Source organism: Hemiscyllium ocellatum, chromosome 30 (genome assembly GCF_020745735.1).
Source record: "Hemiscyllium ocellatum isolate sHemOce1 chromosome 30, sHemOce1.pat.X.cur, whole genome shotgun sequence".
Classification (NCBI taxonomy): Eukaryota; Metazoa; Chordata; class Chondrichthyes; order Orectolobiformes; family Hemiscylliidae; genus Hemiscyllium; species Hemiscyllium ocellatum.
The window spans coordinates 28,695,147-28,767,235 of NC_083430.1; the positions used below are offsets into that span (position 1 = coordinate 28,695,147).

Here is a 72,089-nt window from a genome sequence, read left to right on the forward strand (position 1 = left end):
GATTCTCTTTGAGCCCACGTAGGAACTTTGCATGTGATAGAGACAATATTTACATCCCAATGACTCTGCAATTCCCAGAGGGAAGAGGATAGTGAGACATCCATCCTGCTTTGATCGTGTTTTTTAATTTGTTGTGTGACACAAATTATTGAATAACATTTGAGAGCCAACACAACTACACCATTATGTTATTCTTGGTTCTAACAAATGTACTTTAGCTAACTCTGTGCAATAGTACAATTTGAGAAAGAAATGTGTCCAAGCTCCTGTCACCAAAGCTGTCACCAATGTAATGCTGAGTTAGTACTGAAACACTGAACTGTGCAAACACCTTGTAGTTGAGCTATGTGGTAGTTATCTGTTTCAATCACAGCATGAACAGATGGAGCACAAAATGGGATTGAATCCATATTGATATTGATAGCTTTTTGTGCTTTTATGTTCATCCTCCAATAATTCACTTATCCATGTTACTAATATCTTTTTAAAAAGCCAAGTTTAGTACAATTTCTATGATAGGGCAAAATCAAAACACAAATTATTTGACAATATTAATCTGCCAGATACATTGCAAATTCTCATCTTCCATGGTGTGAGAAAGATTAATGAAGCATCTGTATCAAACTGGGACAGAGCTTGTGGGGTGGAGAATATTTCCTTGGGAGAGAGGTAACAGAAATTCAATAATGGTTTAATATATTAGATATATAAAGTTCCAAGTGGACCTATTACTCTCCTTTGTCTGTAGCCAGACAACTAGAGATTTTAATAGCACAGATTCTGGATTAGTGGTGCTGGAAGAACACAGCAGTTCAGGCAGCATCCGAGGAGCAGTAAAATCGACGTTTCGGGCAAAAGCCCTTCATCAGGAATAAAGGCAGAGAGCCTGAAGGGCGGAGAGATAAGCTAGTTGGTTTCCAGCATTCTGCAGTCATTGCTTTTACCCATTTTAATAGCACAGGTCAGTCCAGTAATGACACGGAAACAAATGCAAGTGATTTTGTTTTTGCAGTAAAGCTTGTGTATAAACTTCTCAAGAGGACGTTTATAATTTAAGAAACAAAATTCTACTGAGGCACAGCTTGGCTAAAGTTGATTAGGAAAATAGATCAAAAGTTTCAGTAATGGATAAATAATGTCAAATATTTAAAGAACGAATTTAGAGTTTCAATAGAAATACATTTTATTTAAATAATATCAGCAACGAGGTGCACAGGAAATAGGATCAGGATCAGGCCATTCAGCCCCTCTGGAATGCTCTGGCATTCAGTGAGTCAAAATGTCTTTTTAGCACATATTCTGTCACGCTCTCTTAGAATCTTGTCTGGTTCAATGTAATAATCTCCTATTTCTCTAAACTCCAATTTGTAAGTTAGTGATTGTAACAAGGTCAGTTGGGGGACCTTATAAAAAATGAGTTCCCTGACTGGGGTGTTAATCTAGTCCAATCAGAGAGCCCTGGCTGAAAGACATGAACAGGAGTGTCAGAGGTTCAGTTCACTCTGAGAGCTGGCTCTGACGGAGCTGGATCAGTCAAGGACTGTCCATGGGTCAATAAAGGGTGACTTGGTGGGACACTGGCCTCTGTGGAGTTACTTCAGTGGCAATGACGGAAAAGCTCGCTCCTGAAGAAATTTACTAGCAACAGTCATCATTTAATTGGGGTCAGCATTTATGACAATGTGCCATTATTTTGGAAGCTTGACTCATTTGATCCAACTATCCAAGACTGACCCCAGTGTGTGGAAAGAATACATTATTTTTCTCGGCAAATGACATTGGGGCAGATGAAAAGCAACCTTCCAAGAGTTGGATTTAGTTTAAGGAATATTATCACCGTAAACCGCCTCCAATTCTGAGACGCTATCAGTTTTACTCTGCTATTTGAGAACCAGAGGAATTCATTTTGGGATTTTTGTCAAGGTGACTGACAGAGGCATGTGACTTTGGTTTAACCCTTAATGAGATACTGAGATTCCAAATCCCATTTGGCACGTGGGATTAATGATGTAACCATGCAAAATACGTACTAGCTGAAACCCAACTGGACTTCAAACAGGAATTATAACTGGGCTTATCTGCAGCAAGTTGAGCGTATGAGTTGCAGGGTATTCTGATGGAAGTGGGCACCCTTGCCAGTCTGACGGAGCTTGGAGAACACCACTTGAATGAAAGCAATTGCATAGCTTCAGTCAGGACATCTCCCATACAGAGGGAGTCTCGGCCAGTCCACAGTAAAACTCCAAAACAAAGCCAAGCCTCGGCCAAATGGTTAAAATGTTCTTCAGGATCTGGGCTGGCGAGCCGTTATAGTTGCTGCTGCTATGTGGTGGGGAAACAGAAAGAGTCATATTTGACTTAAATGGAATAAGACAATTTATAGGCCAATATCCAGAAGAGTGTACCCCCTGGAAAGTCCACCTATATTTGGTTTAGAAGAGTTAAATTGTTTAGCAACATCCAAATCAGAACCAAACAAAATAAGTGTCTGATTAAATGGTCACACAGGTCTGATGGAGGCTGATACTGGTGTGGCCGTTTCACTGATTGCACAAACCAGTCTTTAACAAAAACTATCGCTCACAGCTCCCCACATTCATGGGAAGAGCCGGATAAACCTGGGACTCGGTTACATGACAACTGTGTAGGTCCTTTCATGGGCTCAATGTTCTTAGACTTTGTGAATGTCCACCCAAAGTGGCTGGATGTGCCTAGAGTTCACTCATCAAACATGGGACAACGATAGAAAAAACTGCATGAATCTTTTGCAATACATGGACTCCATGTATTGGTCACAGATAACAGGCCATTGCTTACCAGCAGGTAATTTAAGTATTTCCGAAAGTAAAATGGTATTTGTCATATCAGGGCAACTCCATACCATATATTATCCAATGATCTGGCAGGCAGAGCAGTCCAAACTTTGTAGGCAGGCTTAAAGAAACAGCCTCCAGATTCACTAGACACCAAACTGTCCCTGTTCCTATTTGATTAGAGGACCACCGCTGATGTAACTGCAGAGATAGCTCCAACAGAGTTGCTAATGGGGAGAAGACTCTGCACCACGTTAAACCTGATCTTCCCGGACTTGGGGAGGAGGGTGAAACAGCATCAGGAATTTCAATGCCGGACACAAGACTCCACTGAGTGAATGGGACAATTTACTTCAGGGACAAAGTTTGGTGTAGGGTCCACCGGAATGGCCCTGCATGGGTAAGAGGCATGGTCAACGCAAAGTCAGGTCCAGTGATGTATAAAGATTGGGTAGGTGCAGTGGTCCTGCATGAGCACTTGAACCATATGAAAGCTGCAAACTTACAAAAGGCGTGGTAGAAAAATGTGCCCACTGACTGTTCTGGAAGCTGTGGGTCCTCCCTCTCCATCAGCATTAAGGGTAGCTCAGAATCTGAGGTGGACATGCTGAATAGCACCACTTCAACAGTTTTGTCACCTGGAGGAGAATTAATTTCTTCTGAGATATTCTGGGTGCAAGAGGTGAGCTACTGTGTATTACACGCTGCCTGTATCAGAGGCAGAGTTGGAGGAACCTGACTCAGTGTAGGTGTGAGCAAAACTCCCCATCATCAAAAGTACTGGATAAGACCCTGGACTTTTCTAGCATTTAAAATACAGGGGAAAACCCTGGACTACAGCTGAACTGGGGCTGCAGCAAGTATGGGGTACACAACAGAGCCAACACAATGGCGAGTGCTGTCTGAGACTATTGTTCAGCATAGAACTATAATTTACACCTTCTCTCTAAAAGGTCAATCAACCAAAACCCCTGGGACAGCTTTTACACTCCAGGCAGAGAAAGTGTGGGGCCTACAGAGATACTGAAGATTCAACTTCAATTGAAATCCTTTCACAGGTATCTTTAATGACAGGGAAACCACTCAACGTTAGAAGGAAACACCAGAAACACTACAGACAACACAGATTTGAGGGGAGGTATTGGGCCACACTGTCAGAATAACTGCCAGCCCCGATCTCACCTGAGAGGCAGCCTTTTTTTTCAACAACAATCTTCTGCACAAAAAGATTCCCCACAATTCCAGCCCCAACAAGCAGTTTTGGAACCAAGAACCACAGATGCTGAACAGAGAAGCTGAGTCAGGAAGCCAAACCTACAGCATATTGGAATAAAGGACAGGAGGGAATCCAACCAAACGCTATCTGAACAAGAGTTTCCAGAAATGGACCTGTTCCAAGCCAAGAGAACTGATGGTAAGAGCCTCAGCAACCGGGCACACTTTAAAACCATGTTTTCCTCACTGGTGAACTGAAACTCTCGAGACCCTGAAGTTTCTGATGCAGCTAGCAGGGAGGGGAAGGTGGCTCGAGACAGTGCATTGGGACTCCAAGGGTAGGAAGCCTGATTAAAGATTTTATAATTAAAACTGTTGTCTTTACATTCTAATAGTGTTTAATCTAGTCTTTTTGTGCAGAAGATTGTTGTTGAAAAAAAAGACTGTCTCTCAGGTGATATCGGGGCTGGTAGTTATACTGACAGTGTGGCCCAATACCTCCCCTCAAATCTGTGTTGTCTGTAGTGTTTCTGTACTTCCTTCTAAAATTGATTGGTTTCCCTGTCATTAAAGATATCTGTGAAAGGATTTCAATTGAAGTTGAATCTCCAGTATCTCTGTTAATCTAGTCCTCTGTAGATTTGATTGTGTCAATTTCCCTGTTTATTGCATTTATTATACTTATCTTTTTGTATTGTAAATAAACACCCAGATTCTTTTGCCCTGAGAAACCTGGCTACTGCCCTCTTCATTTCACGTTCCCTAAATAAGTCCATTGTCTAGAACTAGGGATCTGGGAATGATTTGAAACACTTAAAATTCAGAAAGTTACTGATTGCAAACCAGAATCCTATATTGGTGCTAAAAAGCTCAAGGAGAAGCTACAAAACATAGAACCGGTCTATGTCCTCAGACTCAGAGATTAGATTAGATTAGATTAGATTAGATTTACAGTGTGGAAACAGGCCCTTCGGCCCAACACGTCCACACCGACCCGCCGAAGCGCAACCCACCCATACCCCTACATTTACCCCTTACCTAACACTATGGGCAATTTAGCATGGCCAATTCACCTGACCCGCACATCTTTGTGACTGTGGGAGGAAACTGGAGCACCCGGAGGAAACCCACGCTGTAGTGACTGTAACAAGGGCAGCCTTGTGGACCTCATAGAATATGAGTTCCCTGTTTTGGGGGTGTTAATCTGGTCCAATCAGGGAGCCCTGACTGACAGATATAAACAGAGTGCCAGGGGTTCTGTTCACGCTTGAGTTCTGAAGAAGGATTGCACCCAAAACGTCGACTTCTCCACCTCCTGATGCTGCCTAGCTTGTGGTGTTCTTCCAGCCTCTTGCCTGTCTACTTCTGTGGATGCTGGACCAGTGTCAAGGACTCTCCATGAGTAAATAAAGGGTTACTTGATGACAGAATACCAGTCTCTGCATTGTTATTACAGTATAGCCTCAATCTGCTCAACCTTTCATCAGAAGAGAAAAACTTCATCTTAGGAATCAACCTAACAAGTTATTTCTGAACTAACACGATACAAGTATGTCCGTCCTTAAATAAGCAGATCAACATAATTTGCATATTCTAAGTGTAATCTTAACAATATCCTATACAGTGACAGTAAGGGTTCCCTGTATTTATAAATACCCTTGCTATAAAAGTCAGCATTCCATTTGTCTTTCTACTACATGCCAACATTTTGTGATTCAGATGACTTTATCTAATTCTTTATACATACCCTTATAATTACCTCTATTTAGCTTCAACAAATTACTTTCCGACTCAGTTTTTCACCCTCAAATTGAGTATGAAAATCCAACATGTTATGATCACTGTTTCCCAGAGGATTTTTACATTGAAAGCATTAATTAATCCAATTTCATTACACCTTATCAGGTTTAAAATAACCTGTTTCCTGTTTGATTCCTCAAGATATTGTTCGAAGAAATTGCCCCAAAGCACCAAATGAACTTAACCTCAAGACTATATTTGTCGATCTGATTTGTCTCAATGACATAAAGATTAAAGTCACCTACAATTATTGCAGCATTTTTCTTTCAAGTCTCCATTACTTATTAATTTCTATTCCGTCCTATAGTGCAGTTATGCCTGGGAGGTCTATGAACCACTCCCATCAATGACTTATTTTCTGTTCTATTTCTTATCTCCACTGAACCTAATTCCACATCTCCACCTTCCAAACCAAGGGCACTGCTCATTACGTCCTGACCTCATCTTAAACTAGAAGTGTTTATCCCACATACGTTTTCTTTCTGTCTATCCTAAAAATATCCTTTGAATGCGTAATGGCTGTCAAGACAGACCTATTTTGTTTCAATTGTTCTATCAATTCAGATATCTTTTTTTATGATGTTGTGGATGTTCAGATAAAGATCTTTCAATTAGGTCTTACTCCACTACTTGAGACTGTGTTTTCAGTTGCCTAGGCTCCATGTTTTAGCATTTCTTCCTTAAATCACTCCTCATTTCTATCTCACTTCCGATCATCAATAGATTTCTTGAAACCAATATCTTTGACCAAATCTCCAGTCATTTGACCCATTGTCTCTTTTTGAACTGAGCATCATATATTGATTTACAATGGCTCCTGTGAGGTAACTGGGATGATTCATTATTTTAAAGAACACTTTATAAGCTATTCTTGCTTTTACTCCCTGAAATTCTCTTTTTGCTGGCACACTCTAGTTTGTACACTGTAATAACAACTTTTATTTATATAACAGGTTTAAAATGATAAAGTGCCTCTGGACTTTGCCAAGGAGAGGGATGAAGTCATTAGTTTGGAGCAGGGACTGAAAACAATGACTTCAATTTCCCATTGTTTAATTGGATGAAATTTCTGCTCATAAGCATAAATTTCTGCTCATATTCAATAAGCAGTCGGATAAAACATTGGGTGTTGTCAATGTGCATATGAAAACTAATGATATGTCTTCAGATGATGTCACCAAAGGGAAGGCATGATACAAGAAACAGTGGGAGGCAAGAGTAATTCCTTGGAATACACCAGATGCAATATTGTGGGGGCAGGAGAGAAGCCTTGCAAGTGATTCCCTGCTCACAATTAGGTAGATAAGAATTAAATCTGGTGAGAGCAATTCCCATGGTCATAGATTTTTGAACTAACAAAGATTATTGGAAATAGCCAGAAGATAGAAATGCAGCCACACCAGCACAGTCAGTCTAATTGAATGGTGAAGTGGGCCCTACTTTTGGTACTAATTCATATGTTCATATGTATCCAGCTGGGTGATATGGAAGGGTGTTGGTGGAGGAGTTGTGTTTAATTATGTCAAAGATTGTAGACAGGTTTTGAAAGATGAGAAAGGCCAGTTTATCTAATCACAATTACACGTGATGCTTTTGTAATGTTGAAAAGAGCTACTTCAGCATAATGGCCGAGGTGGAAAACCAATTGGAGAGATTCGAATATGGAGTTCTATAGATTGGAATTTGAAGATTTTGAAGTTGCAGTATGTTCAAAGACATTGGAGAAGAAAGGGAGGCTGAAAATGGAATGTTAGTTTGCTAGGATGGTGGGGTCATGTGATTTTTTGAGAAGAGGAGTATTGCTAGCAAATGCTGGGCAAATAGTAGTGAATGATGTGACAAGGGCAGCTGTAGGGATTTTCTGGATCTTCGTGACAAAGATGTCTATGAGCTCTTTGCACCTATTGTTAGAAGTGGAAAGCCTTCAGAAGATTTTTTACAGTGGTGAAAAGAGGACTGAGGTTATCTTTGCGTTCAAGGATGATTGTTGAATGAATAGTTTTATGAGATAAGAGCAAACCCCAAAAGTGCTTTATAAGGTCCAGCTAGATCTGGCTGAGTGGCGAAAGCAGTTGGCCACTGTGTCTTATCAAATCTCTGACTCTTGACCTAATGGAGCAGAGATGGTTGTTATCCCTGGGACAGCCAGGGTATGAAGAGTTATAGTTTTATTAGGGATTAGGACATCAAAGTGGAGGTGAAGTTGTGAGTGAGTAAATTAGTGGTTACAAAGATGTAATGAATGTAGGACCAAAGATTAAGTCACTGGGATTTTGAAAGTATAGTAGCAAGGGAATGGGAGATAGATTTTTCCACAGATGGATATCAAAGACATTTTAACTGAATACAAGATTGAGAACACCGAAGGAATTGCCTAGACTATAGGAATTTAAGATCAATGTCCAGGATATCGTTGTAAGCAATCCTGGAGAAACATCAATGCGACATTAACGTCAGATTTTTATTGTTATTTTCAATTTCTTTGAACATGATTCTTTTTCATGTTCAATGTTTCTCTATTTGATAAAAAGGCTGTCTGACTGACAGAAATGCATCATCCAATGAGTTTTTTTGATTTCCAATTGAGATAGGAAGGTGGTGTGTTACAAAGATGAATGTGGTAACCAACTAATGATCAATGTGGAAATGAGTCATGTGATGCAACCTCCAGGATTACACTAAATCATAGTTGGCAACCCTTTGGGGGCATTGAAGAGGTTTTGAGGATAAAAGCTTATAATAGGAGTGACCAAAGATGGGCATGAAGTGGTAAATGAACACAGATCAATTATATCTAGTTTTACCTAAGGCTGTAGTGTAACAATCTGTAACTCCCAAATACAGTACCATTTGAGTTTAATAAAAACTGAAAATGCAGGAGAAATTCAGCATGTCTAGCAACTTCTATATAGAGAGAAATAAAATTAACATTTTAACTCTAATATTGTTTTTCCTGGAATCAGCCTTTTTGGATTTGAGTTTGTTGGATGCTCTTTAAAAGTGTTGAGTCTTTACTTTTCTGCTGCTCTCCTTACAATGTGCAGGTCTGGTGCAGGTAATTACTTGGCCTCCAAGTTCTCTCTCTCATCAGCATTTAGCAGCCAAAAGGGTTTACTGACATCATGTGACAAGTTCCCATAAAAAGCTGCTTCTGCGAGGATCTAACAAGTTTTTGAGCTGTTGGTGTTCTGTGAATGCAGTGCTAGTTGTTCCTTGAAAGTTTCATTAGCAGTAAAGTGCATCAAATCAGTAAATTAATCTGATATCTTTGGATGGGTATATGAATAGGAAGGGTTTGGAGGGATATGGGCCAGGTACTGGCAGGTGGGACTAGATTGGGTTGAGATATCTGGTTGGCACGGACAGGTTGGACCGAAAGGTCTGTTTCCATGCTGTACATCTCTATGACTTATAAGAAGCAGCCATGTGTCTCAGTTGTAACATAACTATTAAATAATAGGTAATAAGCATATTCTGTTTATCATGACTGAGCCTTTCTGTGGCCTACGACCTTGTGTGGGTATCCTTTTCCACTTGGCATCAGCAATGTTGACTAACACCGATTAGAAGTAAAAGCAGAAAGAGCTGGAGAAGCCCAACACAACTGGCAACACCTGTGAAGAGAGAAACAGAGTTAATGTTTCAAGTCCTGTATGACTCTTCTTCAGAACCGAAAGGAGCTGATAAAATTATGTTTTTATGCCATTTAAAGTCATAGAGATGTACAGCATGGGTATATAAGTAGCTGAAAATGTGTTGCTGGAAAAGTGCAGCAGGTCAGGCAGCATCCAAGGAGCAGGAGATTCGATGTTTCGGGCATAAGCCCTTCTTCAGCCCTTCTCCTGCTCCTTGGATGCTGCCTGACCTGCTGCGCTTTTCCAGCAACACATTTTCAGCTCTGATCTCCAGCATCTGCAGACCTCCTGGGTATATAAGTAGGAAGGGTTTGAAAGGATATAGGCTGGGTGCTGGCAGGGTGAGACTAGATTGGTCTCGGGTGTCTGATCGGCATGGACAAGCTGGACCGAAGGGTCTGTTTCCGTGCTGTACATCTCTATGACTCTGAGCTGTCAGAGGAATTCGAGGAGGCTGGTGCAATTGCAACATTTAAGAGGCATTTGGATGGGTATATTAAAAGGAAGGGTTTGGAGGGATATGGGCCGGGTGCAGGCAGGTGGGACTAGATTGGGTGGGGATATCTGGTCAGCGTGGATGGATAGGACCGAAGGGTCTGTTTCAATGCTGTAAATCTCTATGACTCTATACCCTAGCTCAAGAGAAGTCATTGAATTTGTAATATGAGATTGCCTTTTCTCACCACAGATACTGCCAGACATGGTGAGTCTCTTTGTTTATATGCACGAGCTCCCCAGCACCATTGCTGCTCTGATGTTCCACTGCACCTGCTCAAATGAATCATCAAATTTCCTGATGTATTGGACACTCAAGATTATAGGAGGACACCGGCTCTGGAAGTGCTGCAGTGGAGGATCCACTCACCATTTGACGAAGAATGAACTGACTTGGATTCAGGATGTTGCCTCGACTGGACTAATTTAGCGCTTAAGAGAGACGATATCGAACAAGATTTGTTTTCTTTAGAGCAGAGAAGACCGAGACGTGACCTAATTCCTGATTAAGGTGTACGAAGTATGAGGGACAGAGAGAGGCAAGATAGGGAGAACTCTTCGTAGCAAAATTGGCAGCTTAGTAACAGTTCCCTTCACCTCCGCTATTTTTCTCTTCCGAATTTGGAGATCAGTCTGTCAACACAGCAACTGGCGAGAGTGGACTCTGGGAAAATCCCTGCAGTCGCGCAGCTTTGCGAGAACGTATGTTAGTAGAGGTGTCAATAGCTGGGGCACATATTTAAGATAAGGGTCAGGGGATTTGAGGAACGAAATTCACGCATGTCATCAAGACGTTTAAAAACTATTTAAATGAAACCCAGCGGTTTAAAAACAAAACAGTAATACTGGGAAGTGGATGTACTGGCGGTTCTGGAGCAATGTGCTAAGGTATGCAAAACACGTTGGACCAGTTGCAAGTTTTGCTGGTTTCTCCTTCTGGGAGGCAAATGTCATACATTGTTGGGAAATGCATCTCTATAGATAAATAACAGTTATCTAGATTCGAATTGTTAACTTGTCCTGTCTCCGTGGATGCTGCCTGACCCGCTGTGATCTCCAGCGTGTTTTGTTTTCACTTCCGATACCAGCATCTGCAGTCAGTTGTTCCTGGGACAGATAACCAGCAGCCAGTGGAGGGGCTGAAGGGCCGCCTCACCTTGCCGCGAGGAGACTGACAGTGTTCCCACCGGATTGGTCAGCTCCTCTGCCTTTCCGCGGATCCCATTGGACCAAGTTCAGAGCTCCTTCTTCAACCCCCCGCCCAACCCAGGCGGCAGATACCGTCTTTCTATTGGCTGGTGTTCGTTCGTGACGTCCGTCTACTGTTTGCGATTGGGTATGACGCCGCCAATCGGCGCTCACCGCGCGCCCGTCCCGCCCTCATGCCCCGCCCCCACCACTCGAGCCAACATGTCGGCGGTGAGCAAGGCGCTGAGCCCGCCCGCTCTGTGCCGTTTCCACGGGGCCATGGCCGGCGCGCTCTTGGGGGACTGTATCGGCGGCGAGTTCGAGGGTAAGGAGCTCGTTCGGCTGCAGGACGTGATCGGAGCCGTCCGCGCCCTGGAGGAGCACAGGCAGGAGGAAGGTAATTGCCCGAAAGCCCATCAGTCGCGACCGCACTTTGATGTGAACAGCTCCCCGGCCCCCGGGAGGCTCCAGCCCGGGCCCAGCAGCTCCTGTCCGGCACAAAATAAACCCTGTCACCCCCCCCCCCCCCCCCCCCCCCCCCACCTCAATTCCCATCCGGCCCCTCACTGTGCATCCCATGTATCTCTGTCCAGCGGGTTCTAGGGTGAAGTTTAATTGGGATGGTTGATGTTTAGTTTTGGACTAAGTTAAAGATCACACAACACCAGGTTATAGTCCAACAGGTTTAATTGGAAGCTCTAGCTTTCGGAGCGACGCTCCGGCATCTCCAAATCATAGTTTTGGACTGGATTAGTGGTGCTGGAAGAACACAACAGTTCAGGCAGCACCACTAATCCAGAGTCTGGTTTCCAGTATCTGCAGTCATTGTTTTTGGTTTTTGCCCGAAACGTCAATTTCTCTGCTCCTCGGATGCTGCCTGAACTGCTGTGCTCTTCCAGCACCACTAATCCAGCGTCATTGTTTTTAACCAGTTTATTTTTGGACTGTCTGGTCCATTTTCTTTTCTGACGATGGAGTCTGGACGCCAACCTTTCCCGGAAATCCGTGTTTTTTTAAAACTACTTCCACTTCTACTTCATTCCTGATGAAGGGCTTTTGCCTGAAACATTGATTTTACTGCTCCTCGGATGCTGCCTGAACTGCTGTGCTCTTCCAGCACCACTAATCCAGAATCTGGTTTCCAGCATCTGCAGTCATTGTTTTTACCTCCACTGTCAGTTCAATTTCCAGCGGAGAAGTAAATAATAGGATTCAAGTCTTGCCCTGCCCCTGTCTGCATTTTGCCTGGCGGCTGGGAAAGGTAGTAGCCTTCATCGCGGGATAAATGTTCTGTGTATCTGACCTTGTCCTGTTTATTGAAATAATGTAGGAGTGAATGTCCACACTGACTTGCAGTTTCCATGTAGGGTCAGCTTTAATATTTTTAAATGGTTTCCTCACACTTCATTAAGGCATATGCAAATGCTGCATTATTTTAATAGCAGCAACTTTTCTGTGAAGACATTGCTTTGTTTGAGAGCTTGGGAATAGGAAATAAAAAAAAGATGATTATTATTTGAGGTTGAGGACTTTTTAGTGGAACTGGAAAGAGTTAGAAGGGCAACACGGTTTATGTAAGTGCACAGTCTGGAAAAGGGGGCAGAATACAACAAAAGTCCTCTGACCTGAAGACGAGAGACTAAATGATAAAAGGGATAATGGTACAAGGAAGATTTAAATGATAACGGGGAAAAATAAAGGAACAACAGATGTGTGTGGAGGAGACAAATGGAAGAATAACCAATAAATGCTTTCTAGAAAATTGGAGGTAGAGGTGATGGAGGAGAAAGTGAGGTCTGCAAATGCTGGAGATCAGAGCTGAAAATGTGTTGCTGGAAAAGTGCAGCAGGTCAGCCAGCATCCAAGGAACAGGAATTTCGACATTTCGGGCATAAGCCCTTCTTCAGGAATTCCTGAAGAAGGGCTTATGCCCGAAACGTCGAATTTCCTGTTCCTTGGATAGAGGTGATGGTCTAGATTTATTGAACTCATTACTTAATCTAGAAGATTGTATGGCACTTAATTGAAAGATAAAGTGCTTTTCTAGCTGTTTGGGTTTATTTAAGTGTGCAACCATACACATACAGTATTAGAAACAAACTGACTTATTTGGCTTCTCTAAAAACTTTTAGGTTGCTGTGTGATCACACATCTTGGAGGGGGCATTAGTTTTGAGTAATGATTGTAAAATTAATCACAGATACTTGTGTGCACAAGACAAAGCTAAATGATTTCAGCCACCTGCAGTCAGTGTGTCAAGTGAATGGTCCATCTTGGCTTCTCCTGAAATTCCTTCAATCCCAGTTGTCCGTCATCAGGCAACTCCAGTCATGCCATGTGATATAAAGAATTGGTGAGCACATTAGATGTAGCAAAGGCCTGTTGTCATTCCTAGTATTAAAGAGCTAACCTGTAGAATTAGCTGTGCCTCAAGGCAACTGTTTTTGTATAGCTACAAGACCTGCCAGGAAATTACCCCAGTTTGCACAATTTCCAAAAAGCTGCATAAAGCCAAATAAGCTAAGCACCACTCCATCAGCCTGCACTTGATCATTGGTGAAGTGATAGTAGATGTTTTCGGTGCTATTGTCCAGCAGCAGTTACCAATAATTTGCTTGCCACTCGTCACTTCAGTTTGGGTTGATCTAGATCACTTGGCCCCAAACTGCATTTACAGCCTTGCTCCAAATATGCACAGAAGAATTGAATCATAAAGGTGAGGAGAGAACGACTTGTGCTGTCAAAAACAATTTGTGACCAATTCTGGCATCAGATAAAATTGAAGTGAATGAGAGTCGGGGTAAATATTCAATTGGTCAGAGTTGAGTCCAACACAAAGGCAGATGTTTGTGTTTGACGAATGTCAGTCATCATTAGGATGTAGCCCAGAGCCACTCCTACAGCTATACCATCTTCAACTACTTCATTTATAATGTACCTTCCATTATCATGTTAAAACTGGGGTTGTTTGATTGTACAGTATTGTATAACAAAATAGTCCACATCCACATGTGGCGTGACCTGCGCAGTATTTAGGCTTGGGGCAATAAGTAGCAAGTAACACTTATGCCATGCAAATATCAGATAATGACCATCTCCAAAAAAAAAGTAAATCTGACCACGTGCTGCTGTTGTCAGTGGCATGTCCATCATTGAATCTCCTACCATCAATATCCTCGAGTTTATTATAGACCAGAAAATACATTAATAACATGGTTCGGGGATACTGATCTCCGATGCTTAGCTTCTTGACCTTGAGAACCAAACAAGACTGTCTTGCTTTTCTTCTGCTTAGAATGCCACCATCATGTATGTTGGTGTTTGAAATCGAACAGGGTTGTAATGTTTTTAACATAATGCCATGTGGGAAACATTCATTACCTCAGGTAGCACCTGAAGATTGAATGGAGCGGAATTATTGTTTTAGATTGTTGATTGACTTCTGTTTTATTTAGCAACACAATGCATTAAACAAAATGTTTTCTTGCATTTGTGCTTGTCAGCCTGCATGAATGCTTCAAGTGTTAGTTGCTATTTCTGGATATGGTGAATGTTTTTGTTTTGTGGCCAAGTATTCACTGCTACGGTACCCTGAGGCTAATGCTTGATTTTAGCTGTTTGTTGTATTTATGTATTTTCTATGTTTTAGTTTATCACAGTGGATTATTTTAGACAATGAATTTATTTTTCAGGTTCTTTAATGTATTCAGATGACACAGCAATGACGAGGTGTGTGGCGCAGTCGCTGATCATAAAACAAGACTTTGATGAAATTGATATGGCTAAAAGGTAATAGATTCAATTTAAAGGGTTAAAGTACCATACAGTGGAAATCTTGTTAAATTGTCTTTTGAAAGTGTTATGATTTAAACCTAAAAGTCATTGCAAACATACCAAACTCTTAGCATCCCCTTCATTATTTTCTGTGATATTTTGCTTATTGCTCTGATTTACTTACTATGACATTATGAAGAATCCAGTGTGGAACGTCTCTGCATAGCTTATAGTAAATACTTTCACAGCCATTTCGCTAATCTTAACAGCCCATCCTAATCCTGCAGCACAGCAAACCCAAAAATGATTAAGACTAGAAAAACACCTTCTAAAAAGACCCTGGTCCTCCAAAAGAAAAAGTAGTTCCAGGTTATTAAATGTAGAAATATCAACAAATGCCTGCCTTTGTGATAAATGAAAGAGAAAGAAAAAGAGGTGATCGGTATCATCTTTGAGATTACTTAACAGTGTGGAAACAGGCCCTTTCAGCCCAACAAGTCCATACCAACCATCTGAACAGCAACCCACCCAGGCCCTTCCCCTACATTTACCCCTTTACCTAACACTACTGGCAATTTTAGCATGGCCAATTCACCTAACCTTCACATTTTTGGACTGTGGGAGGAAACCCAAGCAGACACAAGGAGAATGTGCAAACTCCACACAGTCAGTTCCCTGAGGCGGGAATTGAACCCGGATCTCTGGAGCTGAGGCAGCAGTGCTAACCACTGTGCCCCCCCCCCCACCCCCCCCCCACCACCCCCCCACCACCACCACCCCAGTTTTTCAGTTTAACAGATTCTTCAGTTTATTTACTCCTCCCAAAGCAGAAAACGTTTTTTGTTTTAGTAGAATAGGGTAGGGAGAGGAAATAAAGGGGTTTTGGTGTAGATATTTATGCTCCAGTTTCTCAAGTGGGACTTGTATTCCTGAATGTCTGATTCATGACAGAAAACTGTCCCACAGCTGTATCCTCCTCATTTTCTTTTCTAACTCCTTCCTCAAACTTTAAAAAATGCATTACAATATTGTCCGGATTTCAAAAAAAAGTAAGCATAAACTTCTGTTTAATTATTTTATTTTGCTAGGTTTTTTTTGGAGGTAAGTTGGTGGCTGTTCAATGATGTTCCCCTCAATTAATTTTACATTTTAGAATGTAAAGCCATTAGGATACTTAAAACAAAAACTTGGGTATACATTGCTTTTGACTTTCTCACAGAGAAACTAGGTAAAATTCTTTCTGCAAAATACCCCTGACTATAACCTATTTCTCATGTGGCTTAGAACTAGGTCCTAGTGTTCTATTATTAGCAATGATTAAGTACTGTACGTGAAGCATGTTGCATGGGAGACAATTGATTTATATCACAGAAGCAAGGGTAATGAAACAACTGATATATGCAGGCCATTCTGGAGTGTAGGACAAAGCATGTCATAATGACTTATAATAGATCAAGTGACAGATGACAACATGTTGGAACTTTTAATGGGAACTTGGGTATAGATGTGGGAGGGCAGAGTAATAAGCTTTATTGGTTAAAGTGTTATAGAGTCAACGAGATGTCCAGCGTGGTAAAAGACCCTTCAGTCGAACTCACGCATGTTGACCAGATATCCTAAATTAATCTAGTTATTTGCCAACATTTGGCCCATGTCCCTCTAAGTCCTTCCAATTCATGTGCCCATCCATTTGCCTCTTAAATGTTGTAATTGCAGTAGCCTCCAACACTTCCTCAGGCAGCTCATTCAATACTCGCACCATCCTCGGTGTAATAAAGTTGCCCCTTTAGGTCTCTTTTAAATCTTTTCCCTCTCACCTTAAACCTATGCCCTCTAGTTTTGGACTCCCCTACACTGAGGGAAAGATCTTGACTATTCACCCTACATGTGCCCCTCGCAAACTTAAAGTTCTGTAAGGTTATTGCTCAAACTCCAATGTTCCAGAGAAAGTAGCCCCAGCTTATTCAGCCTCCCTAGAGGCCAATAGCCACCCCCTTTCCCCAAAAAAAATCCTTGTAAATTTTTTTTCAACCCTTTCAAGTTTCACAACATCTTTTCTATAACAAGGAGATCAGAACTGCAAGTGGCCTACCAATGTCCTGGACAGCCACAACATGACCTCTCTATTCAATGAACTGACCAATAAAGGCAAGCGTACATGTGCCTTTTATCACTACCCTGTCTACCTGCAACTCCACTTTCAAGGAACAATGAACTTGGGCTCCAAGATTTCTTTGTTCAGCAACACTCCCCAGGACCTTACCATTAAGTGTATAAATCCTGCCCTGATTTGTTTTTCCAAAATACAGTACCTTGCATTTATCTAAATGAAACTCTATCTGCCACTCCTTGGCCTATCTGATCAAGGTCTCGTTATACTCTGAGGTGTAACCTTCTTCGCTGTCCACTACACCACCAAATTTGGTGCCATCTGAAAACTTACTATCCATACCTCCTATGTTCACATTCAAATCATTTATCGAAATGATGAAAGGCAGTAAACCCAGCATCGATCATTGTGGCACACCACTGGTCACGGGCCTCCAGTCTAAAAAGCAACCTTCCACCACCACCCTCTGTCTCCTACCTTTCAGGCCAGTTCTGTATCCAAATAGCCAATTATCCCTGAATTCCAAGAACAGATTAAAAGAGGCAATACTGGAAGAGAATTTCATTGTGTGTTTTTAGTGCTAACTGTTGACTCAAGCAAACTGTTTCTAGGAAGTTTCACCAACTCGTATTGCTCAACCCAAGCTGCCAGAATCTGTGAAGAAGATGAAGACTGTGTGGTATTATGGGGGCAGGCAGGAGAGTGTTTGTTTTTGTAACATGAGTTCAAGTATAATCACACAAGCAAGAGACAGAGGAAGGTAAATGGAAGACTATATGAGGATACAGAAAGATGGGAAGTGAGAGTTATATTAAGAGTGGCTAGAGATGCATACACTCTCAGATTTGAAGCTTTTGCAATCTGAGGGGTTCTGGACAGCACTATCAAATAAGCCCAACTAAATGAGTTCAGGCGTAGGACTTTACAGGTTGTAAACTAAGGATTTCCTGCCCAGCCATGTGCTAGAATAGATAGAAAGATCATAGAAATCTATTTAAGATGACGTTGTGATGTCAGAAAAGGGATTCCACTTTGGATAGTGACATTGGCTTTGAAACAGATGGCAGTCATTCTTCAAGGATTGGTTACGTCTGGACTGTGAGGTTAACACTGTACAACTAAAATGATTAAATAGGAGAATAAGGAGGTTGTTTAAACTGGAAACTGAGGAGTGACCATGAGACAATTATCCATTTTTAGACAGGGAAATCCATAACAAAAACTACAGCATGAAATTGCATTGAGACATATATTAGAAGGATGAAGAATGAGTTCAGTGAGATGGAAGCTAAGCTTGGTATATGACTGTAGAGTGACAGTGGAGTTTTTAAATTGAATAAAAGATTTGTGGAAGCGCAGCATTTAAAATTATAATTCTCAGTTTTAAGCGAGAAAACGTTCCACCATGACCAGTGGTGTGCCACAAGGTTTGATGCTGGATCCACTGCCTTTGGTAGAGGTTAGAAGCTAATTTTATTTGGAGCAGTAAATCTATAGAGATTAGAAAAATAATTTGAAAGTAGATTCCGTGCTGTTCATTTCTATGACTCTAAGATAAGGCAAGTTGAGAAATAATTCAGGAATTGTCTTAAAAAGAACAGAAAAGTAACTTCCAATTATATCAGTTTAAGAAATGGAATTATCAGTTATCAGTTGTATTCTGGAGAAAGAAAAATTGTCAATTTTGTACATCAGAAAATGGAATAGTATTGAAGTATTTCACATCTCTCGCTAAAAAAGGAAAGATATTAGTGAGAATTGAATCTTGAGAGAAAAAATGAATCATCTAGAGAAGCTACTGTGCTAAGACTCAGTGGAAAATATTTTTCAATCCGAAGGGAAATGAAGCAAGAAATCATATCTCAGGGCTTTGTGTGAGTGTGTTGAGGAATGGCTAATGTGGTACATAATTTTTGGAGAGACTAAGTTAATATAGTCAATTACCAGCCAGTTAGGTTTTAATATTAGAGTAAATTTTAGAGTTTAGATAAACTTGAAATTCCCATGTATCAAGCTTATGAAAATAATGGTTAGCAATCAGTGTGAATTTTAAGTGGTATGATTTAACTTCAGTGAAGAAATAGTCAATGTAGATAGGGGGATTGCTTTGAATATGTAGTGGATGGTAAAGTGCGATTCAAGAAATTACAAGAAAGGTTTGCAGTATTGAATTGACTGGGATTGCATATAGGATTGAGAACTGAGAAATCAGTTAAATTTTTTTCAGTGGTTTGGATACACACTCTAGAGGAATAATGTCAATATTTGCAATGATATAAACATAGATATAATCCTTTCTTAGGTGATGAAAGGAAGCTGTGCAAGATTATTGACAATATCTGGGAATGGGCGTAAAATGTGAAAATAGAACTCAATGCTAATAATGTTTGAACAGGGAAAAAAAAACAGGTATTATTCTGTGAATTGAAACAAACTTGATATAGTGGAAAGAACAGTACATGCAAACAAGGAATTTGCTTGTTCATGTTTAGAGTACATTAAGGTCATTCCCTTGCATTGATAAGGCTGTTAATACAAACTGAATATTAGATTTTATCAATGGGCATAGAATCTAAAGGCCAAGAGGCAATCAATGATAAGCTTTAAAAATCTTAAGATCTGTGTTGCATACATTATTGGGCTCCACACTATAGGTAGGTTGTCAAGCTTTAGTGAATTTGCAGAATATTAAGTTGTTACCTGATATAGAAAATAAAAACAGGAAAGCAGACTTGCAAAATTGGGTCCTTTTTGGTTCAGGATAATGCAGGTTACTAGGTGAATGACAGATGAATGTTTATATAAAGGATGGGATAGAGTGAATAAATAACTTTCAGTTGTTGGCCGATCCAACATCAAAGGCCACAGATTTAAGATATTTCGAAAATTGGTTAAGATAAATTTCTTTAATAGTTGCAAGGCTGTTGAAATCATGTCCAGAGTTGGTATTTGCCGCAGGAGCTATTTAATATTCAAGATTAGATCAGGTAGTTAATGAAGTGATTTAGCAACAGGACAATAATTCTGATTAGAACAATTTGCTCATGTGAAGTGTAAGTACAGGCCTGAACTGAATGGTCTAGTTCTATGTTCTGGCAGTTACTTAGAAGCCACGAATGTCATTTTAGAGCAGCTGCATATGAGTAACTCTTGCTTATGGGCAGTTAAAATGAAGATTAAGTACTAACTTGTTATTATGGCTATAATGATCCCCTCTGGTCGGGCATGTTCCACATAAAGCAGGAATAACAAGCATGAACCGTTCAGTCATATTGCAAGTGGATGAAAGATGGGACCAGCTAAAGCACTCTGCATCAGTTTATCACTTTCCATCCTGATAATAAAAGAAAATTGGTTTCTATCAGGAGGCTGGATACAGGATTCTTTGTCTGAGGTAGCCCTATAAGGTAAATGCTATTGGAGTACAACTTTTAGGAAGATAATTTTGCTGTTTAGGTAAGTGTACTGTAAATTGATATGGTGATGATCTAAGAAAAGTATGTGATATAAAAGCAAAAATTGCAGATGTTGGAGATGTGAAATAAAAACCAAAACTGTTAGAATGAAGAAGTTACTTTGTCTCATTGAGACTCAATGTTGACTCTGTTTTGCTGTCCTTAGATGGTCCCAGTCCTGTCAAAGTTTTCCAATACTTTTTGGTTGAGAAAGTTCTAGCATTGCCAGTTCTGATTATCCCTCTTCGAGATGAGATTTGAAAAAGCGTTTACTGCTGAATATATATTTTGATTTTTTTTTCAATAATGAATGAGATACTGTTTGAAGTTTATGAAAAAAAACGCATTACTTTTGTCTTTACTACCTTAGGTTTGCTGAAGAATACAAAGAACAGCCGGACCGTGGGTATGGAAATGGTGTCATTCGTGTATTTAAGAAACTTCTAAATCCAAACTGTAACGATGTCTTTAAACCAGCAAGGGAACAGTTTAAAGGAAAGGGTTCTTACGGAAATGGAGGTGCCATGAGGATTGCCCCAATAGCACTGGCATATCCTGATGTTCAGGATGTTAAAAAGGTCAGATTGATGGAGCTTTTGTAATTTAGTTTTGTTCAAATAAGAGATTTTATTATTGACTTTACTTTCTATTCCTTCCATCCACTGCCCCCTTAATATTAATAACATCTTTCAGAGTGGAAAAATTCATTGTTTAAATATTTTTCCCATAATTCCTCTATCATGACTGCACAATCTTCCTTGGCCTCCAAGTGTCTGTTCACTTGATAATTCTACTTTTCTCGATTAAAAACAAAAATAGAAATTGCTGGAGAAACTGGCAAGCAGCTGTGGGAAGAAACCAGAGTGAGTATTTTTGAGTTGGTGACTCTTCAAGAGAAGTTTTGGTAGTTTTGGGGGAGGTTGGATGGAGATGGAGATGGATCAAAACCCAGAGAGAGATATAAAAGGGGTAGGTAAACAAGGAAACAATAGTTAGTAGGCCAGGACAGAAGAAAGGCTGAATAAGTGATAGTAAGAGCTATGAGTTAGAAAATGTTGGCGTGGGAACGAGGTAGTGTGTTGAAGCGTGGCAACTGGAAGCTTGGGGTCATTTTGATGGACAGAGCGTTCTGTAAAGCGCTCATCCAGCCCATAGGGTCATTTTTGCATAAAATGCAAATGTGTGGGCTAAGCGTCCAATTGCCTGACACTTCAGTATTCTGCTGTGTTCCCATGTCAACATTTGTAGCAAGAAAAGCACAGCCGGTCAGGCAGCATCCGAGGAGCAGGAGCATCAACGTTTTGAGCATAAGCCCTTCATCAGGGTTCCTGATTCTTCTCAAATGCTGGCTGACCAGTTGTGTTTTTCTGGCATCTCACTCTTCTACTCTGGTCTCTAGCATCTGCAGTCCTCACTTTCTCCTAATATTTGTAGCAAACCTGCCAAAGTGTTCTAGCTAGCATCCGCGCCAGTTCGAAGAGCATCTCATTTTCTGTTTGGGGATCCTGCAGCGTCTAGGACTCAACGTTGGGTACGATAATGTCAGAGCCTGATTCCATCCTTCCACGTGTTTTTTTTTGGACTGATCTCTCTCGCTGTCCTGTTATGACATGGGTTGCTTTTAGCTCACTATCACGTTATATGGGTTGCTTTCAGCACATGCTCACTCTTAGCTCTTCTTTTCCCTTTCATCTAGATACTAATGGCTCTGATGAAGTAGCACTGGACTCGAAACATTAACTCTGTTTTCTTCTCACACCTGCCGCTCATCTCTTCGTTAATTATTGGTACAATTCAGATTTAGTCAATCAGCCTGTAACATATAATGAGATTGAGACAATTATGGAAGCCACACATGTTGGAGTGGAAACGAATGAAACTCCTTTGGTTGACCTTTTACAATTTAATCTTGGACTAATTGTACCCTTATGCTTTTGTTCGCTTGCCAGAGTTTATCTAGACTAGTGGATTACCTGGGGCATTGCTTATGGGAAGTTAGATGGTGGTCTGTCTTTTGAGGTCGAGGATCATTATTTTATGTAATACCCAAAATACGAACCTAAGAGGGAGCTTTGTGGTGATAAGTCTAATTGTTGTTAAGTGCCACTGTCGATTTTAAAAATTACAAATTCCTTTTGAATTTATAATTGCATAAGTACATTTTTTCTCTTGCAAAAATTTAGACAGTATTGAAACGTAGTGCTGGAGAAACCAGCAGTTCTTGTTACATCTATGCAGCGATACAGAGTTTAATATTCTCAAGTCCAATCTGACCATTTGGAAGCGAAAACAGATTGAAATGTGGTGGGTTTGATATTGTAGGAAGTGATGTAGAGGGGCATGTGGCAGTGAAGGAAAGGTCAGGATGAAGAGAGGGTGAAGGGGATTAGAGATAAGAGCTGACACAAAATAAAAGGCAAAGGGAGTGTTGGTGGACGCAGAGAGAAAAAAGTATAGTGTAGGTCAAAAGTGGGTAAATAGTTGGCTTTTATTGAAGAATATAGATCCGGTCTTGTTGAGGGGAATGGCATCAGCGTCAACCGAAAAAGTTTGTGATTCGTCGGCTAGCCAGGATTATATCCACGGATTGTAAAAAAAGCTACAGTTTTCATGTTTTGTCTAGACTGATTAGCTCTTGGCAGCCCTTATCTTAGATTTTCAGTTGTTTTATAGAGAACTTGATATTGCTACATTTGTCCAGTTTATCATAGATCCTAAATATGCGTTGCTTTCTATTGTACCTTTTTTTTTGCCTGATGTGCCTTAAGCAGCTTCTTGAGAGATTCACTGGTTTGTTGTTTTAATATATCACTAGTTTACCTGTATGATTAGTGATTGCAATGATACACAGTCATCGAGGTCTACAGCACAGAAAAGGGCATCTCGGCCCAACATGTCTGCGCTGGTCAAAAACAAAGATCCAACCTCTGAAGAAGAGTCACTGGAACCAAAACATTAACTCTGCTTTCTCTCCACAGATGGTGCCTGCCACATCTGTTGAGGTTTTGAAGCAATTTCTTTTGTTTCCCATAGCCTTGTATTCTTTGGAGTTGCGCATCTAAAATATTTCTTAAATTAAATGAGAATTTCTGCCTGTACTACCCTTTTACAGGTAGTGAGTTCCAGATTCCCATTACCCTCTGGGTGAAAGTTTTTCCATGCCTCTCCTCTGAACCTCCTGTCCCTATTTTACTCTATGCCCGGTCATTGATTCCTCCATCAAGGGGAAAAAAATTTTCCTGCCTAACCTGTCTATGTCCCTCCATAATTTCATACATCTCAATCGTGTCCCACCTCAAATTTCTCTGCTCAAAGGAAAAACAATCCTAGTCTGTACAAAACAAAAACAGAAATTACTGGAGAAACTCACCAGATGTGGAAGCATAGAGTCATAGAGATGTTTGGCATGGAAACAGATCCTTCAGTCCAACTCGTCCATGCTGGCCAGATATCCTAACCTAATCTAGTCTCGTTTGCCAGCACTTGGTCCATATCCCTCCTAAACCTTTCCTATTCATATACCCATTCAGATAACTTTTAAATGTTGTAATTGTACCAGCCTCCACCACTTCCTCTGGCAGCTCATTCCATATGCACATCACCTTCTGTATGAAAAAGATTCCCCTTAGGTTTAGGATGAGGCAGGAAACATTTAAAAGGGACCTATGCGCTCTAGTTCTGGGCTCCCCCACCTCAGGGAAAAGACCTTGTCTATTTACTCTATCCTTGTCCCTCACAATTTTATAAACCTCCAGAATGTCACCCCTCAGCTTCTGATGCCCCAGCCTGTTCACCCTCATGGACCTGAAAATTTAGCTCTGTTTTCTCTGCCCAGATGTTGCAAGATCTGCTGAGTTTTTCCAGCAATTTCTGTTTTTGTTGCAGACTTCCAACATTCACAGTTCTTTGTTTATTCCTTATCTGTCCAATTATCCACAAGTGAAACTCTCCATTCCAGGCTGCATACTGGTAAATGTCTTCTGCATTCTCTCCAGTGCTGTCACATTTCTATAATGTGGATTTCAGAACTGCATGCAATGCTCTAGCTGTAGCTTAACTAGCACTTCATGGTTCCAGCTTAACCGCCCTGCATTTAAACTCTGCCTTAGCTAATAAAGGCAAGTATACCATATGCCACCTTAACTGCTTTATTCGTCTGCCCTGATTCCTTGGGGGGAACTAGTATGCATCCACACCAAGGTCCCTCTGATCCTCGGTACTTCTATGGGCCCTACAGTTCATCATGTATTCGAAGTCTTGCCTTGCCCAAGTCCATTATCTCTCATTTATCCAGATCGAATTCCATTTTTCACTGATCAGCCCATCTATATCCTCCTGCAATCTAAGGCTCTCCTCCTCATTATTTATTCCTTACATCAATTTTTGTATCATCTGTAAATTTATTGATCAACCCTCTTACATTCAGGTCTAAATCATTTTTATTTAAACAGCAAGGTCCCCAGTTCTGATCCCTCGGGGACTGCATGGAGATGTACCTCCATTTGGAAAAACCCCCTGAATGCGCCTTCTGTTTCCTGCCGCTCAGCAAATTGTGGATCCACTATGACAATTTTTTTTGAATCCCATGAGCCCTTATCTTTGCTTCAGCCTCCCATGTAGCAGTTTATTGAAAACCTTGCTGAAGTCCAAGTTGACCATATCAAAAGCATTACCTTCATCTACACGTCTGATCACTTCTTTGAAAAATTCGGTCAAGTTGGTCAGATGTGACCTCCCCTTAACAAAATCATGCTGGCTATTCTTGATTTATCCCTCCCTCTTCAAATACAGATTAATTCTGCCCCTCAGAATTGCTTCCAATAGTTTCCCCGTTACTGAGGTTAGACTGGCTTGTAGTTTCCTTGTTTATCCTTTACTCCCTTCTTGAATAATGGTACCACATTGGCTGTCCTTCAGTACTCCAGCACATCTCCTATGGCCTGAGGAATTGAAAATTTTTGCAAATGTCTCTGCTGTTTCCTTCCTTGCCTCATCCAACAACCTAGGATACATTTCATCTAGTCCTGGATGCTTATCTACCTTTAAGCCTGCCAGACCCCTCAGAACCTCCTCTATCTCTGTACATGTTAAGTGTTTTCACAGAGCTTCGCCTTGATTTCCATACCCATATTGACCCCCTTGTGAGTATTCATTTAGAACCCACCTACGTTTAGTTCCATGCACGAATTTCCACTGTGATCCTTAATGTGCCATACGCTTCCCTCATCCTTTTGCCTTTAATGCTTCTCTAAAACCGTATGGAATTGCCTTTTATTTTACCCGCTAGTATCCTTTCCTGTTTTGGCTCCTTTTTTAAGTTCCCTCTTGCACATTCTACATTCCTCTGGAACCTTTGCTATTTGAACCCTCCACTTACTGTAAGCTTCCCCTTTTGTCTTAATCCACTGCTGTATAACCCTCTATCTAGGGTTCACAGGATTTGATGGTCACACCCTCTTTCTCTATTGTAACATGTTGGCCCAGACTCTCTTTATTTCCATCTTGAATGCATCCCACTATTCTGAGACATACTTTCAGGTTCTCAGTCTAGTCTGCCCAAACCATGTTTGACCTTGTTAAAGTCAGCTTTCTCTCAATTTAGATCTTTGATTGCAGGTTTGTTGAAATAACTCTAGAAAATTTCAAAACAGGTATACATCTGGTAACATAATATTTAAATTATATAGAAATATTACACTGGGAGGGGTGGGGAAATAACACATAATTCAGCTATTTTTTTTCTTGGGAATTTTGGGTGCGCACTGTAGTGAACATGACAGATGAATACTACTGGTCATGTTAAAGGTAAAGACAGGAGTCCCTACCTTGAACACTATATATTTGCAAGCTCAAATCATGGTGACAATAATGTTTCAGCTCCAAATAGTTGATGGTTCTTTTTATTTTTGGCTGTTCAACTCATGAATAGTAACACTGAAGAATCCCAAACAAGTTGTTCAGAATGGAACCAGTTATATTTAAACAAATATTCTTATGCTGTTAAAAGGAACACTTTGTTTTCAAATACAAAATACTAATCAGTTTTTCTCACAGCCAACACATTGATTGAGGTGATTAATGATTTGAGGTGAACGTTTGAATAGTACATCCTAACTTAAAATAACCTCTAAATGCTAGTGAAAGATTGACTTAATTTGTGTTATACATTCAGCTAAGTTCCAAACTTGAGTCCAGTAAAATGTATTTTTTTTAGCCTCTCAAGCAGAGGGATTGCATTTGGAAAACTACTATCAAAGGGTTATATTTTTTGAAGATTTGATGATGTGTTGAAAGTTAAAGTGTAGGAAACAAATGTTCAGTATTTAGTTATCTATACAATTATTATTGACCAGAGACACATTAGTACAATATCAGCTCTGTATTTTAAATGAAAATACAATGTGTATACATGAACTTCATCAGCTAAAGAAGAATGTTATTATAATCTGTCGATGCTAACTTTATTTTTTTTTAATAATAGTTTGCAAAGAAAAATGCTGAAGTGACGCATGCTTCCTCACTGGGTTATAACGGTGCTATCTTGCAAGCCCTTGCTGTTCATCACGCTCTACAAGGGGAGTTACAGAAGGACAGCTATTTAGATTATCTCATTGGAGAAATGCAGTTGCTTGAGAATGATGAAAAATCTCTGTCAGATGCAAGAGAGTGAGTACTGGCCTCTGGTGGCTAATGGCTTCATATCTTTTGATAACTTGATATGAAAATCTTATGGTTTTATCCATGTATATATTTATCAATATGTTATAAGAATTGACCTTTTAATTATATTCTACTTGTATAACATTGAATATTAAGGCTCTAAGGTGAAATGTTGTTTCTGCTACTAAAGACTGTATGATAAAGTGGAAGATATTTATTACCATAATTTTTCTCTAGTTAACTAAGATTTCTATCAGCTCATAAATTTCATACTGGGAGAGAATCATGAAAGATATGTCATCTGATGTTTACTCTCTAGCAAGCATTTTTTCTCTTCACTTCTAATAGAACATAGTACAGTACAGCACAGAACAGGCCCTTCAGCCCATGATATTGTGCCGACCACTATTCCTCATGTATGCACCCTCTGCTCCCGCATTTCCTCCCTCACCGGTGCTTCATTCTAACGATGAAGCCTTCCATATATAATTTTAGGCAACAAATATTGACAAGTTATTGGAATGTAATGGGACATATAACTTACTGTAGTGTGTTCAAGACACCTTGCTCCATTTGCCCTGTAACCCAGAATGCCTCAAAGTCACTTGTAGCAACTTGTCTTACAATTTGATCAGCCCAGACTCTTGGTTGAATTGCTTCCATTATGTGCTATGTTATTATATAGAACCTGGATTCATTTAACTCTGCGCGTGCTGGAAATCAAACTTGGAAATACTAATTTAAGTTGAAGTTTGTTAAGGACTTTTTAAATGTCATTTTAAAATCCTTTATTTGTTTTGAGTGCGAGAAGACTGGCAAAGTTTAATGTTGAGTCTTTGATTTTTCCACTTTTGCTCAGCTAATGCAAAAGATTTGTATAGCTGAGATGTGTTGAAAAAGAATGTAAATTGTTTTGCTAAAATGTTTTTTAGTTGCTGTGTCCTGTAGAATGGCGTACTTTGTTTTTGCTACATCTGCTGGATTAACCCTTCTCTATAGCGCCTTTGACTGCTCAGCTTGTCTGAGCTCAGAATAGACTTGGCCACTGTTAATTTTGTCAATTTAGCATTAAGGGAGGAATTAACGTTATTTTTCTGTCGGGTTGTGAATTTTGCTGGGGTATCTGATGTTTTTGTTTTTACAACCGTGTGTCAATTTGCGTTAAGATTCAAATAATTTGTTTTTTATAGAAAGTCTTCCTATGGAAGGTTGGTGTGTGTGTGTGTGTGTGTGTGTGTGTGTGTCCGTGTCCAATATGTGCAACTTACTGTTGATCGATTGGTGGGGATACCACTGAGGCAATAAACAAATCTTAACTTCCTACAGTGTGGAAGCAGGCTGTTCAACACATCAAGTCCATACTATACGTCTGAAGATCGTCCAACTCCAAACCCACCCCCTTACCCTATGACTCTGTATTTCACATGGCTAATCCACCTAACCTGCACATCTTTAGACTGTGGGGCAAAATTAGAGCACCCAGAGAAAACCCATGTGGACACTGGTAAACTGTGTGCAAACTCCACACAGACAGTCACCCAAGGGTGGAATCAAACCTGGATCCCTGAACCTCCTGTGCCAACCGAAGATAAGCTTGTGAATGTAGCAGCTCTTTTGAAAATATACAGTTTTCTTGGTATACTGCACATGTAGCTCTTTAAATTGTCCTTGTTGTCAAATCCAAAAATGTGTTATGAAAAATAAATATTGTAATTTTTTTATTCTGGATTGTCCCCAAAATGTATATGAAAATTTTCCAAAAACCTCATAATTTGTAATGAATTTTAAATCCTTCCTAAGAATATAGTGGTGTGGCCATAATGATACTGGACTATAAACCAGAACTGTAGATATAGGTTGTAGGGACAACATTCTGAATGCTATCATGGTGAATGGTAAATTCGAATACGATAAAAATCCAGAATTAAAATTAGTCTAGTTGTTCATTGTAAATACCCATCTGATGAAGTAGTGCTCTGAAAGGAAATAAATCTACGTGACTCCTATCCTGCAACAATGACTTTTAATTGACCTCTGACTTCTGAAATGGCCTAGCAAGTGCTCGATTCAAGGTGATAACAGACAGTCAATGAATGGAAGTCCAGCCAATTTCGTCCATGTCTTATGTATGAATATAATACTTTTTTTAAAAATACTGTCTTGATTTTTTTTTCACATTAAAGGTCTAGTCTGATTCTGGAAAATGGATTGCCAGTACACCCATCTATCATCTTCCCTAAGCTTGCTGTACTGTCTTTAGCTGCATGAGTTGGGTCCCAAATAGCATACGTAAGATTTCACAGTTCTGGTATTTTTAACTATATCCTTGAGCAATGCATGTAACTAATTTTACTCGATGGTTTGGACTATCAAGAGCATTAAATCAAATGAAAATTGCAGTACATACTGGTGATTTGCTGCACATAATCGTTGCTAGATAAACTAGATAGGGTTGTATGCGTCGAGGTCCCTTATTTTGGATAAAGATCTAGGAGAAAGTGAGGACTGCAGATGCTGGAGATCGGAGCTGAAAATGTGTTGATGGAAAAACGCAGCAGGTCAGGCAGCATCCAAGGAGCAGGAGAATCGATGTTTCGGGCATGAGCCCTCCTGAAGAAGGGCTCATGCCCAAAACGTTGATTCTCCTGCGCTTTTCCAGCAACACATTTTCAGTTTGGATAAAGATCGTATGTTTTAATGGGTGCAAACCTGTATTCCTGCTTGTTATATGTACAGAAGAGGGCATGATCGCTGACAGAAGAGAGAATGATGTTAGCAATAGTCTTTAATTTGTCCTAAGAGGCAGGGATGGTTATACGACATGGAAGTAGGGGAATAGATTTGAGTTCAAACTCCTTTTGAATCTTAATCTGTTGAATTATTTTGAACAGTTAAAGGTCATCAGAAATTCTGAAGATATGGCTTCTTAAGAAAAGAAACAATTTGTTTTTTGAGGTTCAGCCTTGAGAGGGGGGAAAGCAGTGTTTAGAAGAGAATGTACTGTTTTCAAAACGTTTCAGGGTTAAAGTTCTGGGAGAACCTTGTAGAAATGGTTTGTGAAATGTGTGTTTGTTTAACTTTTCATGATGTCCTTCTTCAAAATTGTTTTTAAATAAGCAACTAACCTTTATTCAACTTTACCAAATGTTCAACAATGGCAATAAATGATATTTTTGAATAGTGGGAACAGAGCCATGAATAATTTACAAAGCAAGATCCCAAAAACTGATTGTGGCACGATGATAAATTTGTTTTGCATTTTAGATTCTTCCTCCCTCCAGCAAAATATTTTCCTAAGAACCTGTACAATGGTAAACAAATGCTATTCACTTAAGGGTATCCAAAATACTGAAGGGACTTGATTAGACTTTTGGAATGCAGCTTGAAATGTCTTCTATTTACAACTGAAAAATGGAGAAAATATTTGAGGGTCATGAGTCAGTGGAATTCTTTAAATTGTGGAAGCAGGGCCATTGAATTTTTTTTTGATTTAATTAAATGGTGAAGATCTGAATGACCTATTGTAGTTTACACGGCTAGAATAAGACGTAGCACTATTGTGCAAATATGAAGTGCTGTCTAAACTGTGGGCTAATATGATGCATGTGATCTCATAGAGACTTTTAAAATTTTAACAGGACTAGATAGGGAAGATGCAGGAAGGATGTTCCTGATGGTGGCTGTGCCCAGAACCAGGGATCACAGTCTGAGGATTCTGGGTTGACCATTTAGGATGGAGATGAGATATTTTTTCACCCAAAGAGTGAGCCTGGGGAATTCATTACCAGACGACATAGTTGATGTCAAAACATTGAATGTACTCAAGAGGCGGCTAGATATAGCACTTGGGATGAAAGCAGGATTAGACTATTAAGTCAGATGATCAGCCATGATCATGATGAATGGCAGAGCAGGCTTGAAGGGCTGAATGGCTTTCCCCCACTCCTATTTTCTATGTTTATGTTTGTAGAGTGGATTCATGCAGTACAGAACCTGGTACACGATATCTTGGTTTTGAGAGCAGATGTGGTGTATGTTTGGTAACAGATTCAGAAGCACTTCAAATCACAGCTTTTGTACCTTTTTATCTTGATGTAACACAATGTCTAAAATTATATTATATGACAGATTATTCCAGGTGTAAAAGTTTGACTTCTAAAATGGCAACCTTGCAAAGCTGGCAAAAGCATCTTTGGGTAAATTTGTGGAATATTATTGTGCTCAAAGCAGCACTGTTCAACCTGAATTGCTGTTTAGTCCAAAGTGTTAGAAAGAGGGATCTCTGCTCAGCTATTGGGGCCTGCCTTAACCCTGTACTCCGTAGATGTATTAAATTCCTTTGTAGTTTGTGGTATACTCTTCTTTTGCTTTGACATTTTAAAGATGTGTTCCAATAAAATATTTAACATGGAGTGTTTGTCACAAGTGGAATGTCACCCTTCCATGAAATTAACATTTAAGGAATTTTACAAACGATTACTGACTGCATTCTGCAGGCATTTTAAACGTGAAGTTGTAACAATGAAGTGACAACTAAGAGGCTTGATTTAAAAGTAGGTCAGTGATCATTTTAGTTCAATATTTTAAAAATAACATTACAATTGCTCTACTGCATTTAAGTGTTTGCTGTCTTTGCTAAAGTGGAGTCGAGGCCAAGGTTAAACAGCCATGATGGTATTGAATGGCAGAACACACTCAAGGGGCTATTCCTCCTAGTTATATTCTTGTGTTCTGTGCTGAGTCTAAATACTTGTGGGCAGAAAGTTGACATTTAAATATGGTTCAGTACTTGCACAAAATAGTCAAGCTGGACTTGCCTGAATTTCAGTCTGAGTAATTGAATTTTCCTTACCGGATTCCTTTTTTTAATGTTAAAAAATCTTCTTCCTTTTTCAGCTTTCAAGAGTTCCCTTATTGCAGTCGACTAAAGAAAATGAAAGCATTTTTAACCCGAAGAGATGTTTCAAAGGAAGAGGTGGTTAATGAATTGGGTAAGAGTTGATTTTTCTATTTCCTTGACATTGTTCTGTATTGAGCCTTCATTTTCTTTATTTTTTTGGACAGCCTGTTTAACTTTGGTATTAAATGAGAGGAAAAAGAACTGTGCCAGTTGGAAGAAAGCTCATTTGTACCAGGAGTTCAGGATAGAAGCTGTTTCCTGCTGATGTCTGTCTCTTCAGCATTTTGATGAATTATTCAACTTTCACCTATTTATTGACTTCACTTGGTACCAGTTCTCATTACAACCTTGATCCAAACATGGATAGAACAGTTGAATTGCTGAGTCGAGTTGAGAATAATTGCTTTGACTTTAAGCAAGAAGGCCTAGTGAAGTTGGAATCAGTGGAACTCAGGCAAAGCTCTCCACTGGATGGTGTCATTATCTGGCACAAAGGTTATTAAAACAACTAATAAGGAAGCTATTTGATTCATTAGTGCCAGTGCCTGTGCCTAATGTGGCTAAGAACGAATTGGTTAATTTTATTCTCCAGCCTCATCACACACCCTGAATATTTTTCTTGGATTTGAATCTAGAACCCTTGATGAAACTCTAAACAAGAATCATGCCACTGGATACAATCATGGCTGATGTTAGACTCAGTGGCACTACCTCTGACTTAGGGACTGAGCCAGTGTCCTGAGTTTCTAGGAGTTGATATTTCCTAACCAACTGTTCAGAGAAGGTATGACACACCAACTGGAGCAGGCAGGTCTTGAACCCAGGTGTTCTGTCTCAGATTCTACTGCTGCACTACAAGAGTCCAAAGACTTTATTAAGGTAATGTCTTTAGCAGCACTATATTCTCCTTCATGAATGACCACTTCACCTACTTCAGGTAAGAAGTGGGGATGTTCACTGTCGATCACAAATCAGTTCTGTTTGGAATTCCTCATATAATGAAGCAGTCTGTGCTTGCACACTTCATGACTTGGGCAGTAGCAAGTAACATTTATGCCACATTGCCAGGTAAGGATCATTCTGACAAAGAGTTTAACCATATTCATTTGATACACAATAACATTTGCTTCACTGAAATCCCACTTTCAACATTCTGGAAGTTACCGTTGAAGTGAAATTTTACTGAAGTCAGCCACAAAATTCCTAATAGCAACAGTTGCGTCAAACGTAGAACAGGGCCTTCGGCCCTCGATGTTGCGCCGACCTGTGAGCTAATCTAAGCCCATCCCCTGACATTATCCCATCATCATCCATTTGCTTATCCAAGGATTTTTTTAAATGACCCTAATGTAGCTGAGTTAACTACATCGGCAGGCTGGGCATTCAACGATCTTACCATTCTCTGAGTAAAGGACCTGCCTCTAACAACTGTCTTAAATATATCACCCCTCAATTTGTAGCTATGCCCCCTTCTACAAGACAATATCCTAGGAAAAGACTCTCACTGTCCACCCTATCTAATCCTGTGATCATCTTGTATGTCTCAATTAAATCCCTTCTTGGCTGCCTTCTCTTCAATGAGAACAAACCCAAGTCCCTCAGCCAATCCTCATAAGACCTTCCCTCCAGACCAGGCAACATCCTGGTAAATCTCCTCTGCACCTTTTCCATTGCTTCCACATCCTTCCTGTAATGGGGCGACCAGAACTGCACGCAACATTTCAAGTGTGGCTGCACTAGCGTTTTGTACAGTTGCAGCATGACATCTCTGCTCCGGAACTCAATCCCTGTACCAATAAAACGCAATACACGCACTATCAACCTGGGTGGCAACTTTCAGGGATCTGTGTACATGGACACTAAAATCCCTCTGCACATCCACACTGCTATGAATCTTTCCATTGACCCAGTAATCTGTCGTCTTGTTATTCTTTCCAAAGTGAATCACCTCACATTTATCTGCATTGAACTCCATTTGCCACCTCTCAGCCCAAATCTGCAGTTTATCCAAGTCCCCCTATAACCTGCAACATTCTTCCACATTATACACCACTCTACCTTGCTACTCTTGGGGCAGCACGGTGGCACAGTGGTTAGCACTGCTGCCTCACAGCGCCAGGGACCTGGGTTCAATTCCCGCCTCAGGCGACTGACTGTGTGGAGTTTGCACATTCTCCCCGTGTCTGCGTGGGTTTCCTCCGGGTGCTCCGGTTTCCTCCCACAGTCCAAAGATGTGCGGGTCAGGTGAATCGGCCATGCTAAATTGCCCGTAGTGTTAGGTAAGGGGTATATATAGGGGTATGGGTGGGTTGCGCTTTGGCGGGTCGGTGTGGACTTGTTGGGCCGAAAGGCCTGTTTCCACACTGTAAGTAATCTAATCTACCGACTTTAATATTATCAGCAAACTTACTAACCCATCCACCTAAGCCTGTGTCCAAGTAATTTATAAAAGTGGTGATTCCAAAACTGATCTTTGTGGCTCACCACTAGTAACTGGATTGCAGGCTGAATATTTTCCATCAATTACCACTCACCGCCACCTTTATAGAAAGCCAGTTTCTAGACCAAACTGCTGAATCACACTCAATCCCATGCCTCTGCATTTTCTCCAAAGGCCTACCGTGTGGAACCTTATCAAAGACTTTACTGAAGTCTATGTACACCACGTCAACTGTCCCACCCTCATCCACATAATTGGTGACCCTCTCAAAAAATGCAATGAAGTTTGTGAGACACGACCTGCCCTTGACGAAACTGTTGACTATCTTCAATCAAATTGTTGCTTGCTAGATGGTTATAATTCCTATCTCTTAATCCTTTCCAAAACTTTTCCTACAACAGACGTAAAGCTCACTGGTCTATAGTTACCTGGGTCATCTCTACTGTCCTTCTTGAACAAGTCACAACGTTTGCAATCCTCCAGCCCTCTGGTACTAAATCTGTCGACAATGATGACTCAAGACCAAAGGTCAGCCATCTCCTCCCTAGCTTCCCAGAGAATCCTTAGATAAATCCCATCTGGCCCAGGGAACTTACCTACTTTCACACCTTCTCGAATTGATAATACATCCTCCTTGTTAACCTCCATCCTTTCTAGTCTAATAGCCTGTATCCAAATCTTCTTCTCTAAAATATTCTCCTTTTCCTGAGTGAAAACAGATGAGAAATATTCGTTTAGCACCTCTCCGATCTCCACAAGGTCCACACAACTTCCCACTTCTGTCTTTGGCCCTTTTCCTACCCTAGTCATTCTTTTTATTCCTCACGTAGAAAGTTTTAAGTTTCTCCTTTTATTATACCTGCTACAGACTGCTCATGTCCCCTCCTTGCTCTTCTTAACTCTCTCTCTCTCTTTTTAAGTCCTTCCTAGCTAATCTGCTCTAGTCTAATTCCATTATTTCTTTATGATTGAGGAGAAGAAGAAAAATATCTGATTATCAAATATTGCGTCAATCTGCAATATTCATTCATGTAGAAACTATTCAGTAAATATCTCGTCCCTCTTTTTCAGGCTGTTATTTATAATGTCTTTTATGTTAAACTTTTGTACTCGCTTTTTCAATATGCTCTCAGATGTTCATTTTCTTCCAAAACGTCATGCTGTAACAGGAATAATGGTTTGACAAAAAAAAATCACTTCATCTTTAAGCTGTGGCATAAAATCCTTTTATAATTCATGGAATTTTCAAATGAACTTCTTTTAAATAACCAGCAGTATTCCACTTGGGTATACGAGGTACAGCGCTATGAGTTATGTACTCTTAATGTATATCCATGGATACCATATCTATCTGTGGAGCTTACATGGTTGATATGATTTGAAAGCTGAAAATGTGTTGCTGGAAAAGCGCAGCAGGTCAGGCAGCATCCAAGGAGCAGGAAATTCGACGTTTCGGGCATATTCCTGAAGATGGGCTTATGCCCGAAACGTCGAATTTCCTGTTCCTTGGATGCTGCCTGACCTGCTGCGCTTTTCCAGCAACACATTTTCAGCTCTGATACTCCAGCATCTGCAGACCTCACTTTCTCCTCCTGATATGATTTGAATATCTGTAATGCTTAACTTTTTAATTTTGTTTCTTTTCCTGCTTGCACCTGAGTTTTTTGCACCTAAGATGGTGCTGTGTGTGGTGCCATTAGACACTCTTTTCATTATACTTGTGTGCTCAAGTACAGGTGACAATAATATCTAAATCAAAATAAAATTTAAATCCTTTTGCTTACTTTTAGGGAATGGAATAGCCGCTTTTGAATCTGTGCCAACTGCTATTTATTCCTTTTTGCGATGCATGGACCCTGATCCTGAAATTCCAGAAAACTACAATGGACTTGAAAGGACAATACTCTACAGCATTTCACTAGGTGGAGACACTGATACGATTGCTACTATGGCTGGAGCAATTGCTGGGGCTTATTATGGAAAAGATAATATCCCGCACTCTTGGTGGAAGAGCTGTGAAGCTTATAAAGATACAGATTATTTTGGGGAAAAACTGCGTGACTTGTACTGCAGTCGCCTCATGTCCTCTCTAAAAACAGGATAAAGTAAATTAACTGGAAACTTATTATTGAAAATATAAATAACAAAATTGAAAATGTTGCCATGACATAACGGGTCATTTTGAATTCAATTAATTCTTGAAACTTGCTCTGTTTTTTGTTATCAAAACTGTTTGGCTGTTTCAAGGTATCAGTGTTTTTAACTTTAAATCGCTGAACTGATTTAAAGAAGCTTCTATTATAATTGTTTAATATCTTACCTGGTTCAACCCCGAGTGAGGAGTGAATGAATAGTACAAACTTTCTTATTTAAACAGAACTTGTCTTATGGTCTTGCCAAATTAACGATGTGACGAATACTGGTAGCTTTCCTTTATTTATTCCTTGAGTCGTGCAGCTGTTGCAACATTTTCAAGGATAAATTCATGAATGTACTATCATTATTTAAAATCTGTTTAGTCAATATATTGGGTTAACAGACTGAATATGATGACCCCACTGCTGAATCTGATCTTTCTATTGTCTTTACTAAATTGTTGCTGGTTGCTTGCTAGTTTCATGTAGCTATTCTGAAATTGGGTGTCATCTGAACTCATCCAGATGAGGGAATGCATTTTCTTGCAGATCTATTTGCTAATATGATGTTAAATCAATATTTTTTGTAGCATTGCTTTGTATCATCCATGCTGTGTTAAATGGCAGCTGGACAAAGGACAGTTTGGGCCCTAAATGTAACTGAAGTTCCAGTGGACTGCCTAGAAATGCAGGGCAAACTTAGTGTGGCTGGTAATATTACTAAATCTCTCAAACAAATAAACTGAGCAAATATCCCACCAGTCCATTCTGGTTTAAAATCACCAGAGATTTTGTTTAATCACCCTGATGATTTTTCTTTTTAAGATGTTAGTGAATCCTAGAATCCCTAAAGTGTGGAAGCAGGTCCTTTGGCCCATCTGCCTTCAAAGAGCATCCTACCCTATCCCTGTAACCCTACATTTCCCATAGCCGATCCACCTAACCTACACATCTTCGGACTGGAGGAGGAAATTGGAGTGACCGGAGGATATCCATGCAGCCATTAGGAGAACTCCACACAGAGGTGGAATTGATCTCGCGTCCCTGGTGCTGTGAGATAGTGACTCAATCATTTTTGCAGTGCTGGAACTTTTCCTCCAGAGCTTTGCATTTTACAGTACCTTCACAAGACTTCTATTTTTTTCAAATGTATCTGTTCTAAATTCAGCTTCAACACTACAACACACAAAGCAGACTACTGTGTTTGCTGGAAATCTGAAACAAAGCAGAATGGTGCAGGTATTCAGCTGTCAAGGCAGCATCTGTGGATAGAAAGAGTTCAGATTTCTCATCAATGACACTTCATCAGAACCGATTCTTCTAGGTATCTTTTCTGATCGGTATCTTCACAGCTTCTGGTATGGGAATGAGGTTGAGGTTTGGTGTTGGTAATTCATGTTCTAAACATTCTGCATTTTGAAATAGTGTGCTAACCACTCCACTTCATTTTTTTTAAACGATTTTATTACTTGCCAACCAACATTTTTTTTTCTGATTTGATTTCTCAAAGCTGTTCATAATCTAGAATTTCAAATTCCCTTTTCTCTGCTTTTTCTATACTGTTGAAAATGGCTCAGTTTCCTTAGAACTGCTCTGTATTTAAACCAATGAACCCTGGCATCATTTTTATATATCATTTCCAGAAATTGCATGTTCAAACATGAACACAACATTTAACTAACTAACCTAGATTCTTATAGGTTTAGTAATCCCTCTTTATAGTGAGCCCCTTCTTATACACTATTTTTAAATGTTTTTTTTTAACCTTCCTTAACTGGATGCACTTCAAAAGTTAGGAAATCACTGGCTTTGCTGTGTACATTAAAATTTCAGATTTATTCTGTCATCCATGTGAATATGCATATGATTTAGAGCTTCTAATACTTTTCTCAATTATTGAAATGAGTATTGAAATTATTTGCAGAAGCAGAGCAGAACATGAGTTTATTGAAGAAGGAAGCACTAGAATGAAATGATTTGTGGGAAGAAGTATTGTGGTTTGCCAGTATTCAATATCTCTTAGATTTACTTCAGGCAAATGATTAATTTCTTGCCATGTGTTTTGTGCTTCAGAGACTTGCATGCAACATCTTAGCTAATACTTCTCTGTTACAAGAATATGCCAACTGTTGTAGGTGGTGCCTTTTGGAATGAGACATTAGGCTGAGGCTTCATCTGCCCTGTCAGATGAACAATAAAGATCCCAGGACACTAATTAAACAAGAACATCACATTCTCCAGTGTCTTATTTATTCCCCCATCCGGCAACAATAAAACAGATTATCTGGTCATTACCTTATTTCTCTTTGTGTGACCTTGCCATATACAAATTTATGCTGTGTTTAATTCATTACAACAGTAGCTGCAATTCAGAAATACTTCACTGGTTGTAAAGTGCTCTGAGATGTCCTAGGGTCGTGTAAAGAAGTATATAAAGATTGTAAATACTTCAGAAGGCAGTTTGCTTGCCCAAAACAGGCTTGAAGGTCTGAAATTATTTCTGTATAAAGTCGAGAATAGTAGAGTGATGACAATAGGTATAGGTTTAGTGTGGTGCCATTGTCTACTTTGTGTTTTTAAATTCTTAAAAAAAGTTATGTAGGAAAGTCCATCTCCAGTGAGCAATAACTCAAAACTGGAGTTTGAATATTAAAATGTATTTCTAATGTGGTTGATCATTTGTGATTATGAGCTCAAACATTTATTTCATCGTAACTGTATATAACAATAAGGAAATATTGTTGGTTTCTCTTTGAAATGTTTCAGAGTAATAAAAGTTTTTTTTAAAATGTTTCTCCTCTGCATTTGAGTTGCCCTTTTAAACTAACATTGACTGCTCATTAGTCACCTCTTCCACTATATCCAGCAACATTCGGCTAAATTGAACAATATCGGATAAGGTCAGTAGGTCTGGCAGCACCTATATGGCCGGGTCAGTTATCTCAGTTGGCTAGATATCTGGTTTGAGAGAGTGTTACATTTCTGCAATGACCGAGGTTACCATGAAACAAACACTCTCCTCGATTCCCCCTCCTTGTCTGAGGTGTGGTGACTCTCTGGTTAAACCATTACCAGTTATATCTCTCTTTAACGAGACAGCAATCCTTTTAAAATGTGGGGTTGGTTAGCTCAGTTGGCTAATGACTATGCAGAGTGTTGGCAATGAAGTGGATTCCTCAGGATGTGTTTTTCTAAACAATCTGTTCAAACTGTATTATAATACACTTGCACCATGCCACAAGAGCCCATAATGGCTCAGGGTAGTTGTTTTCTAATCTACCTGTTCAAAGATGCTATTATGCACTTCTGGAGTAGATGGGACTTAAACTGGGCCCTCCTGGCTCAGCGGTAGAGACATTACCACTATCCCACAAGAACCATAGTTCCTCAGGGAAATGTGCTATGCCAGACTGTTTTCAGCTGTTTCAATGACCCTTCATCCATAAGGTCAGATGTGTCATAGAAACAGACCCTTCAGCCCACCATGTCTTTGCTGACTATCAAACACCAAACTACTTATCCCATTTACTTGCACTTGGTCCACTTACTATGCCTTGGGGATTTGAAATGCGTATGTTTCATAAATGTTGGAAGAGTATCTATGTCCTCCACTGTCTCGGGTAGTATTCCAGATTTCTATCACCCTCTAGGTGAAACATTTTTCCTCTGATCGCTTCTAAGCCACTTAGTCCTCACCTTAAACTTACTCCCTCTGGTCTTAGAAATGCCTTGCTATGGGAAAAGATTCTCATATTCTGCCCTGTCTATGCCCCTCATAATTTTGTATACCTTGGCACAGGCTTCCAATTACAAAAACACCCTCCACTGTCACTCTTTGCCTTCTATGTGTTAGTCAATTTTGGATCCAGTTTGCCAACTTGCCCAAGGTCCCATAGGCTCTGACTTTTTGGACCAGCCTTCCATGCGGGATCTTGTCAAAGATCTTGCCATAATCCATGTAAATCTCACAAGCTGTATCACCCTCCTCAATGTAGTTTGCCACTTGTTTTTGTCAAAAAAACTTAATTAGATTGGATCTTCCTCTTACAGACCTGTGCTAACTAACCCCAATCAATCCCTTCCTTTCCAAGTGTTGATTAATCATGTCCCTCAATGTTTTCTTATCACTGACATCAGACTAACTGGCCTATCCTTGCTGCCCTTCTTGAACAAAGGAACATATTAGCTAACCTCCAGTCATCTGCTACTTGACCTATTGCCAGCGAAGTATTCAGTATTTTTGCTAGAGCTCCAGCAATCTCCTCCCTTACTTCCCATAGCAACCTGGGATACATCGCATCAGGCCCTTAATGCACTTTATCTCACTACAACATCTAGTACCTCCTCGTTATTAAAATGCTCTAGAACTTTACCAGCCCAGCTGAAATCCTTGGCTGCAATGTTTTTCTCCTTTTGTTAATCCAGATGAGAAATATTTGTTTATCACCTCACCCACATCCTCTGACTCCAATAAAGGTCCCTTTGGTCTCTAATAGGCTCCTCACTTTCTCTGGTATCTTCTTACTCTTTAATGTACTTATAAAATGCCTTTGAGTTTTCGTTGATCCTGTCTCCCAAAGATATTTGGGCCCCTCTTTGCCTTCCTAATTTCATTTTTAAGCCCAGCCTACACTCTATACTTGTGAAGGATCTCCCTAGTTTTTAATGCTCTGGTTCTAACATATGCTTTCCTTTTCTTTACCAAACTCTATATTCTGTGATATCCAGGGTTTCCTGGATTTGCTACTCTTGACCTTTTAATCTTATAGGAACATGTTGACCTGAACTTTCACTCTACTACTTTTAGGAGATTCTCATTTTCCAAATGTACACTTACCTGCAAATAGGTAAAAACAATGACTGCAGATGCTGGAAACCAGATTCTCTAGATTAGAGTGGTGCTGGAAATGCACAGCAGATCAGGCAGCATTCGAGGAGCAGCAAAATCAATGTTTCGGGCAAAAGCCCTTCATCAGGGATATCTGTTCCCAATTTATTTGCTGGATCCTGTCTCTGAAATTGGCCTTCCACCAATACCATTAATGTAAGTGCTAAACTTTGGCACCTTTCTGATTGATTTACACAACGGTCACTATCCCCAAACTGTTTGCCCACTGACATTTCAACCACTGACTTCACTCCCTACAATTAGGCCTACCACTGCCCCATTTTTTAAAAATTCCACATTATCTAATTGTTTCTCTGTGATCCAAATTAATGTCACCAAAGTTGAAATCTCTGCAACTATTATCGTATTTGTCTCTCACCTTTCAGTGATTTGCCACAGATCTGCTCCTCTATGTCCCTCTGACTGTTGGGAGGCCTATAATCCCAACAAATATTATAACAAGTGTCATCACAGCAAATGATTGCCCCTATTTCATATCTAAGCTGTGTCCAGATAGGCTGTTTAAATGAGGCTTCTAAGACATCCTCCCTCGTTACTGTGGTGATGGTTTCCTTTTTCAATAATACAATGCCCCCCCACCCCTACATTGAACTCCATCTGACACTTGTTTACCTGCTCCACCGACTTGTCAATGCCTTTTTGAAGTTTTATACTGTTTTCCTCAGTTTACAATTCTTCCAAGTTTTGTGTCATCTGCAAAGTAAAATTATCTTGCCATACTAAGTTCAAAATCATTAACATCTATCAGGAAAAGCGAGGGTCCTGATACTGACCCCTGGGAATCCCGCTACAAATCCTCTTCCGGTACGAAAGCACTCATTATCCATTTCTGTCTGTTTCCTATACCTCATCTACTTTTATATTCATGTTGCCAATGTCCCTTTTATTCTGTAGCCTATAAATTTCCTCATGTCTTTTGTATGGCACTGTATCAAACGTTTTTGGAATTTCCTGTATGCCATATGAACAGTCTTTCTTTCATCAAATCTCTCAGTAGAACTCCAGCAAGTTAGGTATGACCTAATTTTCACTTAATAAACCCCTACTGAATCTTCTGAAACAATTTGCTTTCTTCCATGTAACTGTTAATTCTATCCTGAGAAGTTTTGCCATCACTGAAGTTAAACTCATTACTGTGTAATTGTTGGATTGATCTTTCTGACCTTTTCTTGGGAAGGACATAATGTTTGCAATTCTCCAATCCTCAGGCACTGCCTGGAGATTGTAAGATAATTGTCAGCAGGAGCACTTCCCTGCTGGAAGAAGGACATATGATTGCAACCAAAATCACATAGAGAATGGTCTATTCGTATTTGTACAATGTAGCATGCACAGTCTAAATTTTAGTGCTTAAGAATTGCTCTTCTAGAATCTGACTAGGATTCTTTTCTTTCCCCTTTAAAAAGGAAGAAATTCCATTTGGCTATTGTGTAAATGAACTATTTTCTATTATCACTAGTGTCTTCAAGTAATGACCTTGTCCTTGAACTCAAATCTATTACTATCCAATTCTATAGTAGCATTTGTAAAGGCATAAATATTAGAATATTATAAACACCTCATTTTAATTGAATATACAACAAGGCATTCACAATTTTGAAGTGCAGAGATTAATATCTCACATCTCTGAACTTCATTCTTCATGTGACTTCTCCTACATGTGACTTCTGATTTCTAACATTGTTTTGTTAACAATCCTCAATGTGATCAGAATATAGTTTTCTTACCACCACTTAAATAGGTGGCAGAGGAAGAATGGAATTATAAAAATCAATAAAATTCATATATTGTGACAATCTGTAAATCTTGCCTTTTGCCTGATATTGTTGTTGATAGTCCTGACTGAATTACAGTTGCATGTGTACAGAGGACTCTGACCCATTTTTCAATTACGATGAATATAAATATGTTATATTGCAGAGATCTACAAAAAAAAGTTTGGATTTTTTTTCAAAACATACAGACTATATGAGCTTCATTTGATTTTGGTGAGATAACAATTGTCTTTCCTAGATTGATAGAAAATGTAAATTTACTAAGGGAATTGTGCTATGTGATATTCTGTGGTATAATAGTAACTAGAATTGTGGCATCAATGATAAACTGCCATATGAAACCACTAATGAGTTAATTATCTATCAATTGTCAGTTATTAAAGTATTAAATAACATTTCTAGTTCAGTGTGAAGTTGCTGCAAAATAGTTTTGTGGTTAAAAATGATCTCTGAGCTGGCTTTACTCATTATTGTTACTCTGCAGTCGAGAACAGCTTGAATCTGTTTCACTGAGAACATAATGTTCATTATGTTACTTCCTAGAGTTTCAGAGCATTTCTTAAAAAAACCTTGGACTCTTCGACTTTCTTGATGAGGAGAAGCCAGCTGTCCTAATCTTGTGACATAGAAGTATAGAACAAAAATTAACCCTTGACCAGGATGACTTAATTTTATTTTGAACAAACCTTTTGAGCAGTGACATTTCTGACCCAAGTGGCAAAATACCTACAGTACGTCCTTGCCAAGTTTCTGCCACAGAGGTATGCAGTCTGAAGAGAGAGCCTACAGATATTAATGATGTACAAGTTAAGTGGTATGTGCAGGTTGTTCACAAAACATTTTTCAATCTTAGCTTTTGCAATATTTCATGATGTATTTGCTCAGCTTATTTTTTTTCAAACTTGCATTCAGCATTTTATCCCTGATAAATGTTTTCTCCGTTTATTGTGCTAATCACTTTGGTTCTAAAAAGTAATTTTCACTTTAGTATTTTTCCTATTTTCTTTCTATCCATGTCTCTCTCTCTCTCTCTCTCACTCACACACACATATACACTCACACACACCCTCCCTCCCTCAAAAAGAATGATCGACGACAGAAATTTTTCTCTAAAATGATTGTGCATTTGCAGGTCAAGTTTGGTATGATGTATACCTTTACTTGCAAAAGAACTTTCCAAATGACATGATTGGGAGTTAAAAAGCTCTGCCTACATTTTTGTATGGCAGTAGAAATTTGGATTCTAGGATCAAAAACAAACACTGGAAATATTCTTCTAGCTGGAAAGGTAATGTGATATTGCAGCAAGCTCTACATTTGGCTGATCATATTTAATACTCCTGCAACCCTCAAAACCAAAGCTTCAATCTTCACTGACTACCTACTACCATTTCTCATGAACTTACTAAGGTTTTGCCTAGTAAGTTACCACATTTCATTTTAAGTCCTTAAAGTGCTGCTTTATATCAACCATGGCTTCTTTATAATCTTTGAAAATGTTTTTATAAGATCAACTGCCTGAAATAATTTAGACTTAAGTGATAATGTAGGAATATTTAATTTTATTTTGTTTAAGTTATAAAAAGTCTTCATTTGTTTACAACGTATCAGGCACAATGCAAATTTAAAATATTTTCTCTTTATATAAGATGTACAATATGGAGGTGTTGAGTCAGTCACACCGATGCTTTGGATTAATGTCTTGCTGAAATACTAAGAAAATATATTTCAGTATGCATCTAAAATCTAATAAATAGATTAAATTAGATTAGATTCCCTACAGTGTGGAAACAGGCCCTTCAGCCCAACCAGTCCATACTGACCCTCCGAAGATTAACCCACCCAGAACCATTTCCCTCTGACTAATGCACCTAACACTATGGACAATTTAGATTGGCCAATTCACCTGACCTGCACATCTTTGGACTGTGGGAGGAAAATGGAGCACCCGAAGGAAAACCATGCCAACACAGGGAGAATAGTGGTACCCTGATGCAAATTTACATTCAGAAATATTCCAAGATTAATTATGAACATGAAATTTGTATTCACTGTTCTGTTCCAAGTGATGAGAATGCAGTTAAGTTAATACATTGCAATCATCTGGTCAGAAAATCTAATATATGTGAGTGATGAAATTGAAGTAAAGATAATTGACGTCATTCATGAAAAGTAAATAGTGGAACATTGATAGTTGAGCAGTCAGTTTCAAGATTTTTGACTTTGCAAGTTGATTAAAATTACTTTGTTGTGATTCTTTTCAACAATGGCTGGGAGGCAGCAGCCAGACTGGAAGAATCTGTCCTTTGCCCTGTCTCCTTTTGACTGGCTTGCTGGCTAGTTAGCTTCTAACACTCGGAGTGACAGATGACTAGTGGATGGTTTTTCAACTGTGACTTTCAAAGCACTGTAGTGTCTGAACGCAATCTGGTACATAGAGATACCTCAGTTCACTAACACACTTCCTTCCGTTCGCGCGCACAGACTGGCTTTCGTGTACTCTTCAAAGTGTAACACTCTAAAGATTGGCTGTCTTCTCTCCCATCATGTTAACTGTCTGAAATAATTCCCAGGATGTTACAGATCAGTTTGTAATGTATTTTTCCATTTTAAGTCTCTCGCTTTGAAGCTTTCTTGACACCTCATCAGGTACATTTCAGAGCCCTTCCCTTTAGACAGCCACTGATTTTGCAGTTGCAATCATCTTTTGGCTGGATATCCTTTTATTTAATCAGCACATGTTGTAATTAAAAGTTCAATGTGTCTGTAAGTGATCTAGTTATGGTCCATGGTCAGGACACTATTGACTGCACGTCTTTGAATTATTGTAACAATATCCTTCAACAGTTCAACCTTGATAAATTAATTTCTAATTTGGAAGGACAAATTATTCTTTCACCAGGACTTATGTGATACAACCAGACAAGGTCTTTGAATGCAAAATGTTGAGTGACAACATGGCAATCTGACCTTCAGCCACAAATTACAAGATCAGAAAGTTACTTAACTATTTCAAACCTCTTTTATTCACTACCAAATCTTCTAAAACTACTTTTTCTTTGTTAAGTAAAGGGATTATGGTGAGTTTCTAAATACACTATAACAGGAACAAAAATCTTATACAACATCCTTAGCATAGCAACAAGTCTCAAGGTACTTCACAGAAGCGTTATCCAATAAAACTGGATGAGTAAAAGTGTGGTCATTGAGGTAAGTCTTAATGAATATCCCAAATGAGGAAGGAGATTATAAGAGGTGGAACCATGTAGGAAGGAAATTTCAAATCTTATGATATTGGCAGCTGAAGGCACAGTTGACCACGATGAACAACTAATGTCAGAAATGCTCGAGAGGCCAAAATTCCTGAAATGTAGACATGCATGTTTTCAAGAGATTGTAGAACTAGAGAGCTATGAGGCCACAGAGGGATTTGTAAGCAAGGGTAAACATTTCATAATTGAGATGTGCTTCAGTGGGAGCTATTAAGTTATTATACTTAATGAGTCAGATGATGGGTGGAGTAAACAGATCAAATTTTGGATAATCTCAAGCACTAAAAGGTAGGATGTTGTAGGCCAGCTATGAGTGCATTAGAACAGTTTGGTCTAAAGATAGTATGAATGAAGGCTTCAGCAACAGATAGCTAAGGCAGGGGTAGAGTAGGGCACTGTTACAGAGATGGGTATAGTGACCTTTGTGATAGCATGTATATGCAATTAGAAGGTTATATTGTGTTTCAAAGAATTACACAATGTGATTTTCATGTTGTGATGTATTTGTTAATTCAGAGAGAGCCCACTCGGGCTGTAAATGGTATTGGTGTTCCATGCCGGCTTGATGGAGAAATATCACAATTTCCACTTCCACTTGAATAGCCTGGACTCTTGGAATCCTGCCAGTTTCCAAATGAAAAGAGTAGAATGTGATAGCATAGATGACTGGAAACTTCTTTTATAGGAGCAGTGAGACAACTCCATTATTTTACCCAATTCCTTATTGATGTGATCTTCCCTCAAGGAGGATAGCTCTGCTCTGTCCGTATGACATCACAATTATATTTTTATTCAAAAGTTATAAAATGGAGAAAAATGGGCATTTTGCTACAGATAATGTTAAATATAATGTTATTGATCTTCTTACCTTATATTATGTACTTTCATTTTTTTCTTTCTAAGACAGCTGGTGGAATTCAAATTCAATCAATGCAACATAAAACTAGTCCCAGGAATGGTGACCATCAAACTATTGTTGATTGTTGTAAAAATAAACCTGTTTATTTCTCTGATGTCTTTTAGGCAAGCATATCTGCTGTCTTTATCTGGTCATGTGTTTGCAGATCCACAAAAAAATAGTTGACTCCAACTGCCCTCTGAAGTGGTTGAGCAAGCTGTTCAGTTCATGGGAAACTGGGGATGGGCTACAAATCCTGGCCTTGCCAGTGACTCCTGCATCCCAGGAAAAATTAAGAAAAATAATTGTGTGATTAGTTCTCAATTGACGGTCACATTTTATTCCCGCTATGTCATGAGGTAAGGTTTGGCATCTTAATCACTTGCTCTGTTATTCATTCACATTAGGCACTACTAAATCCCCTGTGGAAATGGGCAGCTCCAGATCAAATGACAAAGCACTTGAAGTTTTCAAACTGCCTGTCATTGACCTGTGAGTCTCAGAACTTCTGTTATTGGCACTGTTTCGGAAAGCAGCTGCTTGTTTCTGCTGAGAATGTAACTGGGCCAAAGCCAACACTTTGTCATTCCGAGGACAATTTGGTATTTATGTCAGTCTTTTATGGCCTTTTGACCATCTGTTAAATTTAGATGAGACATTTTGCCAAATTAATTGAGACCATAAATTCCTGAAACACAAAATTAATTCACCTTTTGTGCAATCCTGATAAGCAAATTCTTGATGTAAGCAAATTTGTTGGCAATTACCAGATGTTTTTCTTCAATATTATCCATCTTGTTTTTATTTAAAATTAATTAGAAAATTAACAATGCTTTCAGTGTAAAGGAGACACTATTTGAGGAACTAAAACATCCATTTGCTGTTCTAAGGCTGGAGATTTTACAAAGTGCTTAATCTCTAACTCTGTGGTAAATTAGGGGACAAGCAATTTGGAATTTACTTTCCAAAATTGTTGTGAAAATGCATAATTAAAAATGAAAATCAATAAGTGGCAGAAAGGGAAGATACAAACCCAGTGGAGCAAGAGAAAGGGATTTAAATATTTTTTAAAAATCATGATTTACTTGTGACATAAACTTTATGCATGTTTTAGATTGTTTAAAAAATATTTTCATCTGGACAAAGGAACAGAGGGCGTTGTCACTAAATTTGCAGATGACACAAAAATAGGTAGGAGGTGATGTTAGGTAGTTTTGGGGAGGAAGGAAGGACTTGGAAAGGTAATGGGATACATTGTGGGAAAGTGTTAGGTTATGCACTTTGGTAGGAAGAATAGAAACGTCTATTTTTTAAATGGGCAAAGGCTTCAGAAATCTGAAACACAAAGGGATTTAGGATTTTCTTAAGGTTAACATGGTTCAGTTGGCAGTTATAAAGGCAAATGCAATGTTAGCATTTATTTTGAGAAGGCTAGAATATAAGAACAGAGATGTCTGGTGGTGTATGAAGCTCTCATCAGACTGCATTTGGAATATTGTGAGCAGTTTTGGGCCTCTATCTAAGAAAGGATGTGCTCGCATTGGAGGGGCTCCAGAGAAGGTTTCACAAGAATGATCCTGGAGATGAAGAGTTTGTCATGTGAGGAATGGTTGAGGATCCTGGGTCTGTTCTCGATGGAGTTTAGAAGGAGGCAGAGTATATTATTGAAGCTTACAGAATACTGAGAAGTCTGAATAAAATGGAGAAGATGTTTCCACCGTAGCAGAGACCAGGACCTATGGCACAGCCTCTGAATGAAGGTACGACCCTTTTGAACTGAGATGCTGAGGAATTTCATCAGCCAGGTGCTGGTCAATCTGTGGAACTCATTGTCACAAAAGCTTGTGGAAGCCAAGTCATTGAGTGTATTTAAAACAAAGTAGATACGTTCTTGATTAGTATGGGGATCAAAAGATGACAGAGAGAAGGCAGGAGAACAGAGTCGCAAAACATATCAGCTCTGATTGAATAGTAGAGCAGATTAGATGGGCTGAATGTCTTAAATCTGCTCCTATACCTAAGAAAAGGGCTTACGACATTTATCATCAGCTTCCTGTTCCTTGTAGTCCATTGCTTACAAAGTGAATTCACTGTGCCTTTCATGTAAAAGTTACATTTTGAAGATTCTTCAGAGGAAACTGTTTCTGAGGAAAATTGAGGAAAGAGATACTTTTTCATTTCTCACTGTATCCAAATTGTATGCTGACTATTCAGCATTAGAGAACAATAATCCATAATTTCCCAGTTTAGTGTTCAGTCCTATATTACATTTTAACAATAGCATAAATATATCAATGTGTAAAATGCAAACCTCACCAGCATTAAGAATTTCCAGCACTAAGCACTAAATTGAATTAAAAATGGGTTAAGTCTGTATTAATTTTGATTTTCCAATTGAAGAAACAAACATTCTTGATCTGTACATGATTCTATCTATGTTTTCATTTTAAAATATAAACATTGCTGTCAAGACAGGCAGTAGGTGTTTGATGGCAATAGCTCTTTGAAATATCAATATGGTTTTCAATGATTTTTTGGGGGATAATAAGTTTCAACTGAACAATGGGAGGGAATTGAATGGTTGCAAATGGAAGGCCATGCATTATTTTGGATTTATTGCATATTTATTGATAGTTCACCTTTCTCATACAGCCAATGTCAGGAACTTCTTTACCACCTCTACCTTAAGGAAATATTTCCTGATCTCACCTCTCATTTTCTATCAATTATTTTAAATCCATGCCCCTTGGTTTTTGACTGCTGTGCATTCCAATTTACTCTATTTAGGCCTCACATAACTTTGTAGACCTCAATCAAGTCATTTTCAGCCTCTTCTGTTCCAAGAAAAACAGCCCTAGTCTAAATCAATCTTTTCTCCTTGGGGCTAATTGTTTCCAGTCCTGGCAACATTCTTGTCAGTCTCTTTAGAACACTCTGTAGTCTTTCCAACAATGTGATGACCGTAACTGTCTGTTGAAGTCGAGTTGTGTTTGAAAGAATGTTTTATGAAGTTCTAGCATAATCACACTGCTTTTATTTTCTATATTTTGGTTTATAGATTAAAGCATGTCTTATGTCATCTTAACTACCTTATCGACTTGTCCAGTTAATTTCCTGGATCTGTGGACAATCAGTTCAATGTTTCTCCACACTTCTCAGTACCAGCTCGTGTATTGTGTACTCTTTGTCTTGTTAAAGCTCCCAAAATGCATTATGTCATGTCTCCCAGATGAAAATCCACTTTTCTGTCTAACCGACCAAGCCATTGATATCTTCCTACAGCTTAAAGCTTCCTTCCTCAGTATCAACAGCAGCAATCATTATCAATCATCTGCAAACATCATGCCCCCACAGTGGAGTCTAAATCATTAACATAAACTACAAAAAGGCAAGGTCTTGAGCATTGAGCTCTGTTATCATTCCCACAAATCCGTTCTCTCTCACTGTTACTCTGTCCACCTGCCAAGCTTCATTCCCTCAATTCAACATTCATTTAGTTTAAAAAATATAATTGAAACAAACAGGTAATGAAACAAAAGGATGCTAAAATTACTTTTATAATTATATACTTATTCCTGTTGTTTTAAAAAAACATCACTATCAATACACATTAGAAATTCAGCTAATAATTGAGATAATTGATTTTTTTAGGTCATGTATTGCCTTGCTCTCTCACTTTCATGCATTGGTATAGAAGAAGGAAATATAGAATCATTAACTTCCTGCTAATGACAAGGACATCACACAGTAATGAGATGTTTGAGCCTTTGAATGTCATTGTGACAGATCACTCTGAGTAGATGCCCAGTTGTTAAGTGTTATCAAGTGTCAAATGAAAGAGTCAAAACAGGTAGTAAGTCATTTGTATCTGGGTTGTTATAACCTGATGGAATGCAACTTCCTGTCATGGGAATAAATATCTTCTGTGAATTCAGTTTATCAGAAGCACTGACACAAAAATGATCAATACAATCGATGTGCAATAGGCTGCATTTAACGGGGATGGGGTGGGGAGGGTAAACTGCTCACCATCTCCCAGGAGGAAAGTTGACCATGGCCGATTCACTCTTGGCAAGCCCATCCTGCGGCTCAACATGCTGCGGGAAAGTGAAATTGGTTGTCAGTGGGAATCCTACCCCTCACTCAAACGAAACATCCACCCTCGCTCCAACACCCCTGGCAGTGCCAGAGCTTAGCATTTGGTGTTGCTGGGAATGCAGGCAGAGGCCCAAAAAGGATCATGGCTCTGGAAGGTAAATCCTGGGGGGCCCAGGGAGGGGGAGAACAGCTTGGCAGTTGGGTCCTGAATGAGGAGCCACCTGTCTCCTGCCATTTCTCACCTGTGCTATTAAAGATAGCTTGCCCACTCCTGCCCTACCACCCATACCAATTGTATTTTGGAGAAAGTGAGGACTGCAGATGTCAGAGAGTTAGAGTTGAACAGTGTGGTGCTGGAAAAGCACAGCAGGTCAGGCGGCATCCAAGGAACAGGAGAGTTGTATAAGCTCTTCATTGGGGATTGTATTTTGGCACCAGCAATGTGTTATTCATGTCAAATGTCTTGTTAAACAACTCCAATGGCTCTTGATTTATTAAATTAAGAATGGCAGGCCCACTTGTCATATTATGGGGGGAGCCTGGGTGTACACAGGTGAGCTAGCTAGTTGGTGTCCCTGCCAACCCACCAAAAACCTGCCCAGTGTAGGCACCTAAAGTTCAGCCTGACTTTTTCGTTTAAGAAGTATTTATGGTGAAAACGTTTTCTCTGATTTCTCCTGATTGACTTCAATCACTGCAGCTGTCTGGCCGAAGCAAACATGTCGAGTTGTTCCTGCTCATTACTTCTCCATTTTATTTAAACTCTGTGCTGGGATTAGCTAACCCACTCTGACCAGTTTGAAAATGGTTCTTCACGGTCACTATCAATGAGATTTTATGGTCATCCAGCAGAGGGCAGTCTTTCTAACAATGTGATAGGTCCCACCACTTTCGTGTGTGATAATACCATTTCATTATGACAAATGGCATTCATCAAAAATAAAATGTCTTAGAATTCCCTCAGTCTTCCAATGCAACTGGTTATTTATGCAATCTAATGTTTCTTGGCACTACCAAATATATATCTGCACTGGATGTAGGTTTGCTCGCTGAGCTGAAAGGTCCATTTCCAGACATTTTGTTACCTTACTAGGTAACATCTCCAGTAGACCTCATGCGAAGCAATACTGAAAATTCCTGCTTTCTATTTAAATGCTTGGGTTTCTTTGGGTTGGTGATGTCATTTCCTGTGGTGATGTTATTTCCTGTAGTGAAGTAACTTCCAGTTCCTTTTCTCAGGGGGTGGTAGATGAGGTTGAACTTGATGTGTTTGCTAATAGAGTTCTAGTTGGAATGCCATGCTTGTAGGAATTCTTGTGCATGTGTTTGTTTGGCTTGTCCTAGGATGGATGTATTGTCCCTGTCAAAGTGATGCCCTTCCCTCATCCATATGAGAAGATACTAGAGAGAGGGTCATGTCTTTTTGTGGCTAATTTTCCTGGTGGCTAGTTTTCTGCATGTTTGTCCAATGTAGTGTTTGTTATAGTCCTTGCACGGTATTTTGGTAAATGACATTAGTTTTGCTCATTGTCTGTACAGGGTCTTTCAAGTTCATTTCCTGCTGTTTTAGTGTGTTGGTGGGTATGTGGGCTACCATGATGCTAAGGGGTCTGAGAGGTCTGGCAGTCATTTCTGAGATGTCTTTGATGTAGGGGAGAGTGGCTAGGGTTTCTGGATGTGTTTTGTCTGCCAGTTTGGGTTTGTTGCTGAGAAATCGGCAGACTGTGTTCATAGGGTACCCATTCTTTTTGAATACACATTATAGGTGATTTTCCTCTGCTCTGCGTAGTTCCTCAGTGCTGCAGCGTGCGTTCGTTCATTGAAATAATGTTCTGGTACAGTTTCGTTTGTGGGTGTTGGGATGATTGCTTCTGTAGTTCAATAATTGGTCTGTATGTGTTGTTTTTCTGTAGACACTGTTTTGAAGTTCCCTATTGGCTGTATGCTCTACTGTGACATCTAGGAATGGCAGTTTGTTGTTGTTTTCTTCCTCTTTAGTGAATTTTATGCCAGTAAGGGTATTATTGATGCTCTTGAAGGTTTCCTCTAACTTGTTTCATTTAGTGATGACAAAGGTATCATTCACGTAGCGGACCCAGAGTTTGGGTTGGATGGTTGGCAGAGCTGCTTGCTCAGGTCTCTGCATTACTGTCTCTGCTAAGAACCCTGATATTGGAGATCCCATGGGTGTTTCATTGGTTTGTCTGTAAGATTTGTTGTTGAAAGTGAAGTGGGTGGTAAGGCATTCCTGATGAAGGGCTCCGGCTCAAAACGTCGAATTTCCTGTTCCTTGGATGCTGCCTGACCTGCTGTGCTTTAACCAGCAACACATTTTCAGCTCTGATTTCCAGCATCTGCAGACCTCACTTTTTACACTACGGTAAGGCATAGGTCCACTAGCTTGACGATACTGTCCTTGCTGATAAAGTTAGTGGTGTTTGGTGCATGTGTCCTTGGGTCTTCTAATAGTGTAGTTAATGTTTCCTTGGCCAGGTTAATACTGATTGAAGTAAACAGGATTGTTACATCAAAGGAGACCATTATTTCATCCTCTTCTCTCTTAGTGTCTTTGGTCTTCAGGAATTCTTGGATGGAGTGGTGTGAGTCTTCTACTAAGTGTTTTAGTCTTTGGTATAGTTCCTTGGCCAGTCTGTAGGTTGGTGTTCCAGGTAGTGAGACTATGGGTCTGAGGGGGACTCCTGGTTTGCGAATTTTGGGTAACCCGTAGAAGCATGGTGTGTTGGATCTGTCTGGTTTCATTTTCTTTGGAGGGCGGTCTTATTTATTTGTCCAGATTTCTGAAGTTGTTTGAGTAGGGCTGTGGTTCGGTTCTCTACTGGTTGGGTTGGGTCTATCACCACTTGTTGGTAAGTGTTGGTGCGTTTGCTTTTTCAATGTAGTCTCTTTGATTTAGAATAACTGTCAAGCGTCCTTTGTCTGCAGGTAGGATAACAATGTTTTTTTTTAGTCTTTCCAGTGCCTTCCTTTCTTGTTTATTGAGTGTGTTCCCTTCCTTTTTGCTGCTTAATGTTAGTGCGACTACCTGTCTGATAGATTGTTTGGTTTCTTCTGAGAGTTGGTTGTCTTCTAGTGTTGTTTTTAATGCTGCTAAGAAATCTTTCTTGTCCGCATCCTGGAAGTAGTAATTTTATTCTCTTACTAAGACAGCTTTTTCAGTGTCTGTTAAGGTTCAGTCAGATAAGGTTTTTTTATCCATGCTTCTGTTTTGTCAGTGTTGTTACTTGGTGTAAGTTTGACTAGTTTTTCTGCAGGTCGAGTTTTTTCATTTTCTGTATTTGTCGTTGTCTAATATCTATGGCTTGTACTGTATATGCCCATTCATGGTCTGTTGCATGACTGAGTAAAGATTTTTTGATGCAAAATTTCCCGGTTGTATTTGCAAAGTCTGTTGTGGGCATCATTAATCATTTCTCTAAGCATTCTGCAGCTGTTTTGCTCTGCTATTCCTATGGCTAGTGGGGTGTTAAGGGGAGGTTTGCATTGAAGACATTTAGGTAGTACCCGTTTCCTTTGGCATTTGTGCAGGATGTATAGCTGTTCGTGGGTGGCACTCTGTCGGATGGCATTCGTTTCCCATTTTCGCGCCTGTTTTAGCGTTTTGCGCTCATATGTCTTAGCGAGTTTTGAGAAGATTTGTAGCTCAGGTTGAGGTTTGGATGTAGGTTTGCTCGCTGAGCTGGACGGTTCAGTTCACTGAAAGTGATAATGCAGATTATCAAAGAGACCAGAATGAATGTTGCTGGAATATTATCTTGATCATTAAATGATACTTTGGACATGTACTGACATCAGTTTGATATAGGGCAAAATATTAGACATGATAACACATGCATCATTCTTTCCTTTCCTGAAAGAGTCAACATTTTTTAAGTTATTCATTCACAGGACGCGGGTGTCACTGGCTAGGCCAGTTTCATTACCCATCCTTAATTGCCCAAAAGGCAGATAAGAGTCAACCACTTTGCTGTGGGTCTGGAGTCACATGTGAACCAAAACAGGTAAAAAAAGGCAACTTCTTTCCCTGAAGGATATTCATGAACCAAATAGGCTATCTCCTTATAATGGATTCATGGTCGCCAGTAGGCTCCTAATTCCAGACTTTTATTGAATTCAAATCCATCAGTTGGCATGGCAGGATTCAAACCCAGGTCCCCAGAACAGTATCTGGGTTAACAGCCCAGTGATAACACCAATGGGCCATCACCTCCACTTGAAGACTATCAGCATGAGCAGTCCCCTCACCTTGCATGGGTGTTGAATTATTCACGTTCACATTAAGTACTGAAAGTTGATTGTTTGTAATGGCAAAAACCACAAACCATCATAAAACGTCTGCAGTTCCACCTATTGAGAAACCTTCAGGCAACTGTAATTTTCTGTTCTGCCTGTAGTAGAGTGCATGCACCCTTCTCCAGCAGTTAAAAATCACACAATACCAGGTTATAGTCCAACAGGTTTATTTGGAAGCACTAGCTTTCGGAGCAACGCTCCTTCATTAGTGTATGAATAATATTGGACAACCATCTGATGAAGGAGCAGAGCTCTGAAAGCTAGTGCTTCCAAATAAACCTGTTGGACTATAACCTGGTTTTGTATGATTTTTAACTTTGTATCCTCCAGTCCAACACCAACACCTTCAAATTGTTCTCAGTAGACCACATCTCACTCATACAATCCCACACCTCCACACTCACTTCCCTCCAAGGCCCCAAGGGATCCTTCCATATCCGCCACAAGTTCACCTGTACCTCCACACACATCATCTATTGCATCCGCTGCACCCGATGTGGCCTCCTCTATATTGGTGAGACAGGCCGCTTACTTGCGGAACGCTTCAGAGAACACCTCTGGGCCGCCCGGACCAACCAACCCAACCACCCCGTGGTTCAACACTTTAACTCTCCCTCCCACTCCACCGAGGACATGCAGATCCTTGGACTCCTCCACCGGCAGAACATAACAACACGACGGCTGGAGGAGGAGCGCCTCATCTTCCGCCTGGGAACCCTCCAACCACAAGGTATGAATTCAGATTTCTCCAGTTTCCTCATTTCCCCTCCCCCCACCTTGTCTCAGTCAGTTCCCTCAACTCAGCACTGCCCTCCTAACCTGCAATCTCCTTACTGACCTCTCCGCCCCCCACCCCACTCCGGCCTATCACCCTCACCTTGACCTCCTTCCACCTATCCCACCTCCATCGCCCCTCCCCCAAGTCCCTCCTCCCTACCTTTTATCTTAGCCTGCTTGGCTACTCTCTCTCATTCCTGATGAAGGGCTTATGCTCGAAACGTCGAATTCCCTATTCCTGAGATGCTGCCTAACCTGCTGTGCTTTAACCAGCAACACATTTTCAGCTCTGATCTCCAGCATCTGCAGACCTCATTTTTTACTCAAATCAGTAAGGCCAAGGTTTAGGAGAGCATAATGTGTTAAGGAAAACTCATACAGTCATGCAGCACAGAAAAGGCCCTTTGGCCCATATAGTCTGTGCCGATCTATCTCCACCAATCCCACTTTCCAGCAGTTGGTCCGCAGCCTTGAATGTGGTGACACTTCAATGGCTTCGCCACACACTATTTAAAGACTGTGAGGTTTCCCACCTCTCCAGCCCTCCCAGACTGTGGACCTGATGAGGTTTAACTTGTCTGCCAGGTTACGTGGAGTCAAATGGGAAGTATTCCTGCCCCCAGTGACACATCTCCTCACTGGTGAGTCAATTAAAAGTGAATGAATAGCATTGGAGATTAGCAGAAACTGTGTGCTCCTTTACAAATTTACCAAGCCCTGGAGTGGATATTTCTGTACCCAACCTCTGGATAATATTTCCCAACAGCTGTCCTACCTGGTCTGAGTCTCCTCGTCAGGCTGGTGAATGGATGTGCATGGGACAATTCATCTTGTGTTACCCACCTGGATGCCTAAACTCAGTGGTAAGTACCATGACTAATTATCAAGCCATAGAATACTACAGAACATGAATGGAACATTTACATCATCACATGTTGACTGGTATTCTTCAGAGTTGAGAGTGTGGCACTGGAAAAGCACAGCAGGTCAGGCAGCAACCCAAGGAACAGGAGAATCCATGATTGGGGCACAAGCTCTTCAGGTTTAACATGCCTTAACCATAGAATCCCTACATTGTGGAAGCAGGCCATTCAGCCCATCAAGTCCACATTGACTCTATGAACAGCATACCACTCAGATCCACTTCCCACCCTATCCCTGCAACCCCACGGCCAATCCAGTTGACCTGCACATCTTAGGGCTGTGGGAGGAAACTGGAGCACCCAGACAAAGGGAGAATGTGCAATCTCCACACAGATAGTCGAATCCAAGTTCCTGGCACTGTGAGGCAGCAGTGCTAACCACTGGTCCACTGTGCCACCCCTACAAAAGGAACTTTTGGTAAAATGGTTGACTTGTTGTGTGACTTATGCCCATTCAAGAGTTCTTTATCATAAGGTTATGCAAATCAGAGCCTTTCTTCCTTACATTGGTTTCGTTTTGACACCAATCCACCATGAATTTGGTGCTGAGTCTTCCATGCGGTATAAAGGGAACTTCTCTATTTTGTATCTAAGAGCATGAACTATGCTGCTACTTGACCATGATACATCTGTGTCAGAATGTTCTAGTACTAAGTTCTATTTCATCACTTGAACACATTTGTTGATGGACACTTCAGTTCAACATTGAGGTAATGCTGCATTGTCAGTGAATGTTCATATTTTAATTACAAAGTGTTTTAACATTTACATGTTATACTTTTATTTATTTTTTAATCACAGGATGAGGGCATTGCTGGCTAGGCAGTATTTATTTTCCATCCCCATTGCCCAGAGGGCAGGTAAGAGTCAATCACATTGCAGTCAGTCTAGAGTAGGGGAGATCTCCCTGTTAATCTGGACAATAAGTATCTTTCAGCCAACACCACGAAAACATAGTAACTAGTTACTATTACATTGCTAGAGATTAATGGAAAATCTCAGCAGGCCTGGCAGCATCTGTGGAGAGAAATCAGAGTTAACGGTTCAGATCAAGTGATCCTTTCTCAGAACTAACCCAAAATGTAAACTCTGATTTAGAGTCAGAAAGTCAGAAAGGTATTCGGCGTGGAAAGAGACCCTTCAGTCCAACTCATCCATGCCAACTGGATATCCTAAATAATTCTAGTCCCTTTTGCCAGCATTTGGCCCATATTCGTCTACACCCTTCCTATTCATTTACCCATCCAGATGATATTTAAATATTGTAATTGTACCAGCCTCCACCATTTCCTCTGGCAGCTCATGCCGTATACACACCACTCTGTGTGAAAATGTTGTCCTTTAGGCCCCTTTAAAATTTTTCCCTTCTCTCCTTAAACATACGCCCTTCAGTTTTGGACTCACCATCCTGGGGAAAACACCTTGTCTTTTTACCCTATCCATGCCCCTCATGATTTTATCAACTTCTATAAGGTCATCCCTAAGCCTCTGACGCTGCAGGGAAAATAGCCCCAGCCTGCTCAGCTTCTCGCTATAGGTCAAACATGCCCCTAACCCTGACAATATTCTTGTAAATCTTTTCTGAACCCTTTCAAGTTTCAAAACATCCCCCTTAGAGCATGGAGACCAGAACTGCATGCAGTATTCCAAAAGTGACCTAACCAATGTCCTGTACAGTCTCAGCATGACCTCCCAACTCCTATACTCAATGCGCTGACCAATAAAGATATGTATACCAAATGCTTTCTTCTCTATCTTGTGTATCTGCAACTCCAATTTTGAGGAACTATGAATCTGCAGTTTTTGTTCAGCAACACTCCCCAGGACCTTACCATTAAGTCTATATGTTCTGCCCTGATTTGCCTTTCCAAAATGCAGCACCTCACATTTATCTAAATTAGACTCCATCTGCCACTCCTCGGCTCTTGGCCCAGCTGATCAAGGTCCCATTGTACTCTGAGGTAACCTTCTTCGCTGTCCACTACACCTTCAATTTTGGTGTCATCTGCAAATTTACTAACCATACCTCCTGTGTTCACATCCAAATCATTTATATAAATGATGAATAGTAGTAGACTCAGCACCAATTCTTGGGACACACCACTGGTCATTTCTCTCCACAGATGCCAGACCTGCTAAGCTTTTCCTCTATATTTTTGTTTCTGATTTACAGTATTCACCATTCTTTCAGTTTTTACTATTGCATTGCTATTTGTGTCTATCGTGTTTCCTGCAAAGTGATTGTGCTTCGAACATTCACTATAAAGTACTTTGAAGTGTCCTAAGATTATATTAGATACTATATAAATGCAAGTCTTGTTTTTCTGTCAGTGTCCACACTTCAACTGAACCATACAATCACATGATTTTGACAAGTCTGTCAAATCATCTCTGGATACCCCATGAACTTTACTATATGCAATGCAATGGCATGCCACATGGTGGCACTCAGTGTACAGAGTCCTTATACAGTGAGTTTAAGAATTGAAAGGCACTGCTTTTAACTGTACAGATAAAAGTGCATAAAAGCAAAGTTTTTTTTTCTGAAAGCATTCTACTTTTTTCTACAAGATCTGACTTGGATTAGTAGACACTGAGTACCATGATAGGAGAAAGTGAAGACTGCAGATGCTGGAGAGTCAGAGTTGAAAAGGGTGGTGTGAGAAAAAGCACAGCTGGTCAGGCAGCACCGGAGGAGCAGGAGAGTCAATGTTTCCAACATTAGCCCTTCATCAGGAATGTGCAACATATGCAACCGAGTAACTTAACCACTATCAGTAACAGACATTACGAAAACCAAAGAAGGAAAATAGTGTTCCACACTAGGCTACAGACCTGAACACTCTATAAAAGTAGAAAAAAGCTGTTACTCATAACCAAATTCTCCTTTTAAAAAAAAGAATATATCAGGGTGGCAGCAGTTGATTAATATAAGATGTCGGTATGTGTGATTATCGTCAACTCTGTGTGGTTCAGCAGCCCCATTCTGACAGGGCAGGTTCTGCTGTGTTTATTGCAGACGACGACAGTGAGCTGAGAAGTGATTCACTGGCCTTTGTTTCCTTTGGACCGTCTTCATGGCCAGCTGAGACTTTCATTTCTGCTCTCTCCCTCTTAGTGTTATAGAATCATAGAGATATACAGCACGGAAACAGACCCTTCGATCCTTCTCGTACATGCCGACCAGATATCCGAACTCAATCTAGTCCCATTTGCAAGCAAACGGCCCATATCCCTCTAAACCCTTTCTATTCATATACCTATCTGGATGCCTTTTAAATATTGTAATTGTACCAGCCTCCAGCACTTCCTCTGACACCTCAGTTCATACACGCACCACCCTCTGCATGAAAATGTTGCCCCTTAGGTGCCTTTTGAATCTTTTCCCTCTCACCCTAAATCTATGTCCTCTAGTTCTGGACTCCCCCAGCCCAGGGAAAAGTCCTTGTCTATCCTATCCATGCCCCTTATCATTTTATAAACCTCTGCAAGGTCATCCCTCAGCCTTCAACGCTCCAGGGACAACAGCCCCAGCCTATTCAGCCTCTCCCTATAGCTCCAATCCTCCAACTCTGATAAAATCCTTGTAAATCTTTTCTGAACCCCAACCTTCCAAACCATCAGTGCCCAGAGGTCATGCCTGTCAGCAACTGTCTCCCAGTAATCATTGTCATTGTCTACAAGTTTCTTACTTCACTCACAGCTGTCCTTATAGCAGAATATGGATGCCTAGGAGCTCATTCATAATGGCCAATTCAGTATGTGAGAGATCTTTGTGTATATGACCATCATCATTCCACTGTAATTTGGCCTGAGCCAATGTAGACTTTGTCGGTTTAGCCATGAGGGAATGCTGATGGAATTAGTACATTCCAGGATCCTGACTTGGTGTCCTTGTCCCATAAATGGTGGTGAGGATACATCTGAAGCAGCAAACGTGAAAAAGGTTCATGATATGATTCCACAGGTATGATGTGCACTTGTTGCTTAATATTTCTGATATAATGATAATGCAATCCAGAACGGTGAATGTAATTTGTCTTTCTAATTGGATCCCTGCTGTAAAACAAAATTCAGATGAGTTTTTAGGTCACAAGGCCGGGGTAGACAGCCTGCGCTCTGCCTTTATGCCTGTGTTTGAGACTGATCTGAGTGCCTGTAAATATCACCTGACTTTAATACAGTTCTTTCTTATTTCTCTTCAATATAATTCTGTCAGTCAATTTTTAATCATGTATAAAACACTGTGGGCAGCAGTGGAGTTCCACATTTCTGTCACTTTGGCTTCTAGTAACTGACTTCCTGGCTTAAGTTCAATATCTACTTTACTTACTTGATCTAAGCAGGAAGAAATTTTATCAGATGCATACAAGGAGAGGGTGGGGGTGTGAAGAAATCTTGAAATAGAGTACCGTATACAAGAAGGAAGACACAGTTTGTACAGTTTTTGGTAGTTTTCTTTTCACAGTCACTGGGTCTGAACATTAACATCTATCAAGTGGTTAGTTTCATTTACGATTTAACAATTGTATCAAGGAGATCATTCCTCCTCACTGTCTACTGGCAGTGAACACACTGTTGCTGTGTAATATCACATTATTTCACACACACCATCAAGTCAGAATGTACAGTCATGAAGTCTTTTTAAAAATTAGTTGCGAAATTTCGCAGATATGAACTATTGAGAAAGAATAGATTTGATGAAGAGATTGTCTGTATTGATTGAGCTAGGATGGAATTCATAAACAGAAGGATAAGTGAAGAGACCTCTCGTTGCTGAATCCAAGTCTCTAACCATTCCCACTGAGTGTGTGTTCAATTCTAGATCTGAAAGAATTCAAATTAATTTCAGCTCAAAGATGGCAAGACAGATGCCATCAAGCTCAACATTTCTCTGGCTGCAAGTCTATTGCCTTCCCTTCTATCCTTCCAGCTAAAATTCAAAGAATGAAAATAATCTTTTTGTTCACTTGCCAGGCTGTTACAATATATCTGTTCTCATTCTGTCACCATTTGGAACTGACCTTTTACTGTTGCCATCACATCCATGACTTAATCATTTTAGGGTGAACTTCTCCAAAACCCTCCTTTTGTTGCTTTTTTAAAAATTAATTCAGGGGATGTGAATATTGCTGGCTGGTTCAGCATTTATTGCCTATCCCTAATTGCTCATGAGAAGGTGGTGGTAAGTTGCCTTTTTGAACCACTGCAGTCCATTTGGTGTAGGCACACCCAAAATATCATTTAAGGAAGTTCCAAATGTTTGAACTTGTGGCTCTGAAGGAACAGTGATGCACTCCCAGGTCAGGGTGGCGAGGACCTTGGCAGTGTTCTCATGTATCTGCTGCCCTTGTGCTTCTAAATGATAGTGGCTATGGATTTGGAAGGTGCTGTGTAAGGATTATTGGTGAATATTTGCAGTGCACCTTGTAGATTAGATACACAGCTGCTACTTGGTTGGTTCCTTTTATAAAACATCCTTCCAATATGACATGATCTGAATGTTCCCTTCATGTTAAATCTTGTAATGAAGATAGGATACTTGGTGAGGCAGATGCCTTGAAATTTATTATCAATGTTAACTATGCAAACTGCTATAAGATCTCAGCCTTACATACAGTCTGGGAGCTCTGCGCTTACTGAATACAAAGACCAAAGCTACAGTGACTGCTACTGCTATGAACTAGCACTGACTGCCTACTATTGAAAGTGAGCTGGGTAGCTTTGTACTGGAATTTCACATGTCACTGAAAAGTGTGGTTTGGAATCTATGTAATAACAGAAGAGCTTTCATACATTCAGTACTTTTCAGACTTTATCCTCCATATCCAATGCTCCATTCAACCCAAGTTCCACATGTCAAATTAACATAGAACATAGAACATTACAGCGCAGTACAGGCCCTTCGGCCCGCGATGTAGCACCACCCTGTCAAATTAATCTGAAGCCCATCCCACCTACTCTATTCCATGTCCATCCATTTGCCTGTCCAATGACGACTTAAATGCACTTAAACTTGGCGAATCTACTACCGATGCAGGCAAAGCATTCCATACCCTTACTACTCTCTGAGTAAAGAAACCACCTCTGACATCTGCCTTATACCTATCTGCCCTCACTTTAAAGTTGTGTCCCCTCGTGTTTGCTGTCTCCATACTTGGAAAAAGGCTTTCCCTGTCCACCCTATCTAACCCTCTGATTAATTACTTTTGAGCTCCTTGACCCCAGTTTCAAGTTCTTTCATCACCACAAACAGACCAACCTGCCTGATCTTCTCGAACCATAGCAGTCAATTGCTGCTTTTCCCAACCATCTTTCTCTGCTCAAGGAACAATGCCCTATCATTAGGCATTCTGGCCCCTGGCCTTTGGAATTCCCTCCTGACACCACTCTTCCTCCAAGTTGCCTCAGTCAAGAGCACTCTGACTTTGGAGAGATGATTGGCTTGAGCAAGCAATGTCCAGAACTTGAATACACAACCAAGGAATGCTGTGTTTTGGAATGTACAACCCTTCACCTGAGACCTTGAATCATCATTGTGTTTCAGTATTTAGAAATCACTTTTCCAGGTGCTAATTGTTCTTGCCATTCTGTACCTGGCTAACATATTCTGAGTTTTCACGATGGCATTTTGTGTGGATAATATAACTGTGCTGAGGTACAACTGTGTCTGATGTATGTGTATTAAAAATTTCTGTACAAGTGCTGCATCGCTGAGAGGTCAGACCTCTCCCAGAAAAGTCCAGTGTCACTGTATCAAGAGTTGCTATTTTAAACAGTGCGCTAATATTGTCACGAAAAGTCTGTATTTTACTGCGTCAATACTTGTTGCAGAACAATGTTACTGCTTCTCATTTCCTGATGGGTTTTGTATTCACTTGTGTACCTGTAGCTTAGTTTTTATGATGTACTTTATTTTGAAGCACTCGAGTAACAACTTCCACAAAATCCTGTCAGAGCTTTGGGCATCTTGAGCATCAGCAACAATTGCTTTCCTGCTTCAGCATAGGAATTCCCTCTCAACCTTACTGTCCACCTACCCCGATTCTCAGAATAAGAATCAAAACCTTGAGTCAAATCAACAGCCCCCTCCTTTCCAGACACCACAATTTTTCACACATTAACTTACTTCCTCTCTTAGCTCTTAGCCCTCAGTTGGTACCCTGTTGCCAGTTTACTCTAATGCAGTCTGCCAAGATACTTCAGATTTTTCTTAAGTTGCTGCAGTCCCAGCACAATGAAGTTGAAGATCAGGATTTTGGAACAATTGGGACGTTCATACATTATGCTTTAGGCTAACAATGGATTACTCAATTCTCAGTTATTCAAAACTACCTGCCGGAAAATTAAGCTTCAACGAACAATACAAAATGAGTACAGTATAGGCATATTACTATATTATATGTTGCTTTAATCATAGGATCTCTACAGTGTGAAAACAGGCCATTTGGTCCAATAAGTCCATACCGACCCTCCGAAGAGTGACCCATCCAGATCCATTTCGCTAAATTATTACTTTACATTGCCCCTGACGAATGCACCTAACCTTCACATATCTGAACACCATGGGAAATTTAGCATGGTCAATCCATCTGACCTGCACATCTTTGGACTGTGGGAAGAAACCGGAGGAAACCCATGCAGACACGAGGAGAATGTGGAAACTCCACACAAACAGTTTTCCCAAGGCTGGAATCAAACACGGGTTCGTGGCGCTGTGAGACAACAGTGCTCATTATTAAGAACCATGCTGGCCCTGTGTCAAATAATATATCTGACATTCATTGTCAATAGGTAGATGAAGGTCCAGAGGAAATTCATAGCCTGCTTTGTTTTTACAGATGCACTGGCTTGTCGGTGACAGACTGATTGCTCCCAAACAGCATCTACCTTAGAAAAATCAATGCATAAAGATTCTATGGCAACATTTGAAGAAGGCTAGGATTTCCCCTCTTCCTTCATTTATGCCACCAAAAACTCTTCCCAGTGGATCATGCGTCTTCTTGTTGTTCTTGAGACATTATAAAAGTCATCTTGTTCACTGCAGTTATTCTCAAGAAACATTAGAATATCTGCTTGATGTAAAGGTTCTAAGTGAAGCATTTTAGAATGTTTCTGAGAGCTCCCTAATTAAAGTTGTCTTTCTCTCGGTCTTTAAAGTGTCCTTAAACATACAACATTATTTCCTTTTCCTACTGTACTGAAATTGCAAGTAAAACATTGGATGATAGTTGACTATGCTTTGTGAACTTCTTGAACTTTCACTGTCTCAGGAAGGCTACCACTTTAAATGTTTGTCAAACAGTTATGAACAAATTTTAATTATTTAGTGAAAGACAGGCTAGCAGCTTCTCAGGTTTTACTTCCTTACCTTAACATAACAACCCACAGAATACCTTCAGGTCATTCTGCTCTTTACCTAATCTAGGCAATATAAATTACCTGTGGGATTGTGTCTTTACAGTCTGCGTCCACCAGGCTCCGTCACTAATTGGAGCCTGTTGGCGCAAACTGTAATATCCAGATCTTGCCTGGAATTGAAAAAAATGATCAGTTTTGCTTCTAATTTCCGTCCTCCCACCTTCACTTGTCCATCTCTGACTTTTCCCTTCTCTCGCTTGACTTTACTATTTCCATTTCTGGGAATAGGCTGTCCACCAGTATCCGTTATAGACCCATCGACTCGCACAGTTACCTTGCCTACACCTCCTCGCACCCTGCTTCCTACAAGGGTCGTCCATTCCATTCTCCTAGATTCTCCATCTCCATCTCATCAGTTCCAACTATGACTTTCCACTGGGCTACCTCCAACATTGCCTCCATTTTCCTCAGCTGAGGATTCCCCCATTGTGCTTGACTATCCCTTACGATGTGTTCAACCCATTTCCTGCAGTTCTGCCCTCACCCCTTCCCCTTCCTCCCAGAACAATGATAGGGTTCCCTTTTTCCTCACTTTCCACATCAACAGACTCTTAATTCAAAGGATTGTCCTCCATCCACTTCTGCCATCTCCAGCAGGACACTACTGTAAAACCCATCTTCCCCTCCCCTCTCCTGTCAGCATTCTGCAGGGACTGATGCCCTGCTCCATGCCTAACAAGTCCTCACTCCCACATGGCACTTTCTCATACAATTGCAGAAGCTCTAACACTTACCCATTCACCTCCTCTCTCCCCACTGTCCCAAGCCCCCAAAACACCTTAAAGGTAAAATAGCAGTAGACTTACACTTCTTTCAATCCAGTCCACTGTACTTGCTGCTCACAATGCTGCCTTTTACATTGGTGAAGCCAAACACAGATTGGCTGATCGCTTTGTGGAACACTTCCACTCTGACAGTAGGATTGCTCCCTACCTTCCAGTTGCTGGCCATTTCAATAAATCATCTTGGTCCCATGCAAGCATTTCCATCCTGGGTCTGCAAGAATATCCAATGAAACACAATGCAAGCTGAAGGAACAACACTTTGTTTTCTGATCACCAGGTGGCATGGTGGCTTAGTGGTTAGCACTGCGGCCTCAAAGTGCCAGGGACCTGGGTTCGATCCCAGCCTTGGGTGACTGTCTGTGTGCAGTTTGCACGGTCCCCACATGTCTGTGTGGGTTTACACCCGCAGGCCAAGTGAAATTGCCCATAGTGTTAAGTGAATCATTCAGAGGGAAATGGGTCCGGGTCGGTTACCCTTCAGAGGGTCGGTGTGGACATGTTGGGCTGAAGTGCCTGTTTCCACACTGTAGGGAATCCAATCGATTCAGATACCTCACAGCTTCTAGAACTAAATGTTAAGTTTAGCAACCTCAGAACATGACTTTTGTCCTCCAGTTTGGCCACAACCCACTCCACTTCCCCTCTAGCTCACAGCCAGGTCTTGTTTGAAACTTGTTGGCTTTACTCCTCAGCAGAGCAGATCTGTTACATTCTTTTCACAACTAACATTTTCCATTTTTATCTCTCCTTCAATCCACTGGCACTCCATTTGTCATTTTCTCTGGGAACTCTCATTCTCTGTTTCATTTCTCCCTGCAATTTGTCAATAGCAGAAAAATCATTATTTGCCAGCTGCACTTAATTTTCAATCCGACGTAAAATGTTAACTCTGTTTTTCTCCCCACAGATGCTGCCATATCTATTGTGTTTCCCTTTTTTTAAATTTCAGCATTAAGCACATCATAGATTGTCGAATAGCCTCAGACACAAGATGACAGTGTGTAAGCTATAGAAAGTGCAACTGTACAAATTAAGTAAATAGCATGAGAACAATATATCAGAACCCTAATTATAGACGCTTTTTACTTTTCATGCCAAAATAAGTTTTTGTTTTAAAGAATGATTGCTAGAGAAAAACTGTGAATTTAAGTTCTGAGTGTCTGGTTAAGTCCCGCCTGAAACCTGTGGAATACTGCACAGATAAATTGATAAGTAAACATCAACTTTCTCTCCCCTCTATGTGGAAAACCATCACTTGCAACCATGTTTGTGTTACCCTCCAGGACATGGGTTAAAAAAACAATTTCAACTCGACTGAAGTGAACTAATGGGGGCTTCTGTGTATCTATCTGTGCAAGTATTAGCACATCATGCATAACGCAGACAAAGGCCTCCCGCCTTGTTACCCTTGTGTTACAGGAAAAGGTCCTCTCTCACTCTGAGTGCTGCGGTCAGGACAAAGGAATCTTATCAACCTACGAAATCCAAATGAAGAGTCTTATGTAAAGTGACCCTTCATCTAACAACATCAATGATATTGGTAACTTTCACTGCAATGGTCTCAATATTCAGCTATCCACAAATAATTCAGAAACCGATCCTTATGTCTGTTTTTTTTATCACGTTTGACTCAACTTTTGGGTGGGATCTTCCCAGTCCCTAATGACATGGTCTATGGTGACAAACTTGGGAAAATTGGATGAGAGGTAAGGTTTGTAACAGTGAGCTGCGAGAAGCCAGCCAATGGGGTGATCACTCAAAGTCACCCTTGTTACTACCTCATTAACCTGCAGGCTCCCATTCTGCAACCCACTGGATTGAAACCAGATGTTATGAATTTTTGACGTGGAAGGCAGGGTGGGTACCTGGTGACTCCAGTTGGCTGCTTACCCCTCCAGACCTTTGTCTTGGAGAGTCAGTACCAAACTCTCTCGGAACATTTCATGGGCAACAGTCACTCACACATGCATATATACACACACACACACACACACACCAACACCCCACACCTCCCCACACACCAACACATTTCCTTATGCACCCCCCCACATGTACCCGCCACACGCACACCCCCACACGCACTCCCCACACGCACACCTCCCACTCCCCCCCCCACACACTCCCCCCACACTCTTCCCCCCCACACACTCCACCCCACACACACCCCCCCCCACACCCTACCATGCAACCCTCCCAAACTCACCCCACCTCACTCACCCCCACACGCACCCCCCGCACCCCCCACACACACTCACGCAAACACACCACCCTCCACACACACACCCACACACACCCCACACACGCCTCCACAGGCACACATCCCACTTCCCCACAGAACCCCCCCACACGCACCCACCCCACATACACCGCCCTCACATGCACTCCCCCAACATGCACCCCCCCACACGCGCACCCCCCCAACATGTACCCCCCACACGCATACCCCTACACCCACACCCCTACACACACACAAATACCTTACTGCAAAAATACCCCACCACACACACAACCACCCCCACACGCCCCCAACACACATTCACCCCCCACATTCACAAACACACACATACACAAACCCCCACACCCCCACATGACCACCTACCGCACACCCCACACACACACACCCGCACACAGCATCCCCATAGCCCCCCGCACACCCCCCCACACAACCCCCCCAACATAACCCCCCACACACATCCCCCCACACACACCCCCAACAATCCCCCCGCACAATCCCCCCACACAATCCCCCCCCACAATCCCCCCCCCACAATCCCCCCCCCACAATCCCCCCCCCACAATCCCCCCCACACAATCCCCCCACACACCCCCCCACACACACACACACCACAATCCCCCCTACACAACCCCCCTACACAATCCCCCCCACACAATCCCCCCCACACAATCCCCCCACACACCCTCCCCACACACACACACCACAATCCCCCCTACACAATCCCCCCTACACAATCCCCCCTACACAATCCCCCCCACACAATCCCCCCCCACACACCCCCCACACACCCCCCACACACACCACACACCCATCCCCCCCATCCCCCCCCACACATTCCCCCCCCACACAATCCCCCCCACACAATCCCCCCCACACAATCCCTCCCCACACAATCCCTGCCCACACAATCCCCCCCACACAATCCAGCCCACACAATCCCCCCACACACCCCCACACACCCCCCACACACCCCCCCACACCCCACACACACACCCCCCACACTCTCCTCCCCACACTCTCCCCCCACACACTCTCCCCCCACACACTCTCCCCCCACACACTCTCCCCCCACACACTCTCCCCCCACACACTTCCCCCCCACACACTTCCCCCCCACACACTTCCCCCCCCACACTTCCCCCCCCACACTCCCCCCCCACACTCCCCCCCCACACTCTCCCCCCCCACACTTCCTCCCCCCCCACACTTGCCCCCCCCACACACCTCCCCCCCGCACACTCCCCCCCCGCACACTCCCCCCCCGCACACTCCCCCCCGCACACTCCCCCCCGCACACTCCCCCCCGCACACTCCCCCCCCGCACACTCCCCCCCCGCACACTCCCCCCCCACACACTCCCCCCCCCCCACACACACTCCCCCCCAACACACTCCCCCCCAACACACACCCCCAACACACTCCCCCCCAACACACTCCCGCCCCCCACAAACCCCCCCACACAACCCTCCCCACACAAACCCCCACACCCCCCCACACACCACACCCACACACATCCCAACACTCACACGCCCCACATCCACACACACACCCAAACCCCCTCACCCACACACACCCAAATCCCCATACACCCCCGCCCACACACCGCCCGCCACACAGATACCCACACACATGCATCCCCACTCTCACACTCCCACGCACCCCTCCCACATAGGCACCCACATTCTCACACCCCACACACCCCCACTCACACGCATCCCACACACTCACCCCTCACACACCCATCCACCCGACAAACCCCCACACACACGCACCCCCTCCCTCCTACCCACCCCACAAACCCTACCCACGCCACAACCTCCCACACACAACCCACACCCCCCCACTCCCACCCCCCACACTCCCCCCCTCACACTCCTCCTCACACTCCCCACCACACTCCCCCCCCCAAACACCCCCCACACTTCCCCCCCCACACTTCCCCCCCCACACTTCCCCCCCACACTTCCCCCCCACACTTCCCCCCCCACACTTCCCCCCCACACTTCCCCCCCACACACTTGCCCCCCCACACACTTGCCCCCCCACACACTTGCCCCCACACACTTGCCCCCCCACACTTCCCCCCCCACACTTCCCCCCCCACACTTCCCCCCCACACACTTCCCCCCCACACACTTCCCCCCCACACACTTCCCCCCCACACACACCCCTGCCACCCGCCCGCACACACACACACACCCGTTCCACACAAACACCCACTCCTCTCACGCGCACACATACCCCTCAAACCCACACCCCTCCACCCACACCCCCTCACACACACCCCCTTCACACACACACCCCTCACACCCCCACCACACACACACACACCTACCCGCCCACACACACCTACACACACACCCCTCCCACACACACACCCCCACCCCCCCACACACACCTACACACACCCCCCACACACACACGCCCACCCCCCCACACACACACCCCCCCACACACTCACATCCCTACACACACACACCCCTACACACACACCCCTCCCACACACACCCCCCCACACACAACTACACACACCCCCCACACACACACGCCCACCCACCCACACACACCCCCCACACACACTCACATCCCTACACACACACACCCCTACATACACATCTCCCCACACACACACGCACCCCACATGCTCCCAGACACACCCACGCACACTCTCACCCCTACACACGCACCTCCACACTCTCACACTCAAACCCCCCACATCCCCCCATGCACACCCACATCCCTATACACACACACACACACACACACACACACACACACACACACCCCACATCCCCCACACACACACTCACACCCCAACACACACACACCTACCCCCCCACACACACCTACACACACATCCCTCCCACACACACACCCACACCCCCCCACACACACCTACACACACCCCCCCACACACACACACACCCCACACACACACGCCCACCCACCCACACACACCCCCCACACACACTCACATCCCTACACACACACACCCCTACATACACATCTCCCCACACACACACGCACCCCACATGCTCCCAGACACACCCACGCACACTCTCAC

The 72,089-nt window shown here is 41.3% G+C and overlaps 1 protein-coding gene across 1 annotated transcript; it reads left to right on the plus strand.

The window, feature by feature from the left end:
- Window positions 1-11,368: 11,368 nt before the first annotated feature.
- Window positions 11,369-39,409, plus strand: adprs (ADP-ribosylserine hydrolase). Its single transcript, XM_060847258.1, has 6 exons — window positions 11,369-11,543; window positions 14,839-14,935; window positions 20,856-21,063; window positions 26,967-27,151; window positions 32,042-32,136; window positions 36,276-39,409. The coding sequence occupies exons 1-6, from the start codon at window positions 11,369-11,371 to the stop codon at window positions 36,587-36,589; spliced, it is 1,074 nt and encodes a 357-aa protein (XP_060703241.1). The 3' UTR covers window positions 36,590-39,409.
- The last annotated feature ends 32,680 nt before the right edge of the window (window positions 39,410-72,089 follow it).

Bases quoted from the DNA above. Each gene is read 5' to 3' on its own strand.
- adprs (XM_060847258.1), top strand. From the start codon at position 11,369: ATGTCGGCGGTGAGCAAGGCGCTGAGCCCGCCCGCTCTGTGCCGTTTC. The intron at 14,936-20,855 runs GTAATAGATTCA...TTACTACCTTAG, and splicing joins GAAATTGATATGGCTAAAAG to GTTTGCTGAAGAATACAAAG. The intron at 27,152-32,041 runs GTGAGTACTGGC...TTCCTTTTTCAG, and splicing joins TCTCTGTCAGATGCAAGAGA to CTTTCAAGAGTTCCCTTATT.